General features: G+C 42.7%; 3 protein-coding genes across 7 annotated transcripts; 1 reads left to right on the top strand and 2 right to left on the bottom strand.

The window, feature by feature from the left end:
• Window positions 1-1,667: 1,667 nt before the first annotated feature.
• ALG11 (ALG11 alpha-1,2-mannosyltransferase) lies at window positions 1,668-8,540 on the top strand. The gene is made up of 4 exons (XM_081906324.1): window positions 1,668-1,792; window positions 4,788-5,021; window positions 5,971-6,899; window positions 8,179-8,540. Exons 1-4 carry the CDS (start codon window positions 1,683-1,685, stop codon window positions 8,448-8,450), a joined length of 1,545 nt encoding a protein of 514 aa, XP_081762450.1. The 5' UTR covers window positions 1,668-1,682; the 3' UTR covers window positions 8,451-8,540.
• An 851-nt stretch (window positions 8,541-9,391) lies between these two features.
• On the bottom strand, window positions 9,392-35,320 carry NEK5 (NIMA related kinase 5). 2 transcript variants are annotated; one of them, XM_081906161.1, is made up of 23 exons: window positions 35,192-35,320; window positions 31,754-31,891; window positions 31,385-31,481; window positions 30,613-30,710; window positions 29,229-29,312; window positions 28,578-28,648; window positions 27,821-27,907; window positions 26,659-26,713; window positions 25,726-25,926; window positions 24,608-24,674; window positions 21,676-21,815; window positions 18,278-18,474; window positions 17,171-17,237; window positions 16,878-16,985; window positions 15,805-15,888; window positions 15,530-15,637; window positions 15,291-15,371; window positions 14,874-14,936; window positions 14,508-14,631; window positions 14,010-14,135; window positions 12,742-12,879; window positions 11,194-11,323; window positions 9,392-10,066 (listed from the first exon to the last, which is right to left on the bottom strand). In XM_081906161.1, exons 2-23 carry the CDS (start codon window positions 31,868-31,870, stop codon window positions 9,844-9,846), a joined length of 2,466 nt encoding a protein of 821 aa, XP_081762287.1. In that variant the 5' UTR covers window positions 31,871-31,891; window positions 35,192-35,320; the 3' UTR covers window positions 9,392-9,843. The 2 variants fall into 2 exon arrangements, with proteins under 2 accessions (XP_081762287.1, XP_081762288.1); XM_081906162.1 differs by lacking the exons at window positions 31,385-31,481; window positions 31,754-31,891; window positions 35,192-35,320 and having other exon boundaries at window positions 29,229-29,281.
• Window positions 35,321-38,371: 3,051 nt separating this feature from the next.
• On the bottom strand, window positions 38,372-51,501 carry NEK3 (NIMA related kinase 3). 4 transcript variants are annotated; one of them, XM_081906397.1, is made up of 14 exons: window positions 51,419-51,501; window positions 48,782-48,983; window positions 47,812-47,905; window positions 47,550-47,647; window positions 46,751-46,834; window positions 45,454-45,521; window positions 45,254-45,340; window positions 44,114-44,168; window positions 43,249-43,449; window positions 42,711-42,801; window positions 42,114-42,254; window positions 41,250-41,384; window positions 39,993-40,113; window positions 38,372-38,669 (listed from the first exon to the last, which is right to left on the bottom strand). In XM_081906397.1, exons 2-14 carry the CDS (start codon window positions 48,896-48,898, stop codon window positions 38,597-38,599), a joined length of 1,365 nt encoding a protein of 454 aa, XP_081762523.1. In that variant the 5' UTR covers window positions 48,899-48,983; window positions 51,419-51,501; the 3' UTR covers window positions 38,372-38,596. The 4 variants fall into 4 exon arrangements, with proteins under 4 accessions (XP_081762523.1, XP_081762524.1, XP_081762525.1 ...); XM_081906398.1 differs by lacking the exon at window positions 51,419-51,501 and adding an exon at window positions 49,205-49,314; XM_081906399.1 differs by lacking the exon at window positions 51,419-51,501 and having other exon boundaries at window positions 47,812-47,919; window positions 48,782-48,913.
• Between the last annotated feature and the right edge of the window lie 2,257 nt (window positions 51,502-53,758).

Genomic DNA, 53,758 nt, shown 5'->3' with positions numbered 1-53,758 from the left:
TTTTTGCAATCCAGCTGGGCTATAAAAGTTATCCTAAAGGAAAGTTGGCCCTTTTTCTCAGGTAAATGTGATTCAAATACGTCATTTTGTTTAGCAACTAATAATAAATCAAATAACATCAAATATTAAAAACGTCCCTAAACAGGAAATGTCTTCTAAAAGTCAGATAGTTGTTTATTTCCTTGACAACTGATGGGAGGGAGTTCCACAGGGCGGGCGCCACTACATAGAAAGACCTGTCTGGTTAAATGTTTCTTTGCCACCCGCTCCTGCTACACCAGTGTATTGTGCCACACACCCTTTGAGAACCACTGTACAACACTGCCTAAACTTTGACATACAGATTGCATTAAAATATTTATCTTAGACATTTACATTAAGGTAAGCTACAATGTGAACTTCAAAAGCAATCCTTAAACTGTACAGTACTGCAAAAAGTCAGGAGCCATGCTTTTCTTCTAGAAAAAAAAGGTGCCAATACTGAATAGCCAGGGGAAAAAATCACTGGTCAGCGTTCTCACTAAGATTGTTTTACAAAACAAAGGATCCTTTTAAAATCTTAGAAGTGTCATTAATCACTACTCTTCTATTTTCAGCTGCACTTCCTCTCCCCATCCCCCAAAGGAAAATTATGACCCAACAAATCACAAAACCCTGGGGAAACAAACAAGAGAGAACAGTAAGATAACAAGATTTCTCATAACAAAAAAAAAAAAAAAATTCCTTCCAGTAGCACCTTAAAGACCAACTAAGTTAGTTCTTGGTATGAGCTTTCGTGTGCATGCACACTTCTTCAGATACCAAGATTTCTCATGTGGGTTCAGTGGCGAAGCCTATAGATAAAGAACACAACGTCTCCTTGATCTTAGCCCCTGAGTCAGTATAGCAATCCCTGGCTCCAGTAGGAACCCTCCAATACCCAATTTCTTTGTGTCACATTTGTAAAAGTCCATTTCCAAATATAAAGCCAACATATTTCACCCCTGATTACTTTCCCGGCTTTAAACCTACCCAGTTAAGTTTTAAGTGGAAGCTTTAACAGGTTTCAATCTAGACTTCCTTCCAAATGCACCTGGTATGGGGGGGGGGGAATTAGACGGGGGGAAAATTAATCCGATGTAAACATGCTTATTATAGAGCTCGCTCCATCGCCTCCAATGGCAGACTCAGCTCCCCGCCCTCCTAACATTACCCTTTAAATTTAAGCATCCTTCGCAGATTGGCGAATCAAAGCCAGCCATTGGCTGCCTTTCCTTCCGAGCTCTCATTGGCTCCTCGGCACGCTAGTAGGGAGCTCCGATTGGCCTCCTCTCGCCTTAACCTCCGGATGTCGTTGGAACTACAATTGCCGTCACCCCCGCCCGCCGGCCGCTTTCGCCGGGGCTGATGGGAATTGTAGTCTAATGGGGGAAAGCCCACCCGGCGCGGTTCTGCCTCACGCTCTAAAAAATGCCCTTAGAGCTATGAAAATGCAGATGCGCGCAGACAGAGATATATAGTTTCCATTAGAGCCATGAAATAAAATTAAACACCCGCATTTCATATGAATGTGGGCGTTTACGGGCGGAGATAAGACACTTCACCGTCCCTAAACTCCGCGTCTCTGCGGCGGGAACCTATTTGCCGCCGGGCATTAGCGAGCGGCGCTCACTTTAAATGGCCGTTGCTCCCTGAGGTAAAACATGAAGGACGACGGGATTGGGAGAGGCGGGGAGAAGGAGCACGACTTCCGGTTCCGGAAGCTGAGGGCGGCTTCCGCGATGGCGTCTTTCCCGGCCGGGCCGCTTCTCAGGTGCGAGCTGCTCTCTCTTTTCCCCTCTTCCCTCAGCCTCGGCGCGTCTCTGCTGCCGCTTCCCGAGGGACGAATGTCTGAGGGACATTTCTCCTGCCAAAGGCCCGAGGAGGGGGGCGGGAGGCGGAGAGCCAGTCGCTCGTCACCTGCGGCGGACTCTGCGGGGCGGGGAGGACGCCATGGCGACGCCTGAGGTATCGCGTTGGAAAGGGACCCTGAGGGTCATCTAGTCCAGCCCCCTGCAGTGCAGGAAAGCATCCATGGCAGGCGGCCATCCAACCTCTGCTTCAAAACCTTTATGAATGTTAAAATGATGTTGGATATGAAAATAATATGGCGTTAGTGATACAGTGTTAAAAAGTATGCAAAAGTGTAATAGAAAAAGGGTGAAAGACTAAAGTCATATTATGTCGAAAGTAAATAACATGCTAAAGGTGTTTAAATATAAGGAGGAAAGATTGGAGGCACAATAGAATTGATTTTAATAATTAGAAATGAGTTTCTAAAGAGGGTAAGGATTTACTGTATCTGATTGGACAAAGAGGAACACAAAAAAAGGAGGCGTGAGGAAGTCAAGATAGAAAGTTTTGTAAACATGAATTTAAAAACTGGAATTTTTATTTTGTTCCTTTTATCTGTTTTATGTGTGCTTGTGTTAGTGTGTGTTGGTATGTATTTTTGTGATGTTTTTTTCTCTCTTTGCAAAAACAAATATATATATATATTTTAAAAAAACAACCTCTGCTTCAAAACCTCCCAAGGGAGGAGAGGAAACAACTTGGGAAGGGGTCTGTCCCACTGCCCAGCAGTGTTTCCCCGAAACTAAGTCGCTAGGTCCCAAAGATGCGCTAGGTCTTATTTCCAGGGGATGTCTTCTTTATCCATGACCTATCGAGTTGGAAGCATAGCTGTCAACCTTACCTCTTTTTTTGCGGGAAATTCCCTTATTCCAGCGCTGCTTCCCGCTGCTATCCCGGATTGTTAGATACCCCGTAGACTGTCCCCGGGACAGGTGAGGCTGCTGATCCTTTATTTTCAGATCTGAAAGTTGACAGCTATGGTTGGAAGGGACCCTGAGCTAAAGCATCCATGGCAGGCGGCCATCCAACCTCTGCTTCAAAACCTCCCAAGGGAGGAGAGGCAACAACTTGCGAAGAGGTCTGTCCCACTGCCCAGCAGCTCTTACTGCCAGAAAGTTATTCCTGATGTTGAGTCGGAACATCTCCTTTCTTCTAACTGGAAGCCATTGGTCCTCCAGCAGAGCATAAAACAAGCTTGCTCCATCTTTCATGTGACAGCCCTTGAGATGTTTGAAGACGTCTATCCTATCTCCTCTTTCCCAGGAGAAACATACCCATCTCCCTCAACCATTCCTCATAAGGCTTGGTTTCCAGACCCCTTGATCCTGCTAGTTTCTGTTTGCCACTGACTTAGAGTCACAAGGCTCTGTTTACATTCCAGAGACAGTCCAGGCTGTTGGAAGTCTCACGGGAATGGGAGATGGATGTGATGTTACTGGTTTCCTGTTCCTTTGTTCCTTTGTTGTTCAGTTGCTCTCTGCTTTCATAGAGAGAGGATGTATATTTCTTTGCTGTCTGCGTAGTAAGAAATAAATAGCGATGTAGCCATAAATCTCATCACTTCTGCTGCTTTGATTCTCTGCTGAATGGGAATGTGCCTGAGGCCTCATCAAAGGCTCAGGTCGTTAATTATTCGTCGGAAGGGCAATTCCGGAGGAAGATGAGCTTTATCAGCTTGGCCAAGCAGAGATCCTGACAGATCCATCTTGGTCGATGACGTACCAGGAGAAAACAAAAAGGGACAATGGAAATGATACCAAGGAAGGGGTTCTTTAGTTTTATTCTTGTTGGCATCTGCCTGACTGACAGTCTGTGGAGGAACACACTTTTTGGGGGGGCAGGGTGAAGTTAAACCTTTGGAGAGTTACAGTGGCTGCTGTGGCTGTAGAAACTGATACGGGAGATACATGTTTTCTTGCAGCTGGGGCAGAGGAAAGGGGCCAGTGGAGCTGATGCAGATGCACCATGGCGTTTCTTCTCTCTGGGCTCCTCCAAGCGGTCATTCCTCCTTTGGTCACTGCTGTGGATACACAACCTGTCACTTGGCACTGTGGTCGTCTGCAAGGCATTTCCCACACAGCAGGGTTAAATTTGCCAGCTTTCGTGTTTTTACAACGCAGAGTTGTTCTGCCAAACAGTTTATACAATAATTATTAAAGTTAGGTACCACCCTTCACCTGTGGTTCACTGCAGAAAAATGCAAAATGAGAATACAAAATACATAATAAAGCAGGGGGGGGGGAACAAACCAGTAACCGCCCTCCCACACACATTTAAAAAGCCATAGAATGTTAATCCTGCAGGAGGTTAGACTAAAAAGCCTTTGGGGTTTCTTCCAACTCTGCAATATTATGATTCTCAGCCTTGTCCATCACTGCTGGGGGCTCGTCCTCTCTTCTTCATTTATGTCCAGTCCAGCCCTTCTTTCCCTTTTCTGGCCAATCCAGAGTTCCCTCTCCTTCCCAGCCAAGCCCATTCTTGCTCAAATCACTGTTCAGTTACCTGTGTCCATTATATACATCTGCACAATTCTGGATTTGGTTTCCCTGCTTTGTGTTAAGACTTTGCTTGCCATTCTGATGGGAATAGAAATCCCTTTGTCAAAATGAAGACTGATAAATTTCAGCTTGCTTGTTTCTTCTCTTATCCACCACCCACTTGATGTTTGATGGCAGGTGGGAGAGATTTCTGAGCCGAATGTAGCCAAAGCATGAATGGGAAGCAAAATACTTCGTACAGTTGCCAGGCTCCTCCATTTCCCTTCAGTCTGGGCTTCATCCATGTAGATAGGGTTGCCATAACAAAAAGAATTACCTGTTTTCATATGGAAACAAACATTGGCTCTCCTTGCTGAACTTCTTTATAGTTTCCAGAATTGTTGCTATAATTCCACTTCCCTCTCCTTCTCATTTCAGATTGCTGTACTCATTGGCTTTCCCTGCCTTGTTACTAAGTGGATTTTTATGTGTCTGTCTGCTCCTGTTCCTGTTTGGTTTACGACTATGGCTCCAGCAAAGGAAAAAACAACAAATTCCATCAGGGCGAGATGGAAAAAGGCCACTTGTGGTTGCATTTTTTCACCCATACTGCAATGCAGGGGGAGGAGGTGAGAGAGTATTGTGGTGTGCTATAAAAGCACTACAGAAAAAGTAAGTATGCATGTCACTTTTCGTACAGTGATGTTTGTTGATTGCATTAATCCCTCATTTCCTGAAAGCAATGTTTGCATTCACACATGCTAAACCATGGTTAACGCTGCCTTTACCAGTTCACTAATTAGGACTGATGGGAGTGGTAGCCCAAAACCTTTGGAGGACACCAGGTTCGCAAAGGCTGGTTTAACACTATATCGACAAGTTATAACAAGCAAACTTCAAATCATAGCTTATGAAGCTGGCATGTTAAACTACAACTGTTTGTTTAAAAGAAATATCCCAGGTGTGAACACAATACTAAGTTAGGATTCTTTAGAAGTGAAGCCATCAGAAGTCCTCTTCCCAGTTGCAGGGGAAAGCGGAGTGCATGAGCCTAAAACATAATTGGGTCCATCCATAGTAATAAACCATGGTTTAGTGTTTACATGTGCTTGTGGCCAATGAAAATGACAAGCTGGGTTGATAAGATGATACTCCTCAGTTAAAATCAGTTTTCCCTTGCGGTTACTGTTTGCTTTTCATTTTTTTATTTTCTTACACCTGTTTTGCATCTTTGGTCTGTTGTCCTTAAATATGCGTGTATATATATATATATATATATAATACTTGCTCACTAAACAGCAACAAGACTGCTTGGGTATTGTGCCGGCCTTATTTTTTATATCTATTTACAGCATATTTATACAACTCTTTTAAACATGTGTGCTTTATTTTATTTTTGACGTAGTCTCTTTTATTAATTGATTTTTAATTTCAAGTAACAAAGCGTATGCATCCAAGGAAAACAGAGCTTAGCAGTTGTACAGAAAAGATAGATAAATAGTGGCTGATGGTTGTAGTTTAAGACATTCCAAGAAAGGCAATCAAATTAAAGCGTCTTCCCATAAATGGACTCTTTTACTGAGTGTAAAATTAAGATGATAAATTACATTTCATTTTTCAGGTACAAGGATGTGTCCTATGTTGTCTACACTGGTGATGCTGGTGTCACAGCTGAAAATATCCTTGAAGGTGCTTACAGACGATTCAACATCAGATTAAATCAACCTGTGAAATTTGTGTTTTTGAGAAGGCGCTATCTTGTAGAAGCTTCCCTGTACCCACATTTTACACTGCTGGGTCAGAGCTTAGGATCTGTATTTCTTGGCTGGGAAGCTCTTGTGAACTGTGTTCCTGATGTCTACATTGACTCCATGGGTTATGCTTTCACACTTCCTCTTTTTAAATATTTAGGAGGTTGTCGGATAGGCTGTTACGTTCATTATCCTACAATCAGCACTGACATGCTTTCTGTGGTGAGGAATCAGAATGCTCGATTTAATAATGCAGCAATCATCACAAGAAATCCCCTACTGAGTAAATTGAAACTCACATATTATTATATTTTTGCTTCCATATATGGCTTAGTTGGTTCTTGCAGTGACATTGTCATGGTTAATTCTTCGTGGACTTTCAATCACATCCTTTCCCTTTGGAGGTGCAGTGACCGCACCAGTGTTGTGTATCCACCTTGTGACGTTCAGACATTCTTGGATATTCCTCTCCGCGAGGAAAAGAGCACTGTGGAGCAAACTATTGTTTCTGTAAGCCAGTTTAGGCCAGAGAAAGACCATCGCCTGCAGATCAGAGCCTTTGCTAAATTGCTGGAAAAGACTGCAGGGCAGGAGCTGCTGCCCAAACTCATTCTGATTGGTGGCTGTCGTAACCAAGAAGATGAGCAGCGTGTAAATGGACTTAAAAAGCTCTGTCAAGATTTGGGCATTGAAAAAAGGGTAGAATTCAAAGTCAACATTCCATTTGAAGAGCTAAAGCAACATCTGGCAGATGCCACCATTGGACTTCACACCATGTGGAATGAACACTTTGGGATTGGTAAGTGGAGCTATATATAGTCAGCTGTATCATTTCTTTAGCTCCTGGTGTTGAAACTCATGGCTAATTATGAGTTTATAAAGTGCTTTAGTGCTGTTTTCATCTGTTCTTCCATCAAACATACTGTGTTCAGCTACTTCCATATTGTGCATTCTTGGGAGCTGTAAATTTGGAAGGGATCCAATCTAGTATTATCTCTTTTCCTTATTGCACATCACACCCTAAAAAATATCCCAACATAATGCCTGACCAGCATATTGAATGCTAAACTTAATGGAGAGAAATTCTACAAACTCATTTGGCTGTTTGTTCCAGTGCTGAACTCTCACAGTTTAGATTACTTGGAAATGACTTTTATCTTTTCCCAGGTTACAAACATGGATTTTTCATCTACTTTTCCCCCTTCGTTGTAAGGGAAATCAGTTGCTCTCTTCCCCCTCCCTGTATCCCTTTCAAAAATTTAAACCTGTCAGCATAAGCTGTAAGTTCAAGAGGAATTCACTATCATCACTGAATGCAGATGCTGAGAGAAATGCTACTTACATGTCTAATCTTCTCAATGAGCCAGCCGAGGGAGATGTCACAAGTAGCCTCTTTTCCACAAAACTGTATGTGCACATCATGGTACGGTTTTGCATATCCCTGTAACAATCATTCTGACAGCCACTTTTGCTGAATCCTTCTTTGGGATCTATTTTGCTGTAGAAAGCAAACAGGTCACCATTTCCATTTTGTACACATTATGGTTTTGAACCAATGTCATAGCACTTCTTCTACCAAGAAATTGTGCTCTTAGCAGAAGGGGTTGGTGATTCCACTTCCTATACTATCTCATACTCCTGGAAAAGATTTTCAGGGACCCTCCCTTTGCAGTTCCCAAAATCTGCTTCCCCTCTGTTCTGTAACAGTGTGAGGAGTACCTTTTTCTATGAGTGGGATCTCAGGATCCAGCCTATTTTGTGTGGTGTAGTGGTAAAGAGTGGTGGACTTGTAATCTGGTGAACCGGGTTCACTTCCCCGCTCTTCCACATGCAGCTGCTGGGTGACCTCGGGCTAGTCACACTTCTCTGAAGTCTCTCAGCCTCACTCATCTCACAGAGTGTTTGTTGTGGGGGAGGAAGGGAAAGGAGATTGTTAGCCACTTTGAGACTCCTTAGGGTAGTGATAAAGCGGGTCATCAAATCCAAACTCTTCTTCTTCTTCATGCTTTTAGAGTGACACTGAAATCCTAATTAAGGTGAGAACTGTAATTAAAAATAGCTTGTTTTGTCTCATATAGGAATTGTTGAATGTATGGCAGCTGGCACAATTATCCTTGCTCACAATTCTGGAGGCCCCAAGCTGGATATTGTGGTGCCCTATGAAGGAAATATTACTGGATTTCTAGCAGAAAATGAAGACGACTATGCAGATACTATGGCCTATATATTTTCATTGCCTCCTACAAAAAGGCTGGAAATCAGACAAACTGCTCGTCAGTCAGTGAAGAGATTTGCAGAACAAGAATTTGAGGAAACATTCCTATTATCTGTGGAACAATTATTTAAATAAAATTTTGTACATAGATACCTGGACATAAGTCGTTGTGTATATACAGTTGCTGTATTTCTATTGTACAATAAAGGGTATCTTATTCCTGTATGACAGTCTGACAGAGTATGTTCCCAAACTTACATATAGACACAAGCAGATATGAAATGATACATAATATGCTTAAGGATCTAGTAGCTGGGCTGAATAATCATATTACAAAATATACACAGCAGCTTCCAGTGGTGACAACTCAGTCCTAGCTTCTTAAAAGAGCAAGCTGTTTAATCTTAAAATGAATTTGTGGCATCAAGTGTTGAATCTACATTTGTCTCAGATTATTTTCCCCCATAATTTATTTCTTAAAAGTTTCTTCCCATTTCAATGATCTGCTTGGCATAATAAATACAGAGTCATGAAAAGGCTGTCCTTGGAGGACTCAATTGATTCTGAACATCAACCAGAATTGTATGCTATCTGAAGTTGTGAAATAGTGTACAATGAAAATGATCCTGGAAAGTCAAATTATATATATAGTCTAGGCTCTACTTCAGTATAGGGACAGAAGCTCACAAAACTGAATTCTCTATACAGAAAACCCTCACATTAGATAAAAGCTAGGTGGGTAACCTTTCGCCATGGCCAGAGATGATGGGAGTTGTAGTTCAGCGGCATCTGGAGGGCTAGAGGTTCCCCACAGCTGCCTTAACATGGAGTTTAGTGTCAATTACATTTTTTGGGAGGGGCATTTAATCACGAATGATCACCTACGCCCCAAGGCAGTCTACAGTAGAACAGCTTCAATAAAGATTTCTTATCCTGCTGGTTAAATCTAGTAAGGCATCAGCATAAGAAATCACACAATGTGTGTGTGTGTGTGATGATGACTGATCTATAGCAGCCCTAAGCATACAGCTATAAACAAACACCAGCCTTTCTTAACTGGGGGTCCCCCATACCCTTGGAGGCATGCAAGGGAAATAGCCATGGTGACATTCCCTTAAAAAAACCACACCTATTCTATTATATAGGCTATGCTGCAAGGTCTCTAGCTGAGTAAGACTTGTGGGGGAAAGATTAATAAAGTGCTTCCGTATCAAGACGTCGACTTGTTCTGGGCTGCAAATCCCTAATGATGTTTTTATATCTAAGTAACATTATAATACACAACTGGAGAATGAGGAACTAAATCTTGTAAAGGCTCTGGGGATAATGTCAAAATGCAGGAAAGCAGGGAACCAGTCATGTAAAGTTGGTTAAACTGAACTGCCTTGCACTACCTGGACCGTACCCTCTCACCTCTGTAATTATGATCCCAAATAGTTGTTGATAAGCCTAGAAAGAGATAACCATTTCTTAAAACACATTCCACTAGCTACCAGTCATTCTTAAGGAACTATTCCCCAAGAGAGTGTTAACTGATTGTTCCTTCCTGTTTGTCTGTAGTCAGGTTAATATCCTCTTCCAAACTTTCAATGGATTGAAGGTTACCATTGGATACTGCTTCTTTTTTCAGTTCATCTGTGTCTTCTGTTTCAGCTGGGGCTTTTATAATCTCCTCTTGAAGAGATGTTACTACTTTTTCCAGGGATTCTACCAGTTCATCCCTCAATTCATCCTCAGATTCTTCAAAGTTACTGCATTAACAGATTAAATTAATAGGATAAAACGGCTATTACTTACAATTCTTGATCAAGTTATCATACAGTGGTGCCCCGCAAGACGAATGCCTCGCAAGACGGAAAACCCGCTAGACGAAAGGGTTTTCTGTTTTGGAGGTGCTTCGCAAAACGAATTTCCTACGAAAATGTCTTGCGAGTTCCTGCGGGGTTTTTTTCCTTTCCCCCCCTTTTTCCCAAGCCACTAAGCCGCTTATCAGCTGATCCGCTAAGCCTCTTAACAGCTGATCTGCTAAGCCGCTTAACAGCTGATCCGCTAAGCCGCTTATCAGCTGATCTGCTAGGCCGCTTATCAGCTGATCTGCTAATAAGCTGATCCGCTAATCCGCTTATCAGCTGATCCGCTAAGCCACTAATAGTGCTAATCCGCTAATGGGCTTGCTTCGCAAGACGAAAAAACCGCAAGACGAAGAGACTCGCGGAACGGATTCTTTTCATCTTGCGAAGCACCACTGTAATGTTGAATTTCTAAACTGGCCAATATTTATCAATTTTTATCATTTTTGAAAATGTGAGAGCTGGTTTATGTGTTAATGGGGCCGTACACAGTTACCTTGTGAGGGTACAGAGTTCCCATCTCACCAGCTTTAAGACATCAGCAGGACTGTCTGAAAGTGCTATTCGTTTAAGCCAGGGGTGCCTAAGACTTTTTGGCTCAAGAGAGACCTCTTAGTAGGAGTCAGCAAAGAGCAGTATGAAAGTATTTGCTGTTCCTCCTGTTTTTCATCCTTCAGTGCTGGTTCACACAATGTTGAGATTGAGAGCCAAGTATTCAGTTCTGGAATTTTCGCTTCACAAAGCTTGCTATTCAACCTATTTTTACTAAATTATCAATTTGCCCACTGTCAGTACTTTATATTAAACATGAGCTGAAGTGTACGTTAAGACACCTTTCAAAGCAAACAGCACCCTAGTTTTAAGCAATAATACTAATTTATCTAGACAGAACTATGCTATTAAATTGGTGATTCTCCCCATTCTATACATTTGTCACAAATCTAAAGGTTTCAACAGCTCAAAAATACTGTTGCATAAGAGTCTTTTATGTTATGCTGATACTGTCAAAGAAGCAAAGGCTGACTTACGTATCATCGTCATCAGATCTTGGATCAAGCCTTTCTTCATCCACTTCAACAGCAGCATCCACTTCTGATTCAGAACTCGCTTCTGAATCAGCTTCATCATTTTTCGGAGTGCATGAAGTTACTGTCTCTTCTGAAGCAGAAAATGTTTTAGTTGGTTTTATTGTGTTTTAAAGATTGTAAGCCACTTTGAATTTACAGCAAGGAGTGTGTGTAAACCTACAGAGCAGGGTTGGCCAATGTGTCACCATTTGGTTTATACCTGATGCTAATCTAATTTAAATATATGGGGCCAGTTCACATGAGGTAGCCCACAGAGAACTGCCTTCCAAATGTGGGGCTGCTTCCAAATTCACAATTTTACATACCTTGCATAAAGACACTCTCTCTGTTTGTGTGAAGTGGTACTTCCAGGTGGGTTAGTGGACAAGTGGTCACTATTGCTAGCCTGATAGAGGTGGCCCCTTGCTCAGACCAAGGATTCAATGTGACCACCTTTTTTAATGTTCAGGAACCAAACTTCATATAAGCTCAGTGAGGAATAATTCTGCTTGAAACACTGAACTGAGCCTTCTGCTGGAATTGAAAAATATATAAGACTCTACAGCAGGCTTCCTCAACCTCGGCCCTCCAGGTGTTTTTGGCCTACAACTCCCATGATCCCTAGCTAGCAGGACCAGTGGTCAGGGATGGTGGGAATTGTAGTCTCAAAACATGTGGAGGGCCGAGGTTGAGGAAGCCCGCTCTACAGCTTTCTCATAAGTTCCTGGATAGGGATCATTAAGTTTGGGATTACTAGGCAATCTTTCACATTGTTTCATTACCGTGAAGCTTCTTAACTTTCCAATTTATCCTGCAATTGATAATTGGTTGTATATGATGTTTGGGCACAATTTTACTGTAGGCAACTTTCCCCATTTACTTCATGCCTACGTGTTGTCTTTATATCATGGTATGTTAAAAATATCATGACTGATTGTTTTCAAACCATCCTGTTGCTTTCTTTATGCTCAGTATTGTGTACTGAGGTATGAACTGTTTTAGGGCAGTTCAAGCTTCCACCCTCAATCTGTGTGCTTGTTGTGCGTAGGTTAAGTGCATTGATATATTCAGTAAGGTAAAAGGTAAAGGGACCCCTGATCATTAGGTCCAGTCGTGGCCGAATCTGGGGTTGCGGCACTCATCTCGCTTTATTGACCGAGGGAGCCGGTGTACAGCTTCCAAGTCATGTGGCCAGCATGATGAAGCCACTTCTGTCGAACCAGAGCAGTGCACGGAAACGCCGTTTACCTTCCCGCCGGAGCGGTACCTATTTATCTACTTGCACTTTGTGCTTTCGAACTGCTAGGTTGGCAGGAGCTGGGACCGAACAACGGGCGCTCACCCTGTCGCGGGGATTCGAACCACCGACCTTCTGATCGGCATGTCCTAGGCTCTGTGGTTTAACCCACAGCGCCACCCACGTCCGTGATATATTCAGTAGCTGCACGCAGTGTCAAATAAATGTCAGATGTGACTATCAAGTAGCAAAATATGTAAGTAGCAACTTACTGTGTTCTTCGGCTTGGCATAAAGTGTCACTGGCGCATTCTGCTTCAGCTAGCATGTTCATCAGTGTCCCAGGTGATTCTTGGCTCCATTTTCTCCTGTTTTCAGGGAATTCTGGAGGCATCAAGCTAACCTGGCCCACTGAGAAATAATAATACATTAGTACACTCACTCTGCATTATCAAGGCTTTCATGTAAAACTAGCCCCACTGCATTTCACCTCCAAATGTCAAGAACTTTCTGCCTTCTGCTTCCTCTCTTGCTCCTGTACAGTGGTACTTCGGGTTACAGACGCTTCAGGTTACAGACTCCGCTAACCCAGAAATAGTACTTCGGGTTAAGAACTTTGCTTCAGGATGAGAACAGAAATCACGCAGTGGCGGCAGCGGGAGGCCCCATTAGCTAAAGTAGTGCTTCAGGTTAAGAACAATTTCAGGTTAAGAACGGACCTCCAGAACGAATTAAGTTCTTAACCCGAGGTACCACTGTAATCATAATTCATCCTTCTACTAAGGTGCATTCATTTGCCGACACTTTTGCTCAGGCAACAGCACCGTGGAACATTTTTTCCAAAGACAAAATATTTGTAGGACAGGAAGATGATAGTTTAAAGTATTTCTAAACTAAGACAAAACAAGTCTTAGGGGCCTCTGGTGGGTTAGGAGGTTCATGAACCATTTCAGAAAACAGCTGAATACAGCTGAATGGATGATGACTATAGAGATAGGGAGCGAATAGAGGACGGGTTGCAGACCTTTTCAGACAAAACGTAGAATTAAAATAGCTCTGAGCAAGCACACTAGGCTAGGAATGGTCAGGAAACAGCCTGCTCATAGTCTAGCTTAGCACCCACAAGTACCGTATTTTTTGCTCTATAAGACTCACTTTTTCCCTCCTAAAAAGTAAATGGAAATGTGTGTGCGTCTTATGGAGCGAATGCAGGCTGCGCAGCTATCCCAGAAGCCAGAACAGCAAGAGGGATTGCTGCTTTCGCTGCGCAGCAATCCTTCTTGTTGTTCTGGCTTCTGAGATTCAGAATATTTTTTTTCTTGTTTTCCTCCTCCAAAAACTAGGTGCGTCTTGTGGTCTGGTGCGTCTTATAGAGCAAAAATACGGTACTTTTTTAGGGATGCCTCTCTTGCACTTTGGGAACTATGGAAATGATATTTCAGGTCACAGTAGGGCACCCTTCTGAAATGCCCACTGTATTTCACATTTAAAAGAACCAAGTGGAGTCAGTAACATTCAGAAAATGCTTCCCAAGAGATTACCTGCTTCATCCATGGTAGTGGATGTAGAAGAAATATCTGCATTTTCTAGAAGATTCAGAAGAGTCTGTGGGACTGATGTTTGCCAGTGTTTTCTGTTTATTATGGCATCATCTTCATTGTCACCACCTAAGGGAAAGGAGATTACCTTCAATTGCTTTTAAATCTAAATGGATAAAAATCTGGTGTTAATTTTGAGACACAAAGGTCCATTGGTTGATTTTTCAGCACATATATTGTAATGAAGTTATGCATGGAACCCATTCTTGTTATATACTGATTACATATTATCACTGGCCTAACAAAACTAAAACAAAAAAACTGGTGACAAGACAGTATCATTATATGCCCAACACAAAAAACAAACAAAAGTTATACAAATAAGCTCTAAGAAATACAGGTTTACATAATATGAGCAACAGAAAGAACATGAAGGAATGTAACTGCAAATGAATAATGGGAACAGCACACCAAAACGTCTAGCAATTTAGAGAAGCACACCTGTTTCCCAACACTGTAATTCTAGTAGTGCTTTGTCTATATGATCATCACAGATGTTTGTCAGTTTTTTCTTAAGGTTTTCTCCATCTTCAAAAGTTAGGGCTTCATTAAGTTTATCACATTCCTAAAATCAAAAGAAACAATGCACATTGAGAACTTACTCAATTCATGCACATAGGCCCACATGCAGCAGTAAACCACAGTCAAAAATAAATTACGGCTTTATGAATGAGGAGTGTGCTTCTCTACGGTATTCAATCATCTCGGCTCTCTTTGAGCATAACAATCTATGAGGCTTAGCTTGTTTTTCTCCAGGTAAACCGTTTTCTAGGCTAACCTGGTGTAACATATAACAATAGCCCATACCTCTTTATCTTTCTGGAAATCTGAAACACCATCTTTCAGATCAATCTGAAACTTTACACCTCCCTGAAAAAAGAAAAAAAAAAAGAGTTACCAACTATCACAGACATATATTTTAAAGAATCCTCATGCCATCATCTGAAATACAGGCAGAGGAGAGCATGATGCTGATTATCATTCCTCCAGTCCAAGGGAAGGCAGCAATCCACTCATGTGCTTTCAGTTTTTCCTCTCCCTTCCCCAGGACGGGATTTTGTGGAAGAGTAGATTAGGAAAGAAAATAGGAAAAGACAGCATATACCTCCCACTTACCTGAAATGGCCATCACATGCATGATCATCACTGGCTGACATAGTCACCTGAAACCCCATTTTCAGAGCTATCAGTATACAAAATGAAGAGAAGAATATTATCTTTAACCTTTGCTTTGTGTTTTCTTTCAAGGAAATTTTCCTCCTGCGAGTGATGTACTCCAATTTGTCTCAGGTTTTGCTCAAGATCCTTGTAAGACCAAAAAAAAAAGTTAACAGGCACAAAAATGAAGTATGCTCTTATTATATTTTGATAAAGCACAGTCAACCATGTTAAAAAACTGTGACCTTTTCCCATTAATGTAAACATTTCAACTATCACATTGTACCATACAGAGGTGCTAATACCTGAACTGGTTCATCTTGTCCTCCAGGAATAACATAATTATAAGTAGGTTGGCTCTCAGTCTTTCTCTGTTTCACAATATATGTCTTGTCCTTTATATTTTTATTCTCCTTTAAAACAGAATATATTCAATTAAAAATGTTTCTAATTTGAAATAAACGGTGATACATATGTAGAATTGCTTGTGCATGCAGTGAGAACTTTGAATCAGTTTGCCACATTTTGGAAAGGGAGGTGTGAGAAAGCTCTAGTAAAAGTTTGGTGCAGTGAAATTTACCTCTAGAGATTCTGCTTTACGTCTAATTTCATTTACTTCACTGTGGTACTGCTGACGAATTTTCTGCAGCTGTTTCAGGTATTCCTGTTAAACATCAGATTTAAAAAAAAATGTGTACCCACAAGAAACTTTAGAAGCAACATGCTATATCAGTAACAGCATTAACAGCAAAATTTTATGCATGTCCATTCAGGAATTCCATTGTGTTCAGGAGAGCTTATTTGATGTGTAAAGGACTTTGGCAAATATCAGTACAGTATTTAAATATGTGTACACACACACACACACACACACACACAAAACTATGAAGATTTTAAGCTTTCTTAAACAGCAGCTTCCCAAGCATGACGGCACACTACTTTGGGAACTAAATGACCTTTCACTTGCATGAAGTGGTCTGCTCAATAATAATAATAAATTTATCTAAGTAGCTGCCAAACAGATAGATGGCATATATAGATGGCACAGTGTCGATGGCTCCAGAATGTATAACTATTTTTGCCCTAACAAATAGGGTAGTGCTTAAAAGCAACACTGCCTGTATTCCCATCCTAAAAAGAACGCCTGTACTATGGTTTTACAGTAGCAGATTTACATGGATCAACGTGAATCATATGGGACATGGGTGGCACTGTGGGTTAAACCACAGAGCCTAGGACTTGCCAATCAGAAGTTCGGCGGTTCGAATCCCCGCGACGGGGTGAGCTCCCATTGCTCGGTCCCTGCTCCTGCCCACCTAGCAGTTCGAAAGCACGTCAAAGTGGAAGTAGATAAATAGGTACCGCTCCGGCGGGAAGGTAAACGGCATTTCCGTGAGCTGCTCTGGCTCGCCAGAAGCGGCTTAGTCATGCTGGCCACATGACCCGGAAGCTGTACGCCGGCTCCCTGGGCCAATAAAGCAAGATGAGCACAGCAACCCCAGAGTCGGTCACGACTGGACCTAATGGTCAGGGGTCCCTTTACCTTTACGTGAATCCTGCCCCCAGCATGTGCATAAATATAAGACTCTATGATTCCTATTACAGTTTCCTTGACCCATAGCCCAAGGGAGCACTAACATTGCTCTTTCTTACCTGTTCTTTCATTTTATTTTTTTGAGCAAAGGCTCTCAACTGCTCTTCCTTCATCTCCTGATTCTGCATTTGAAAATACTGCCTGTCAGCAGAAGATGGGCGCAATCCCTGTATGCAAAATAATGGAAACATACAAAATGTAAACATTTCTGAACCCACCCCACTGAATGGAAAAGTAAAATGTAGTTCGAGTTTTTTTTCTTGCTAGTGCATTTTTAAATATCACTCTATTTGCCCTTCCATTGCTTATCGGTTTCAGTTTGTTATTCTATCTTATTGGAAGAAATGCTTACAAGTTGCTTCTCTACTTTTATCTTGTATTGCTGGGCATTGTATCGTCTCTGAAGATATTCTGCAGGCCTGGAAGAAACAGGAACATCAGCGAAAGTCTGAAGCTGGATTCCAAGTTTCATTAGTAAACTTTACTGAATACAAAAACTATAGATTAAAAGGTTAATCCTTTTCACGCTGCTTCTGTATTGTTCAGTCATAAATGGTCTAGCAAGCCCATACTCTCCCCACCTGAAGCTGAATAATCATCAACCACATATATGCCCACAGGATCAATTCCATCTGAGGGACGGGCACTGTTATAGGTGACACGTTTTGTTTTGCAGTTGTAATAAATTTATCTTTTAGCATCTTAGCACTCATATTTTGAAACTCCATGTCTACTGATACCAGATAGGCACTGTACAGTGGTACCTCGGGTTAAGTACTTAATTCGTTCCGGAGGTCTGTCCTTAACCTGAAACTGTTCTTAACCTGAAGCACCACTTTAGCTAATGGGGCCTCCTGCTGCTGCCATGCCACCAGAGCACGATTTCTGTTCTCATCCTGAAGCAAAGTTCTTAACCTGAAGCATTATTTCTGGGTTAGCGGAGTCTGCAATCTGAAGCGCATGTAACCTGAAGCATATGTAACCTGAGGTACCACTGTACTTTTTTCGGCACCTGCTAAAAACATTTTTGTTTAGCCAAGTCTATCTAGACTAGTGGGTGCTGTTATGTATTTTAATCTGGTTTTGGTTTGTTGCTGATTTTTTTAAAAAAAGTTTTAAATATTTTTGTAACTTTTAAAAATTGATCGTGCTGTTTTTATTCTTTTTGCCAACCGCTTTGAAGTTTTACTACGATTGAATGGTATATAAATGTTATGCAATAAATAAAACAAATGCTGCTGCCACAACATATGTTGCAGACAAACCTGCACTTATTCAGTATCACTTCAGAATTTCAAAGTTGAACATGAGTTGAAATCAATGCGCTTTAGTTTACCTAATTTGGTGTGGGATCAAACTGAAAGCAAGCAAGCAAGCAAACAAAATCTTGCCAATTCTTACACAGTCAAGAATACCCATGTCAAAATCATGAGATATACTCAAGAAAAAAAAACCCTACCAGTGAGGTGGTGGTGGTGGTGGTTTTTGTCCTTTCTGCTTATAATACTCTTCCAATCTTTCGCTGATACAAGGATCATCACCCTGCTCAAAGGGCCTTTTCTGCAAGTTTTCAAGTTTCATATAATAATGGCCATAGTGCCCCCTCATTCTGGCAGCTTCTGATTTCCCACACATCTTCAACCGAGGACCCCAGGGCTGGAAACGTCATACATATTAAAATGATGAAGGCAAGAAATCCACTGACTCTGAAGTTATCCTTTTGCTAAATCGTATTGTTAAAGCACATCACTTCCTGGGCCTAGTGATTAGCACCCAATGGTATACTTTTCCATACTCTCCAACATTTCTCTGAAGAAAATAGGACGTCCTGTTCCATAATAATAATTTCACTATTTATACCCCAGCCATCTGACTGGGTTGCCCCAGTCACTCTGGGCTGCTTCCAACATATATAAAAACCTAACATGAAACATTTAAAAAACTTCCGCATACAGGGCTGCCTTCAGATGGCTCAGGGGTTAGATAACTCCATACCCTTCAACGTTTCTCGGATGAAAATAGGGATGCCCTAAGGAAAAATGGGACATTCCGGGATCAAATCAGAAACTAGGACAACTTCTGTAAATCTGGGACTGTCCCTGGAAAATAAGGGCACTTGGAGGGTCTGCCATTCTTGAAATTGAAGAAGTTTGGTCCTGATCAGTGTCTGGACACAAGACCACTGAGAACCTCATTCAAGACTCAACCTTTCTGATGAGAATCGGGGTATAAACATAAAATAGCAAGCATATTCCATTTCCCATTCTTCTGCTTTTCCCCCAAATTTTTTTTATTCATTTTATAACACAAATAAAGAACACAAACAGAAAAAGAAACAATACAATCAAATTCTTGTCCTTATTTTTCTAAACATTGTTAAGTGGGCTTCCCCAAGTCCCACCTATCTGATTTTCATTTTACTTCATCTTTAGCAGTTTACATATATCATAGTTTCTAGCCATCTTTTTTTTTTTAATGACACTTAAAATAACTTCATGTTTTATCGCTTACCAATAATATTATTTTAAAATACAGTATCTTCTACTTCTAACCCTACAGCCTATATCCACTTCCAAAGCTATTCTAAGATTTAAATATTAACGTATTTTTTCAAATGTTCCTTAAACTTCTTCCAGTCTTCTTCCACCGTCTCTTCTCTCTGGTCTCGGAGTCTCCTGGTCAGTTCGGCAAGTTCCATATAGTCCATCACCTTATGCTTTCTCTGTGCACACAGCATTCTGCTAAACGATATTTATGACTCCTATCAATATATCTCATGTGAACCCATTAACTCCTTTGGCCTGCTGATGGGCTAAACAACTGAACACCACAAGTGCCTAATCATTCTCCCTACCCCTCTGGGGCAATCTCATTAGGCACCCACGCCTTCCTCTTGATCTAACTTTAAGAAGGAAAGTGAGTACGGTAATTTGCAAGTGCTCAGGGACTTTTTAGGTTAGTTGTGTGATCTGGATCAAGAGTGATGTATAACAGCAGATTTACAGGTGGTAGATGACCGCAGTCAAGCTTGCAAAAATGTATCATTTGCCCGATAATAAATGTTGGAAATGTAAAGAAAATGAAGGTACATTCTATCACCTTTGGTGGACGTGCCCAAGGATTAAGGCTTTCTGGGAAATGATCTATAATGAAATGAAAAAGGTATTTAAATATACCTTCCTGAAGAAACCAGAGGCTTTTCTCCTGGGCATGGTCGGCCAATTGGTGTCAAAGAAGGATAGAACTTTTTTTATGTATGCAACAACAGCAGCAAGAATGCTTATTGCGAAGTACTGGAAGATACAGGATCTACCCACTCTGGAAGAATGGCAGATGAAGGTGATAGACTATATGGGACTGGCAGAAATGACCAGCAGAATCCGAGACCAGGGAGAAGAGTCAGCGGAAGAAGATTGGAAGAAATTTAAAGACTATCTACAGAAATATTATAAAATTAATGAATGTTAGAATGATGCCAGATAGAAATTAAGTAGTTTTCAGCTGTAATGTTATAAGAGAATATGGAAAAAAGGTTTATAAGTAGGTTAAAAAAATATTGATAAGGATTTGCTGAACTAACAATTGAATTGGAATACAAAAAAGGGAGGTACGAAGAGGTCTGGGAAATAAGTTAATGAAAAATAAGTTATTGAAATTTTGTGTGTTTTTAAGTATTTTCTGTTTTGTATTTTTGTTATATTTTTCTTTTTTCTTTTTGATTTTCTTTTTACTGTATTAATATTGAAAACTTTAATAAATATCTTATAAAAAAAGAGTGATGTATAACAGCAAAGTGTGGCTTGCACATCCCTTTAAAGAGGCACAGACTTAAGATCAAACTAGATACAGAACATAGCTTTGAATCTGCTACTTAGTTTTCTTTTAATAAAAAGGTGAGAATCCTAACAACAGCTAAGAGGGACCATTATATAGATTAGGGCCTCAGAATTGCTTTTTGATTTTTAAAAAATACAAGGGCAGAATAAGGAAAAAAATTCCAGAATCAGATTCAAAGACACATATAACCTCACATCTAGTTTGACCCTAATTTGCCTATTTGTCAAACACTGTTAAATTAGTCGATACAGGAATAATAGACCTGTGGCCTTCCAGATGTTAGACTCCAGCTCCCATCAGCCCCAGCCAGCATGACCAATATTTAGGGATAATGGGTACTGGAGTTCAGCGACACCTGAAGGGTCACTCATCCTTGAATTAGTGCCATCTACTGGGTGGCGCTGTGGGTTAAACCACAGAGCCTGGGACTTGCCAATCAGAAGGTCAGCGGTTTGAATCCCCGCGACGGGGTGAGCTCCCATTCCTCGGTCCCTGCTCCTGCCAACCTAGCAGTTCAAAAGCACGTCAAAGTGCAAGTAGATAAATAGGTACCACTCTGGCAGAAAGGTAAACGGCGTTTCTGTGCGCTGCTCTGGTTCGCCAGAAGCAGCTTAGTCATGCTGGCCACATGACCTGGAAGCTGTACGCCGGCTCCCTCGGCCAGTAAAGCGGGATGAGCGCCACAACCCCAGAGTCGGTCACCACTGGACCTTTACCTTTACTGCTGCAAAGTGAAAGCACATGACAAATAAAGAACTCTATTAAATAATTACTGTACTTTTCCATCTATAAGATGTCCCCATGTATAAGACACCCCCTCTTTTGGGGGACTCAAATGGGGGGGAGATGTATCCGTGTATAAGACGCCCCCTAATTTTTGACATTTTTAAGGGGGAAAACTTCTTATACATGGGAAAATATGGTAATTACCAAGAGAACTTTAATTACTATTATTATTATTATTATTACTACTACTACTACTACTACTACTACTACTACTACTACTACTACTACTACTACCTGATTAATAGGATCCTGAGGCCTTGAAGGAGCTTTCCATTCATTTTCATACATTATTTCTTGTTTTCTGGGAAGCATCTCCAGCTTGATTTTGGGTGAATGACGATCATGGATTCTTGATTTCTGAACTTCAGGAGCTCCTTTGATAATTAAATAAGGTTTTGATAATTATTTCCAGTATCATACTCCTATGCCCCTCCCCTTCAAAACCCCAGAATGACCAGCAGCATACACTGAGTTGGGAATCCTGTTTGGCACCAAATGTGCAGTTCGGCTCCAATTAAATATGCTCCAAAATGTGAGCACTCAGGTAATGAGAATTACTCCTGAGAAATGCTTCCTAAAGTACCTACCACCATCTATTTCTATTGATCTAAAACATTCTTCTAGTTCCAGTGAGAAGGGAACTAACATTACCTGGCTCAGTCTACCTCATCTGGGAAAGGGTGTAGCGTTTGCCTCTGTGGTTGGCGCACAATGCACTGGTAATACATAGGCCCACCTTTTACTAGAACAGTGTTTCCCAACCTTTTTTGGGCAAAGGCACACTTCTGTCATGAAAAAAATCTCGAGGCACACCACCATTAGAAAATGTTAAAAAAATTAACTCTGTGCCTATATTGACTATATAAAAAGTACAGTGGTGCCTCGCAAGACAAAATTAATTCGTTCCGCAAGTCTCTTCGTCTTGCGAGTTTTTCGTCTTGCAATGCACGGTTTCCCATAGGAATGCATTGAAAATCAATTAATGCGTTCCTAGGGAAACCGCCTTCAGACCAGGTCCGGGGACAGTCTGTCCCCCGACCTCTTCTGAAGGCTGGGGGGGACGGGGACAAGGGCTTTTCTTCCCACTGCCAGCCTTCAGAAGGCTGTTCTGAAGGCTGGCGGTGGGAAGAAAAGCCCTTCTTCCCACCTCCTGCCCCGCAAGCTCCGGGGACAGGAGGGCTTTGCTGCCGACCGCCAGCATTTTAAAAGCCCCTGCTGTCCCGGGGCGATTTTAAAATGCTGGCGGGCAGGAGCGAAGTCTCCGCTGCCCCGAGGAGATTTTAAAATGCTGGGGGTCGGCAGCGAACGCTTCGCTCCCGCCCGCCAGCATTTTAAGATCGCCCGGGGCAGCGGAGAAGTCTCCGCTGTCCCGGGAAGGCAGGCGGGGGGAGCAAAGACTTTTGCCCCCGCCTGCCTTCAGAAGAGGTCCAGGACCTCGTTCCGATGCCCGGCGGCAGGGTGCGAGGTTCCCGCCCCACCGCCCGGCATCGGGGCATCGTTCCGATGCCCGGCGGCGGGGGGAGAGGTTCCCGCCCCACCGCCCGGCATCGGGGCATCGTTCCGATGCCGGGCGGCGGGGGGAGAGGTTCCCGCCCCACCGCCCGGCATCGGGGCATCGTTCCGATGCCGGGCGGCGGGGGGAGAGGTTCCCGCCCCACCGCCCGGCATCGGGGCATCGTTCCGATGCCGGGCGGCGGGGGGAGAGGTTCCCGCCCCACCGCCCGGCATCGGGGCATCGTTCCGATGCCGGGCGGCGGGGGGAGAGGTTCCCGCCCCACCGCCCGGCATCGGGGGGGAGAGGTTCCCGCCCCACCGCCCGGCATCGGGGCATCGTTCCGATGCCGGGCGGCGGGGGGAGAGGTTCCCGCCCCACCGCCCGGCATCGGGGCATCGTTCTGATGCCGGGCGGCGGGGGGAGAGGTTCCCGCCCCACCGCCCGGCATCGGGGCATCGTTCCGATGCCCGGCGGCGGGGTGCGAGGTTCCCGTCCCCCCGCCCCGCTTCGGAGCAGCGTTCCGAAGCGGGGCGGCTGGGGCAGGTGTTCCCGCCCCCCCCGCCCCGCTTCGGAGCACCGGGAGAAGCGATCTCCCCGCAGCCCCTTGCTTCAAAAGAGGTCCGGGGGCAGCGGGGAAGAAGTGCTGCGCTTCCCGCTGTCCCCGGACCTCTTTTGAAGCAAGGGGCGGTGGGGAGAAGCGATCTCGGGCGCCGCGGCGTGCAGGCGCACTGCTCGCTGCTCTTTCCGCGCAGGCGCCTTCTCTCGCTCTTCCCACGGCACACCAGGCAAGGTCTCACGGCACACCAGTGTGCCGCGGAACACCGGTTGGGAAACACTGTACTAGAAGATGCATAAAATTAATGCTACCTATAACAGCAAAGTAATCATTCTACCCATGTGTTACACTTTAGATGACAGAATCGGAGGCCTGAATTTATTCGAGTGCAACGCTTATAAACAATATATAAACTAAAGTTTCACTCTCTTGGAGAGAAAACTACACCTGACTAAAGCAGTTCTGTGATCTTAAGAGCTCCCAGCTCAATCGTTGCAGGAGTGTTGCTGCTGATCATTCCCCCAAGCTGGCGCCGCTAATTTGACAACGACAAGAAACCAAGCTTTTAGTGTCACCAGCCCAGTTCAACAGAGATTCAGCAGGCCTCTTCGTTTCGATTTTTAAATGCCTGCTGAAAACTTTCCTATTCCGTCAGCTTATGCAGGCAATTAAGAATACATACTACCACAGTAGTTAACTGATTTTATCTTTTTATATGGCTTTTATTTTATGGTTTTATGTAGTTCTGAACCACTTTGATACGTTGTTTATTAATTAGTGTTATATAAATATTTCTATAAATACATATTTAAAATACCTGTTGATCCTACTTCTTACTTACAGCCCCAGCAGAATGGGGCCACCACCTCAAAAGCACAACTCTTAAACTAGAGCCCTATTCAGTAACAAACACACATCTGCTCAATAGTCTTGATGCTACCGTGTCCCCAAGGGGAAAGAACATGCATATTCATTATACAGCATCTTCACTGAAATTTGACTAATTATCTCAGTACCAATACCCATTTAAAACAAATTTCTCTCTCTCTCTCTCTTAAGCATTATGCTTTCATTTATATATATGTATATATAAACCTTAGTGAGCAACAGCTTGCCTGATGGCAGTGAATCTAGTGACCGTTTTCTGTGAATGACGGTGTGGCTGAATTCTTCCTCCATGATCTAAAAGCAAATATAACAGATTACACACACATGCATATCTAGCTATTTATCTATCTATCTATGCTGCATCTTTGCTAAGTGGTGATTCACTAGTACCCACCAGGCTCCGAAGGCTTGCAGATTGCAGCCTGCAGTCCGAAGCCCAGGGAGCGCAGTGCCAACTCCCACTGCGCTCCCCGGGCTTCGGGCAGCTATCCGCAAACCTTCGGAGTGTTCCCCCAGCCCACAAGCTCCGGGAGCGGCGGCAAGGCTGCACAACCTTGCCTCCGCTCCCGGACCTGTTCTGGGGGCTGGGGTCGGGGGAAGCCGTGCGCAGCCTCTCCCGGCTGGAGAGGTTGTGCGTGGCTAAAGAGGAAGCCAAGACAGCCAGCGGGATCCATCCTGCTGGCTGTCTTGGCTTCTTTGTTCTTTGGGGCTGGGGGAAAATTTTTTTTTTCTTTATTTCCCCCCCTAAAAACTAGGTGCACCCTATGGTCCGGTGCGCCCTATGGAGCAAAAAATACGGTATTTTGGGGCCCTACAATCAGTAGGGGAAGACCTGGTGGTGGTGGTGCTGCTGCTGCTGGGTGCTGCCCAGTTGGCACTACCCAATGACAGGCCCTTTTTGGTGGTGGTTCCCCATTTGCTTAATGTCCTCCTTCGTGAGGTGTTTCTTTCTCCCTCGTTATTAACCTTCAGAAAGCATTCAGAAACATTTCTGTTCACCTGGTCATTTGATGGCTCAGAGATAACATTCCCAGCAACTATTTAAAAATGTTCTTCATTGTTTGGAAATATATTTTTATTTTTAATCACCCTGTTTTACCACTTTGATGTTTGCCATGCTGGGCTCCTATAATAAATTCAGTTAATAAATACATTTTCCTGCGGAAAGCAAGCCTTAGCAGCAATTGATGTCAGACAATCCCACTCCTCAAATGTAAATTCTACACATTCACCTTAAATGGGACTACCATGTGCAAAGTGAAAAGAGGCAGAAGGGAGTGTGAAAATTACCAGGGAAGGGTTTTCCCATTTGTTTGGATTGTCTGCAGCCACAGCAGACACTCACCTCAGGGGGCAGAAAATTCTTTATTTGCTTCTCCAAAAAGGGCTTTTTCAAAATGGAGTTGATAGAAGGGCGATCTCTTGGAGATGTTTTAAACAGCTGGGATACTAATGTTCTTAATTCATATGAATACTTCATAGATACTGGTGCGAAATAGCCTCTGCAGATCTTCAGCACAAGTTGAGGCAAACTCTTGCCTTCAAACTGAAATATTAAAATACAGCCATAAATAGTAGCTGCCAAGTGTGTTATGTACTGAGTTGAGTAGGATCCAAACTGCAGCAGCCTGATTGGTCCTAGAACAATAGAATTCAGAATGCAGCAGCCTGATTGGTCCTAGAACAATAGGATTCAGAATGCAGCAGTCTGATTGGTCCTAAAACAATAGGATTCAGAATGCAGCAGTCTGATTGGTCCTAGAACAATAGGATTCAGAATGCAGCAGCCTGATTGGTCCTAGAACAATGCAACAGTATGATTGGTCGGCAGGAGCCACCCAATCCAGCTCCAGATAGAAGTGAATCCACAACCTGATTGGCCTACAGGAGAATTCCGGAATTAGCCAATCACGTGCAGCCCATTGTGTAAATAATGTATATAAAGCAGATACTTTGAGGGGACTTTCATTCCCTCCTCACCACTATGAGCTGAATAAAGAGCATGAAATCCACTCTCAACTCTGAGTGTATTTCAAAGTGACATGTGACGTTTAAATAAAAATGTTGACTCAGCATCTTTTCTGGGGAAAATATCACCATGTATGTGGCCAGGTAAAAACCCCTCAGGTCTATAATATCCTTCCTAGGCTGTCCAAGATTTAGAAGCATCGAAAGTTACAATTCTAACTGCTGCCTATGAAAAGTTCCACTTGAAACATTTTCATTCTTAGTAAATATTATATTAAACAACTTACAAATACTCTGCTAATGTACTTACAGGGTGCTTTAAAGTACAGAGTTCATATAATACACAGCCAAGGGACCATATATCTCTGTAAAAGAAAGAAATCACAGCATGGGGTGGGGAAACATTGTAAAACAAGAATATCCATCTCAACTCTGCAGTCCATAAACTAATTCATACTGTTCGTTGAAAAACAAATACAATTCACAATATATATAGTCACATCCTAGGTTCCAAATTAAGCAGCTTTCTTAATAATAAGGATGGAGATATAAAGGATGACAGAGAAGTTGCATAAAAGAGAAATAGAACAGTTAAGCTTCTAAATAAACCTGAGAGAGAGAGAGAGAGAGAGAGAGAGAGAGAGAGAGAGAGAGAGAAGTCTCAGTATTACTTGCAATATGTAAGGATCACCCATGATGTTCAGTAGATGTCATGTTTAAAGGTAAAGGGACCCCTGACCATTAGGTCCAGTCGTGGCCAACTCTGGGGTTGCGGCGTTCATCTCACTTTACTGGCCAAGGGAGCCGGAGTACAGCTTCCGGGTCATGTGGCCAGCATGACTAAGCCACTTCTGGCGAACCAGAGCAACGCACGGAAACGCCGTTTACCTTCCTGTCGGAGCGGTACCTATTTATCTACTTGCACTTTGAAATGCTTTCAAACTGCTAGGTTGGCAGGAGCAGGGACCAAGCAACGGGAGCTCAACCCGTCACGGGGATTCGAACTGCCGACCTTCTGATCGGCAAGTCCTAGGCTCTGTGGTTTAACCCACAGCGCCACCTGCGTCCCAGATGTCATGTTTACATGACAATTAATGCCTGTTGGGGTGGTGAGAGGATCCTTCAAACATATGAGCTTGGCAAACCTCTAAGAGAAAAGGTTTCTCACATTTGGGACATGGCATGTCCAACATGTAAGCAAGGAGTGCCTGGGGAGATAGATAGGCCATTGGAAGGCAGAGGCAAAACCTACAATTAAGATATTTACTATCCGCTCCTGAAAAAAGGCCTCCTTATGGGGCAATTCCAGCTGTCTAGGAGGAGGATGGAAAAGGTATGGTCACAGAATCACAGAGCTGGAAGGGTCTCCTAGTCCAATCTTCTTTGCCCAACATGGAGCTCAGACCCATGACAACACTGAATTCCTCCCATGATGTGGTTGAAATATGTGCGTCAGAAATATTCAGACTCACGTTTTGTTGTTATACGGCTTGTTCTCACAGATTTCAGGTGACAAGTAATATGGTGTTCCTACACAGGTCCGAGCAAATTCCATAGTACTAAAGGAAAGCAATGTTGAAAAATAATGGTTTTGACCAGTAAGTTTGTTATATATAGGGAAATTGGGGTAGGGGAAGCAACTATACATGCCTTCATCAATTCATCATTTGGGTACTCCAGGAGCAAATTAGAACACTACTTATATATTTCAATATGTAACAGAAAATCTGTATTCCAACCAACAGTGACATAGGAACCCTCAAATAAACCAGGATCAAAAAATGTGATTTAAGATCAGTTTGCTTAATAATCTGTTAGACTAAACCATTGTTTCCCTGGTTTAGATATAAGAGGAAACTGCAGTTTATTCAAAACTGAATTTGGAAGCTTTTAATTTGCTTCCCTCATTTATTTATTTTTTACATTTATATACCACCTTTATCTTCCAAGGAACTGTGGTGAAGACGGTTATCGTCCTCAAATAAATGGTGCTTGATGCAACCTCTTCTCTTCATTTATTGTAAACCACTTTGAGGTTTTTTACAATCAAGCGGTGTATGCATTTTATGAATAAAAATACAGTAAGGATAAATCATTGTTTAGTGTTAGCGTCAGAATAAGGCCAGTCTACATCCCACTCTCTAAACATTTCACTATCTAAAACAAAGTAATCCTTTTCAGACATAGCACGGAAAGAACAATATTGAGAGTCCATAAAATAATGCTTACTTGCTCAGCATTCTCGCAATCCCAAAGTCTCCAAGTTTTGCTATCACTCCATTATTGCTGAGAAAAATGTTCTGCAATCCATAAAAGTCATGATTTATATACCGCTTAATCACAGCTGACTCTAAGCAGCATACAAGGAATGTAATAGTATGAAAATAATGGTTGTTTAAAACTGCAAGATCAGAATTCGGTTAACATGCTGCTGAAATAAAGGCTTCAGTAGGCACTGGAAGTTCAACAAGGAGGGTGTTTGTCAGTTGGAAGGGAGTTCCATAAAAATGGAATCCACAATACTTTATAAGTCAAAACTTGGCAGCCAGTGCAGTCAGCCTGGAGTGATGTTATATGCTCACACTGTTTTGCACCAGTGAGCAATCTGGCTGCTGAATTCTGCACCAGTTTCTGAACTATCTTTGTGTGTAATGTACTGCAGTAATCTAATCTAGAGTTTACCAGAGCATAGACAATAGGCATTAGGCTATCCCTATCCAGATAGGGGCACAGCTAGGCCACCAGTTGAAGCTGATGGAAGGTGCGCTGTGCCACTGTTGTCACCTGAGCCTCAAGTGACAGCAATGGATCCCTGTCCAAGAACAGTTGTAGTTGACATACCAACCACAACTGGGAAAAAGCACTCCCCCTTTGACTTACCTGTGCTTTTACATCTCTGTGCAGAATCTTCCTGTCATGTATATGCTTCAGTCCTAAGGAGATTTGCACAAACCAACTCAAGATCTATAGGCAAAGATAAAATGTGAATACCCCATACACCACCGCCACTGTGATTTCTACTGGGGGGGGGAGGGGACTTCCTTTAAAAGGTACACATGCCAGTAAAAATGATGAATTTAATATTGTATACAATAGATATCAGAAAAAAATAAGATATACAGTGGTACCTCGGGTTAAGTACTTAATTCGTTCCGGAGGTCCGTTCTTAACCTGAAACTGTTCTTAACCTGAAGCACCACTTTAGCTAATGGGGCCTCCCGCTGCTGCTGCACCGCCGGAGCACAATTTCTGTTCTCATCCTAAAGCAAAGTTCTTAACCTGAAGCACTATTTCTGGGTTAGCGGAGTCTGTAACCTGAAGCGTATGTAACCTGAAGCGTATGTAACCTGAGGTACAACTGTACATCTCTTCGTCAAAAAGCAGGAAATAGCGATTCCAACCTCACTCTTGACATATAACCTGGACACAACTATCTATTTTACAGTGGTGCCCCGCAAGACGAATGCCTCGCAAGACGGAAAACCCGCTAGACGAAAGGGTTTTCCGTTTCGGAGGTGCTTCACAAAACAAATTTCCTATGGGCTTGCTTCGCAAGACGAAAATGTCTTGCGAGTTCCTGCGGGTTTTTTTCCCTTTCCCCCCCTTTTTCCCAAGCCGCTAAGCTGCTTATCAGCTGATCCGCTAAGCCGCTTATCAGCTGGTCAGCTAAGCCGCTTATCAGCTGATCAGCTGATCCGCTAAGCCTGCTAAGCAGCTAAGAGCGCTAATCTGCTAAACCCCTAATGGGCTTGCTTCGCAAGACGAAAAAAACGCAAGACGAAGAGACTCGCGGAACAGATTCTTTTCGTCTTGCGAGGCACCACTGTACAAGGTCAGAACATACATTTAGACATTTAGACATCTAGCTAATAGAATCTCTGGGATTAGAGTCAAACAACTTCCTAACCACTCACCCTGAGTAGCAGGCACACTTCACATTCTCTGTAGTTCTAAGTAAGCTCAGTTCAGAGTAGGTCCATCTGTTCCAGTGCCCTCAACTTCAACCCAAAATTTGCACCCAGGACCTCAGTTTGAGGCCAGCTTTTTAAAGCAGAGCAGGGAACCTGTGGTTCTCTGGATGTCGTTGGATCTCCCTCTCATCCCTGATCACTCTGCCAGAGGCACAAATTATTATGGCACTAATGATTTGGGAAATAAAAGAAAATAAAAGGCAGGATGCTAATCTCCTCCTTGTCCTTTTTCTGTGATAAATAATTGAATGGAAGAATGTAAAGAAAGGCAGTTCTTCAAAATGCAAACTTACCTTGTCCTCGTCAAATAACACTCCACGCTGCAAAATTATCCTCTTCATAAGGTCACCTCCATCACAATATTCCATAATAATATATAACTTATTTTTCTCTGTAATAAAAGGCTTATGAACAAACTTTGTATTTACAAATACAGCAATTAACCGCTTTCATGGCAACTCATATAGCAAACTTAACCAAAGCAATAAATCAGTGGGTTTTTTAAAAAAAATCTTGCCACCATCATTATTTCAAAAAATGCTTAAAGTCATTTAAAGTTTAATGTTTGTACATGGTTCCTTCTATGAGCAGTGCTGTCAGGTAATCTGTCTTGGAATAGTGATTTCAACTAAAGACCCAAATTCTCAGGCTCACAACACCAAGACACATATTCCATGCCAAACAGATTAAGATCTGGCTATCTCCAATATACTGACATTACAGATTTCCCACCTCTTGACCCCCACCCTACACTAGGTATACACAGCATTAGGGTAACTAGAAGCAAAGGAAATATGTAGTGATCCTGTGTCTTTCAAGCATGTGCAAGGAGCAACTGTTCATGGTTCTGCATGAGAAGGTAAACCACCCAAAATTAAAGGCACAAATGGTCCACTGTGAGATTGTCAATTTCCCACTACTGGGATGGAAATAATTTATTTAAATACCTTCTGATTACCCCTCTTCTACACAACTATTAAAGTTACACAATCCCTGTCCTCTTTTGCACCTGCTCATCCTGAGAGGTTTTTTTTAACAAACAAACAAAGCCATAGAAAATGAGACCTTGAAAGGCAGTGTAGAAAGCTACTATATTAGGGTGCTTCATTTTGGACAGAACAGCGACTTCTTTCTGAGAGGATTCTTTTTCTTTTCTTGGCATCTAAATTGGTTGAGAAACAAGGAAGGAGAAGCATGTGATTATTACTGTCACTTTCCCAGATGAAATTTAGAGACTTTATTTATACAGTATTGAATATTTAAATATCTACTTTTTTGTTTTGAACACATATATACATAAAGATGGGTAAATATAAAACCATTCCAAAACTATATCCAATTCCCTATGTCATGAATCATGAGTGTAGATGATGTACGTAACATCACTCTAAAAGGTAAGCGCATTTGGGACAGACGGGAGGAGAGATAATTTACCTTTGTTAAATTGATCTCCTTGATAACACATGGTTGATTGTTATCCTTTCCTTTAGCCAAGAATACTTTGCCAAAAGATCCTTCTCCAATCATTTTAATCACTTCATACTCATCCATGTTGTGGATTTAGAGAAATGTCTGTAAAACAAAAATATTTAAGTGATAGATACTTAATACAGTGGTACCACTGTTTACGAACTTAATCTATTCCGGAAGCCCATTCTTAAACCAAAACAGTTCTTAAACTGAGGTGTGCTTTCCCTAATGAGGTCTCCTGCCGTCGGTGCCCTTCCACCGTTCGGATTCCGTTCTTAGACCGAGGTAAAGCTCCCAAACCGAGACACTACTTCTGGTTTTGCAGAGTTCGTAAACCGAATAGTTTCAAAAGTTTGTCCCACAAAGATTAAAAAATGTTGATTAGGTACAATCCGAAACATTAAGAGGATATTCACACACCTACTCCATTAGAAGTGAAACGATGGAACTTATAGATTTGGGGAGAATTGCCTTTATTAAAGATTGATTATCATCACATTGACTGTGGGAGCTACACCTATTGCACATGTGAAAGAAATATACTTCTGGTTCACAAATGGCATGCAGAAGAACTCTCCTCATCCTGTCTGCTGTGAAACACACACACATCCTGTATTCCAGCCTTTGCCAAACTGGTGTTTGGGACTAAAACTCTAGCTGGGGACTGAGGATAGCTGTAGTCCAAAACATCTGGAGGGCACCAAGTTGGCAAAGGCTGCTCTACTCCATACAATAGTTAATTAAACTGGAGTAAAATGAAAAGAGCATGATGCTGCATGTGGTCCCAGGGTAGAGTACTGACATGTTCTGTTTTTAGATAGAACACTCTTCTGTTTAAAGGCTTCCTCTAATTCAGTGTTTCCCAAACTTGGGACATCAGCTGTTTGTGGACTACACCCCCATCTTCCCTAGCTAGCAAGACCAGTGGGCAGGGATGATGGGAACTGTAGTCCAAAACCAGCTGGAGACCCAAGTTTGAGAAACACTGCTCTAATTCGAAGGACAGTCTGGTTTAAAGATAAAAGGTAAAGGGACCCCTGACCATTAGGTCCAGTCGTGGCCAACTCTGGGGTTGCAGCGCTCATCTCGCTTTATTGGCTGAGGGAGCCGGCGTACAGCTTCCGGGTCATGTGGCCAGCATGACTAAGCCGCTTCTGGCGAACCAGAGCAGCGCACGGAAACGCCGTTTACCTTCCCGCCATAAATGCCTTCTATTTATCTACTTGCCCTTTGGCGTGCTTTCGAACTGCTAGGTTGGCAGGAGCAGGGACCGAGCAACGGGAGCTCACCCCGTCATGGGTATTCGAACAGCCGACCTTCTGATCAGCAAGCCCTAGGCTCTGTGGTTTAACCCACAGCACATCTCTAAAAACAGACAGCTAGAGTCCTGAAGTTACACCTGAACAGCAGATTGGTCAGATACTTCCAAACAATGGTGAGCTGTATTTTATTTCTGTTTCAATTACAGCAGTTATTTCTACCATACATATTATTGTGTGCCCACAAATGATATGCAAACCGGCATCCTCTTTCTTGGATGATGCATTCATTTTTCTTTGGGTCAATGTGTAAATGGACACTCTATAACTCACAGCACAGGTTTGCAGTCACCTTGCTGAAATCTAAGCAGGTCTGTCAGGTACTTGCTTGGATGGGAGGCGCTGCCTTCAATTCCACAAAGTGGAAAAGGCTGGCTATAAAAATGTACTAAATAACACATATAATAAAAATGTGCGGAAACAATTAAGTTTTACTCAGAGCAGACCTGCTGAAATGAATAGGCCTGAGTTAGTCATGTTCATTCATTTCAACAGAGTAAAAAATAGTTTGATGACCACCCCAGGGAAAACAAAGATCCATTTGCCACCCGAGTCATTCAAGATCTCTCCACCCCCCAAAATTGATGCATTATTCTCAAATAATAGGCCACTTGGTAGCATGAGCACACTTTTTCATGCAGCAGTTCTCAAAGTGGGAATTTGCACCTCTGGATGTGACAATGATTATCAGCAGTGCTTTTTTTTCTGGGGAGGACGCAGACCCCTAAACATTTTGTGAATCTCAGTTTATCCTCATTGAGGGGCAGTACTTCAATATGAGTAGGAAAATGAGAGTACCCCTAAACTTTATTTTTTTTTAAGGAAAAAAAAAGCACTGGTTATCAGACTTTGAGAAGCTGATCTCCCTGGATAGTTGAAATAACGAAACGAGTTCCAACAGGGTTTTGAATAACTGTGTGATCAGTTTTGTGACCGCTTCAATTTTTTCACTGCGCTCCTTTCTCTACCTTAGCCCTTCACCCGTCGATCTCCGGGGCGGTTCGCAGCACAAAAAAAGCCAAGATTAAAAAACACAAAATGCACAGTGGAAACCAGGCATACAGTGGTACCTCAGGTGAAGTACTTAATTCGTTCCGGAGGTCCGCTCTTAACCTGAAACTGTTCTTAACCTGAAGCACCACTTTAGCTAATGGGGCCTCCTGCTGCCGCCGGAGCATGATTTCTGTTCTCATCCTGAAGCAAAGTTCTTAAGCCGAGGTACTATTTCTGGGTTAGCGGAGTCTGTAACCTGAAGCATATAACCTGAGGTACCACTGCAGTGGCGTAGCTTGGGGGGTGCAGGGGGGGCCGGCCGCACCGGGCGCAACACCTGGGGGTTAAGGTTAGGGGGCGCAAATCCATGGGTTAGGGGGTGCAAATCCATGGGTTAGGGGGCGCAAATCCATGGGTTAGGGGGCGCAAATCCACGGGTTAGGGGGCGCAAATCCACGGGTTAGGGGGCACCAGTGGCTTAGCGTGGGGGGTGCAGGGGGGCCGGCCGCACCGGGCGCAACATCTGGGAGTTAGGGAAATCCACGGGTTAGGGGGCGCAAATCCATGGGTTAGGGGGCGCAAATTACTTGCCTTGCCCCGGGTGCTGGTAACCCACGCTACGCCACTGGGGGGCGCAAATCCACGGGTTAGGGTGCGCAAATCCACGGGTTAGGGGGCGCAAATCCACGGGTTAGGGGGCGCCAATTACTTGCCTTGCCCCGGGTGCTGACAACCCACGCTACGCCACTGGACCACTGTATTGAAGGGGACAGGTTAGGTTACCCAAAAACCTGTGTAGTCACCCCCCCCCAGCAGGCCTCAAGACTTTCAAATTACTTTCTCTGAGGATTCAGAGAAAGTAATTTAAAAGTCTTGAGGCCTGCTTGGAGGGTGGCTACACAGGTTTTTGTCTAGCCTAACCTGTCCCCTTCATTATAGGATAGGGCAGCGGCGAGCAATGGGGACCAAGAAGGCAGTGCACCCCCCCCCCACCCCCTCGACGTCGCTGCTTTAACGGAAAGAGGGTGGCGGTTGAGGCGGCGGCGGCGGCCTCGGGAAGGCGACCCTCCGTTTTCCCCGCGCGGGTTACCCGGGGAGCCGGCTTCCGAGTCGGGTTGTCTCCAAAGCGGGGCGCCCGGGCGCCATGGGGTGGGCGGTGGGGCTAAGCGCGTCCCTCCTCGCTCGTGAAGGGAGCAGGCCTCGTCCCCGCCCTCCGCGTTGCCAAGGCGACGGAGAGAAGAAAGACGCGCGAGCCGGTTCCGCCAACGGCCGCTCTGTGAGGGAAGGTCTCCTGCGCAGCAGGGAGGGCGGGGAAGGGCTCGCTGCCACTTACACGACACACACAAACACCCCTGTTATTGTTTAGTCTTTAAGTCGTGTCCGACTCTTCTGTTTTTTTTTAATAGATATTTATTAAGATTTTAAAAAATTATATTAAAAACAAAACATAACAACAATACAATCAAACACAAACAAAAAAAAAAGTATAATTTCATTCCCTTATTTTCTTATACCTTACTTTCCCGACTTCCCCATACCTCCCCTCTCTGTATTCCAATTTCTATTTTATTAATTCAGCAAATCCTTTCCCTTATTTTCATTTAGTTTTTAAGCCTTCTTTTCTTACTACTTATCCAATCCGGCTGGAAACCACAGTTTCGAAACCAACGTCATTCTAACATTCATTAACTTTGCAATATTTCTTGAGATAGTCCTTGAATTTCTTCCAATCTTCTTCCGCCGTCTCTCTCCCCTGGTCTCGGATTCTGCCAGTCATTTCTGCCAGTCCCATATAGTCTATCACCTTCATCTGCCATTCTTCCAAGGTGGGTAGGTCTTGTGTCTTCCAATACTTTGCGATGACCAATACTTTGCGATGATGTGTCCGACTCTTCTGTGACCCAAATGGACCGTAGCTGTCAACTTTCCCCTTTTCTTGCGAGGAATCCTATTCGGAATACAGTGGTACCTCGGGTTACAGACGCTTCAGGTTACAGACTCCGCTAACCCAGAAATAGTGCTTCAGGATAAGAACAGAAATCGGGCTCTGGCAACGTGGCAGCAGCAGGATGCCCCATTAGCTAAAGTAGTGCTTCAGGTTAAGAACAGTTTCAGGTTAAGAACGGACCTCCAGAATGAATTAAGTAATTAACCCGAGGTACCACGGACCTCCAGAATGAATTAAGTACTTAACCCGAGGTACCACTGTAAAGGAATTTCCCTTTAAAAAAAGGAAAACGTTGACAGCTATGCCATGGACCAGAGCATGCCTGGCACTCCTATCCATAGCTGTCAACCTTCCCTTTTTTGGTGTGAAATTCCCTTATTCCAGCACTCTTTCCCGCTGCTATCCTGGATTGTTGGATATCCCGTAGACTGTCTCTGGGACAGGCGAGGCTGCTGATCCCTTATTTTCGAGGCTGCTGATCCCTTATTTTCAAATCTGAAAGTTGACAGCTATGCTCCTGTCTTACACGGTCTCCCGGTTTGGTCAAACTCATGGTTGTAACTTCAAGAACACTGTCCAACCATCTCGTCCTCTGCCGTCCCCTTCTCCTTGTGCCCTCCATCTTTCCCAACATCAGGGTCTTTTCCAGGGAGTCTTCTCTTCTCATGAGGTGGCCAAAGTATTGGAGCCTCAGCTTCAGGATCTGTCCTTCCAGTGAGCACTCAGGGCTGATTTCCTTCAGAATGGATCGGTTTGATCTTCTTGCCGTCCATGGGACTCTCAAGAGTCTCCTCCAACACCAGAATTCAAAAGCACCAATTCTTCGGCAATCAGCCTTCTTTATGGTTCAGCTCTCACTTCCCTACATCACTACTGGGAAAACCATGGCTTTAACTATACAGTGGTACCTCTGGATACAAACGGGATCCGTTCTGGAACCCCGTTCTCACCCTGAAGCGAACGCAACTTGCGCCTGCGCATGTTGGGATTTGCCACTTCTGCACATGACGTCATTTTTACAGTCTGCATATGCGCAAGCGGTGAAACCCGAAAGTAACGTGTTCCGTTATTTACGGGTCGCCGCAGAGCACAACCCAAAAGCGCTCAACCTGAAGCAACTTCAACCCGAGGTATTACTGTATGGGCCTTTGTCGGCAAGGTGATGTCTCTTCTTTTTAAGATGCTGTCTAGGTTTGTCATCGCTTTTCTCCCAAGAAGCAGGCGTCTTTTAATTTGGTGACTGCTGTCACCATCTGCAGTGATCATGGAGCCCAAGAAAATTAAATCTCTCGTGGCAAGAATAAATACTGACACACACCCCTACTACACCTGTTGAGACAATATTGGCCGCTTCTATTGACTTCATGGGGGTGGGGGAATCGACGTTCCTTTAAACTGTGTGACACTTTCGACGTGTTAACTAGCCCTTTGAGACAATTCAAAGCACACTAGGGCAAGTAAAAAAGCATGAAGGGTCCAGCTCCTGAGAACCTAGCATGCTTGACATTCCCCAACTTTTGAGGGCACAATCTCCTCAGCATCGGATTTAGGGTGATAAGAACAGCTTCCCCGCACAGGGCGCCAAGCCAGGGGGGTGAATAACAACAAAAACACCAATAGCATCTATATGAATCAACTATGTTCCATTAAAAAAGCAACTGTACCAAAAGGAATTATTGTGAAAATAAGAAATATTTAGGGTGCGTGTGCAAATTATGTTCTTGCTTAGCATTCCAGTAAAGTTTTGGACATACAGGAACATGCCTTTTGGGATCTATAGGCATAACTTTCTTGAACAGACCAACAGGGCAAGCATATGCATGTGTGCTTTGAAGTAAGCCTCACTGAGGTTAGCTTAGGCACAGGTACATGTGAACAGAAAGGAGTTTGAAAGTAGTGTTTATCCTTCCATCGGTCTACTTCTCAAATAAATTTCAGTTCCAATGGGACCTCTCCGAAGAACTTAGTAAACAAAGGTGGTAGAGTGGATGGTGTTCAACTAAATTTTATGCAGAGTTGTTTCATTGAAAGCAGTGGACCTAACTTAGTCATGTTCCTTAATTATACTGGGTAAAACTTGGTTGAATACTACCCAGTGTTTTTGGCACCTTAAGAAATAAAATTTAAATGTACAGGGTTAACTCAGCTAGAAGGCTAAAATTGCCTTTACCAGCTTGTGCATTTGGATTACTATTTAGATTATTTATTACATTTATATAGGACCCTTTATCCAAAGATTTACAGTATAAAAACACAAAATATATAACACAGTAACAAAAAAACCCACTCCACCTTCATATAGGAAGTACACAAAACAACACCTTAGGAAGATGAATGTTCACATTTATTCTGAAAGTGCTATACTTCTCTACCACCCCAAAATACAAAAGCTTAGCCAGTACACTGGTGTCCAAAGAATTTAATCCAGAATCGCTGTAACTAGTATGCATATGCAGAACTTTTGAATTGTTGAGGAACATTTTTTGCATCGAGACATTTGGTTATCTGATGGTACCAGTTTCTTCACTTCCTCCATTATTCAATTATTTATTCTCTCTCCATTTTGGTCATCCTTTTTAATTCAAAAACCCAGTCTGGATCATCATCTGCTTCAAAATCCCTACAAAATGAAAGCGAAAGAGCCAAATTTTAACATAGTTTAAATAAAATAATTGGACTAAAGAAATGGAAGGGCCTCTACTTTACTGCAATGACCTCCAAAGAGTTAAAGGTGTCCACATAATATATTATACCCATAAAAGCAGTCCTGTAGATTCTAGCATTTTTCCAGAACAATTTGTTATGATGTCCAATCCATGTTATTTTTCTAACTATCCAAACTTAAGCTGTTTCAATTCAGTATAAATACCCTCTTGATGTTGATGGACTTCAAATCCTGCCAATCCCAGCCAACATAGACAGGGATCAGCCATGATGGAAGTTGTATTAACATTATGAGGAAGTATCCATCCTTGGTGTACACAGCACTTCTTTAATAAGGACTTGCTAGAGTTGGGTGGGGGTTTTTTGTTCCTCAATGCAGCGTTTTAGATTTTGGAAATTACTATGATGTCCTCCGGGGACCCAGGTGGCGCTATGGGTTAAACCACAGAGCCTAGGACTTGCCAATCAGAAGGTTGGCGGTTCGAATCCCTGCGACGGGGTGAGCTCCCGTTGCTTGGTCCCTGCTCCTGCCAACCTAGCAGTTCGAAAGCATGTCAAAGTGCAAGTAGATAAATAGGTACCGCTCCGGCGGGAAGGTAAATGGTGTTTCTGTGCGCTGCTCTGGTTCGCCAGAAGTGGCTTAGTCATGCTGGCCACATGACCCGGAAGCTGTACGCCGGCTCCCTCGGCCAATAAAGCGAGATGAGCGCCGCAACCCCAGAGTCGGCCATGACTGGACCTAATGGTCAGGGGTCCCTTTACCTTATGATGTCCTCCACTTAAATATTCCTGGTTCCTCCTTCACAAAACACTCATGTATCTCATATCAGCTTTATCATTCTGTTCTGAATATTCTTCAATATGTTTATAGACATAGAACATAACTTGCAAATGGCTGACACTTCTCTCCACCGTTGGCGTATTTGGATTCTAGAGACCACATGAACCAGTGGCCATGTAACAAACATAGATTTGCATAACCCATAGGCTTCCAATACTGGCAATTCATTCTAAAATATCCCCCAAATTCTAAAAGTGGCTGAACAAATGGAGAGGGTGACTGCAAGTAGAAGGCAGGATCTAAAGTTTCACATACAGAAACTCCTCAAGATGGTGCTTCTTAGCACTGCTGCAACTTCAAAAACAAGTGATGTTAGAAAATGATACAAAAGTATAGATAGCTGGGTTTTAGATAAGGAATGTTTCTTTTGGAGCTGTTGTTTCAAGATATGGAAAAAAACCTCCAAGAATAAAGCTTTCAAATTGTATTTGAACATACGTGTCCTCGTCATCTGATCTAGGTTCAAGTCTCTCTACATCCTCCATAATACTTTCACCATCTGGTTCATCAGATGTTTTGATATCTTCAGTAAGTGGTCCTCTCAGAAGGTCATCGGAACCTTTAACATGGGCAAAATGAAAACAGGAATTATCAGTCCTGTCCCTCCAATAATTAAACAGCTTCAGTATTAAGTTCAATATGAGAACAATGTATTTTACTCCATCATTACTTCATGTTTCCATTTCATTTCCTGTTTTGTTCCTGTAAAAGTCTATCTCATTAAGAGGTGAAAGCTTTTGTGTCAATGACAAAGAACTCCCTGTTGCTTTCCTCCTCTTTATAACCATTATCTGAGATTTTTTTGGGGGGGTTGTATCCAAAAGGTTGTCCCATATGTGCAAGGTTTTTTGCAATTAAACTTTCCCTCCCTCATCTCTTCTTGCACACCCCTTGCATACCTGCTCAGAGCCTAGGGCTTGCCGATCAGGTTGGCAGTTCGAATCCCCACGATGGGGTGAGCTCCCGTTGCTTGGTCCCAGCTCCTGCTAACCTAGCAATTCGAAAGCACGTCAAAGTGCAAGTAGATAAATAGGTACCACTCCGGCGGGAAGGTAAACGGCGTTTCCGTGCGCTGCTCTGCTTTCACCAGAAGTGGCTTAGTTATGCTGGCCACATGACCCAGAAGCTGTACACCGGCTCCCTCGGCCAGTAAAGCGAGATGAGCGCCGCAACCCCAGAGTCGTTTACGACTGGACTTAACGGTCAGGGGTCCCTTTACTTTTACCAGAGGGGGTAGAGGGAGGGAAAGTTCCTTACACAAGAAGTCTTTGTGTGAAATGGATAACTTTGATGGATACAACCCTTTATTTTTAAATATACACCGTTACATCCAGACCTATCCACCACTGGCACTAGGCTGATCTTGTCTAATTTTGCCTTGTAATTTTTTTAAAACTTAAGGCGAAGCCCCCTACACTGCGATTCTGAAGGGCCTAACCATCAGCTGGCTGTCAGGTACTTGGGAAGAGGCTGCAGAAGCGAATCTGACAGGTGGGCAGGGCATATAATGCCAGGTGAATTGACAAGTGGCTTGTCTAGCCCAACTGTTGAAGTTGAACTGTGGGAGTGGAAGAACAGACAGCAATCCAGTTCACCAGGCCTAAAAGGTTCCTTATCCTTGATCTATGGATTGGAGCCCTGACCAGCAATTTAACCCATATTGTGTATCACACCCCTGCTACCAGTATAGTTTACCTCCTTTGCAGATTGTGTATGTTTTAAAAGCTAAGCTAACGTCAGCATTGCGAAGAATATTCATCAAGGTTTCCGGAGGCTCCTTGGTCCACTGCTTTCGTGTGACATTTTCATCATATCTTCTTACATCACCACCTTTTCACACAAATAATAAGACATTACAATGTTGAGACAGTAACCCACACCAAGTCGCCAAAAAGAAAAGCAACAATTGAGAGCAGTGGTGGCCAGCCACCCGGGAAGAATGGCAGATGAAGGTGATGGACTATATGGAACTGGCGGAAATGACCGGCAGAATCCGAGACCAGGGAGAAGAGTCGGTGGAAGAAGATTGGAAGAAATTTAAAGACTACTTACATAAATACTGCAAAATTAGTGAATGTTAGAATGATGTCGGAATGAAGTGAAGTGGTTTTAGCAGCAACGTTATAAAGGAGTATGTAAAAATGGATTGTTATTAGGTGAGAATGCAAAGTTATAATATATCAAGGTAAAGGATTAAGATAAAAACAAGGAGGGAAAGGATTTGCTGAATTAACTAACTGAACTGGAATACAAAAAAAAGGAAGTGTGAGGAGGTCAGGGAAACAAGACAAGACATGAAAAGAAATGAAAGACAAGACATGAAAAGATTGATTTGTTTTTAACTGTTTTTTATTTTTCTGTACTTTGCATTTTTTCTTTTTCCCCCCTTCTTTTTCTTATTTTGTAACCTTTTTTGAAACTTTAATAAATATCTTTTTAAAAAAAGAGAGAGAGAGCAGTGGTGGCCAAATTTGGCCCTCCAGCTGTTTTGGGACTACAATTCCCATCATCCCTGACCACTGCAAACAACACAAACAAATATACTGAATCTTATCTTACTTGTATCCTCCTTGCTTGTAATACTGGAAGTAAGTAAAGATGCATTTCCCAGAATTTTGATGACACTACTGGATCTTCCCTTTTCCCACTGTTGTCTGTGAGGGTTTGGTAAACCAGCTTCCAGGGAGGCCTCACCCTTCCCTAATGAAATGTTTTATTAAAATCCATTAGGAGTGTTTACAGTTGTTCCCAGGTTTCAACCCCCACCACCAATATATTTCCTTAACACAGGATTACAGATATTGTATCATCTGACCCAAGTTATAGTGTCTATTTTTTTATTTGGAATTTTTTTAAAAACACACATCAAAATACTTTAAATTCAGTCTTCCCTCCGGCATATTTCTTGTATTTGGCACTGTTGGCAATAGCATTCACAAAAATCTCAGCACAATTCTTTGCATGTCTACTCAAAAGTAAGACCCAATCAGTTCAATGGAACTTATTCCCAGGGAAGTTATGTATAGGATTGTAGTCTCAGAGAAGTAATTCATAACCACTAATGTAAGTAAGCCCCATGATAACCATGTCAGAACTTGGCTCAAATGTCAGTTAATAGATGACTTTAGAACTTCATGGTTGTTTATGTATCCTCACCTGCTTTCTCCAATCCCATTTCACAGAAACCCTTGGCAATGGCTTCTGATTCTGAATCGCAACTCTTGCTCCTTGCATGTTTCGCTTGCTCCTTTAAAGGGTTGAAGAACAGTATTCATAATGGAACAAAATGCACACTAGTACGTATCTTTATTTTGCTATCTTAAGTGAACAAATATCTTAGCATACTTGTGAACAACTGCTCCACAATTATATTTCATGCTATGAAAGAGAATCCTAGTTTCTGGCAAGAGGTCCAAACTCCTTGGTGTAATTAACTTAAAAATAAAGGAAAATATGGCATATGTCACAGTGATCATTCAAAAAGCAGAACCCAAAGATAATCACATGGGAACAAGGTCAATCCTTCACTTATCTGGTAAATGCATTCAAATAAAAAAATTCCATATTTCCATACACACATATGTGTGTGTGTGAATGATGTAATTAAATAATAATCTCACTGAAACCATAATATGAAAAGATCATTTTCTGTCTACAAAAACGTATGCTCAGTTTTCTTAAGTCAAAATAGTACCTCCGCTGAAGCAAGATTTCTAATACACTTTGCCAGACAGCTTCTTGCAAGAATCGTGGTAGCTGATGGACGGTTCTTGGGATTCTTTTTAAACATTTGTTTTATCAAATACTGAAGTTCATAAGTGTAATGAGGTGGAAGTGGGTTGTAGTATCCTTTACATATCTTAAGGATAAGATGTTTCCAGCTATTGGCCTGAAACTAAATTGAACAGATATGTGGGGGAAAGCAAATGGTTTTACTTGCATTAAATATTTACTAAAATGCCTCCTAGATCTAGCTGCTGTATACAAATTAATCATTATCTTCATACAAAGGCATGCCAAAGACCTAGCGCTACATTCTACATAAACTGACCAGTCTACAAATCTTCAGAAATATCATTCTTTGAGTCTGCTGCTAGGGGAGCTGTGCACTGTATTATGGAACAGCAATAAATATCATTTCTTTTTGATTTTTTGGCATTAATACCGGCCCCAAGACTGGCATTCCAGCACCCTCACCCCATCACAGCAGTGAGAGCACTCAGCAGACCTGAGTACAAGACTATTACTTACAGCATGACAGCAATCCTAAAAACACATCTTGTGGGTATGCTGTATTGACCACAATCTGAGTACATACAGATAGGTTTGCACTGTAAATGCTTACCCTTTCCAAACGAAAACTCTATTCCCCCCCCCGAAAACTCTATTTGCAGCATATCATAAACAGTCCCTACAATATTAATGGCATGCATGCCATTACATCAAGCCACAAAAGTATTTGTGAAGATTTAAGGGAAGGGTCAATTTTCACATTGCATTTTTAGAAACTGGCCTTGGATCAGTTCCTGGAAGTGATAAACATAAGGAAGGGTACTTACTGGATGTTTAAGAGTGCACAGCTCATATAGAATGCATCCCAGCGACCATATATCACTGGAAAGACAGGTTTGAAGAGTGATATTTACGTATAAGCTAAACAAGCTATAGCTTAGGGCCCCACTCTCTTGCCCCCCCAAAAAAACCTAAAGAAAAAAACCTGGACGTACATTTCCAAAATATAAGATAAAAAACAAATAATAAAACCTACATACAGCAACAGTGTTTTGTATAGACTCCTATGATGTAAGTCATGGGTCCCGCCTGCTAGCCTGCTCCCTAAAATATCACTGGTTTGCTCATTTCTATATATAGGGTGCCTACATTCTGCATGGACTTTTCAACAATTACTCTGATAAAATACATATTTTGTCATGTGCAAATGGCTTTAGATACCTATTAGGTCCATAAATTACCATATAGCATATATTCAGCACAAAAAACAGCGACAATTGGTTGTTGACAAAGGACAGCTGGACACATAAAGGGCCCCATTACCTTCAGTAGCTTAGAGCCTCATCAAACCTAAATATGGCCCTGCAGGTAGGCCAGGCCACTTACCTGTCAATCAAATGATGTCACAATGACGTCAGTTGACCCATTCTTCGGCTACAAGGAAGCCTGAACTCAACAAGGTGTTTCCCCAGCTGAACCAAGTGAGACCAATCAGCTGATCAGTGGTGGCTTTAAGCCCCATTTGAATCAGGTTCATACTGCAACTTGAGTGTGGCCAATCAGCTGATTGGTGCTCCAACTGGGAGCTCCTAATAGGAACCAGTTCCAGCAGGGCTTGAATACGAACCCTGCTTGCCCAACAATTTTAAGGCCTCCAACCGTTCCTTTGCATCTGCATCTTTACCTTTTCCACACTTGGCATCATAGCTATCATTGCTACGTTAGCCAAGATTTATGACAATCCAATGGGAACCTCAACATTGCAATTATATACCTGTCTGTGACTATGCATAGTTGTTGTGAAATATATTGTAACTTCAATTCCCTTAGTCGGTAGCAACTCACAGGACTTCAGAAGAATCAGAGGAATGGCTCTAGGCTATACATAAATTGATTTTTGCATTGTTTATCTAGTATTAAACCCAATATTAAAGTAAGTGCTGCTAGAGATTCTGATTAATTCTTACCTTTTATTGTTGTAGGGTGTGTTTTCCCAAATTTCTGGAGGCACATAATAAGGGGTTCCCACATAGGAACAAGCATACGCCTCTGGGCTGCTCAAAAAAAAGAACCAAACACGAGTAATATTAGGAAGAGACTAACATTTCTACAACAGATAGCAACTAATTTTCAAAAATCCCCCAGCCTCAGTATGATATGGACTTGCCTGGAAAGAAGAAGTGCAGACCCAAAATCTCCCAGTTTTACTTTCCCATTTTGTGTGAGGAATATGTTCTGCATTACGAAATAGGAAAGAGAGTCCATTTACAGAGAGAGAGAGAGAGAGAGAGAGAGAGAGAGAGAGAGAGAGAGAGAAAGGGAGAAACTTATCACTCTCTATGTCAGTGTCTATATTATTAAATCAGAAGTCAATCAGCACTCTGCTGTAAGGTTAGTTGGGATTCTACGCTCCCTGACGAGCAAAAGCCAAATGAACACCAACAGAATTAGAAAAAAGCTGACACAGAATTAGCTGTTTTAAAAAGTTAAAGGGACCCCTGACCATTAGGTCCAGTTGTGGCCGACTCTGGGGTTGCGGCGCTCATCTCGCTTTATTGGCCGAGGGAGCCGGCGTACAGCTTCCGGGTCATGTGGCCAGCATGACTAAGCTGCTTCTGGCGAACCAGAGCAGCGCACAGAAACATGTTTACCTTCCCGCCAGAGCGGTACCTATTTATCTACTTGCACTTTGACGTGCTTTCAAACTGTTAGGTTGGCAGGAGCAGGGACCAAGCAACAGGAGCTCACCCCGTCACGGGGATTTGAACTGCCGACCTTCTGATCGGCAAGTCCTAGGCTCTGTGGTTTAACCCACAGTGCCACCATAAATACCACACATATTAAATGTTTTCATCCATTTTGTAGACCCCATGTAGGATTGCAATGGAAGCTTCTCTCCCAGGGCTAACAACAGCTTGGAGGAGGATGTACGTGGGGTTAAGTCATCTGTCTAATTAAATCAGGTACACATCTGCAGCAGCACCCTACTTCACAGAATAATATTCCCAATAAAATGGAATCCATAACATGGCCCCCATTTGGCCAAATGCCGTGGGATAGACCCTTCTTAATGAAGAAAGGCAAGATGTAAGTATTTATAAGCCGACAAGTAAAGAAATACAAACCCACCGAATTTTATGAAAGACCTAGCCTTAGGATTTTTGTATTTCTAAGTACGAAAGGACTGGTGGTAATTTTATAATAACAGTTATTCCCCCAGTAACTCATACATCTGTTTAGCTTGGCTATTTCATTTAACATGCTGCTATAATTTTCTGCCTTATACACATCATGGCAGTATTTTGCTTGGTATCTGGTGACCAATACCCATTATTTGTTGTTTGTGTTGTTTCATGTTATTATTAATTTTATATATATATATATATATATATATATATATATATATATATATATATATATATATATATAATATTAAAAACCATCATTAAATGGGGTCCACTTACCTTTGACTTGATGTCTCTGTGCAAGACACGTTTGTCATGAATGTATTTCAGACCCAGGCATATCTGTGCAAACCAATTAAGTATCTGTGGGGACAGGAGAAAATAATAATAATAATAATAATAATAATAATAATAATAATAATAATAATAATTTATTTGTACCCCGCCCATCTGGCTGGGTTTCCCCAGCCACTCTGGGCAGCTTCCACAGAGACCAAAAATACACTAAAATGTAAAAACAAAACACAAACTATACACACAAAACACAAACTATACACATGGGCTTGTATTCTACTTGTATATGGCACATGGGCTTATATTCTACTTGTATAATCGTGAATAAGACAAAGGAAACTAGAGGACAAACACTGTAACAAGGACTATAGAAGCTGGGCAAGAAAAATTCTTGCTTATTTTATTTCTCTGTTCTAAAACTATGCATCTCATTCTGTGATTATTATCTCCAGTTATACTTTTAAAAATATTCACTTCTCTTTTGGCATATGGAATAACATCTACCATGGAAAAGCAGCATATTAAGTTTAACTAACCAACTAACTAGATCAGCAATGGCGAACCTGTTTGGCAAGCCTGTTGCAAGTATGAGAGAATGCCGCACTAATGCACCTACAGTCAGTATGCATCCTCTTTATGTGTTTTTTGATCCAGGCGGAACTGTAGATTTAATTCCAATTCTATGCCAGGGGGCAGAAGCTCATTGGAAGCCTAAAGCAGGCCAGAAAATGAATATATCCAAAAGGTGCTCGGTTATAACCTGATGTATTTATTGTATTCTTACCGTATCTTCAGGAAACAACTTTCCTTTCTGAAGTTTAATCTTTTGCATTAGATCTCCATCGTCACAATATTCCATCACTATGTAAAGATGTCCATCAGCTAATGTACAGAGAATTTCAGATTTATTAGTAGAGATACTATTATGCAAAATATATTACTATTATGCTATTTTTTAAGGCTGCACCAATAGGACAGGTACAAAGCAAGCTCTGCTTCTGCAAAATTAATAATACAAAAAACTGTTTTTAAACATCCATATTTACCTTCAAACGACTCCAAATAGGCGACAATATTTGGATGCTTCATTTTAGCTAATAAAATAGATTCGTTCCAGGACTTCTCTGCACCAAAGACAGACTACAAATATATTGCTAGTTAGTAAATAAAAATATACTGTATAGTTATTGCAATAATATGGAACAAATTAAGATATCTAGAAAACATTTACCAGACTTCAATTTGTTTTAATCTTTAATCATAGGCCAGCACTGCTGAGCTCTCTGACCATGGAAATATTTCCAATTAGAGATCTGTAACAGCCTCAACCCAAGTGGTTATTGTAGAAGATGTAACAGTCAAGTTAAGTCTGCCGTTTTATGACTGGGGTAAGAGACTTAAAGAGCTATTGTGTACCATATATATTCCAGCTCGGTGGAAATGGGTACAATTGAAATAATATAATAATTTAGATTAAAATAGTTTTAAAAGTGTAGAAATGTAGTTACAATACGCACTAATTTAATGGGCAAGCAACTTAAAGGCAAAATATATAATCTACAATACAGTCCAATAACCCAAAAGCCTTCCACAAAAATAAAGGTTCTGCTGATCTTTGAATTGTGGCCCCAATCCAGCTAAAATTAGTCATAACTGAAACAACAGCACAACTAACTTGAAACAAATGGCACATTAATGAGATAAGACTAATAAGACTGTAATCCTGGTTGAGACTGTGCTGTTAGTATTTACCGAATCGCAGCCATAACCACGGCTAACTATAGCTGGATCAGTATGTTAAATATAGTGCAGACGGTTTAAGTTAAATACAATTTTGTATTTTCTAAGAACTTTCTAGGCCTGTAGGGATATGATATTGGGGTTTTCCTCACTTCCAGAGACAGAATGTTACCTATCTGGCATGTGGAAAATCCAGTTAAGATGTCCCTTGTTTTGACCTCTTTAGCACAAGCTAAGAATATTTTTGGGTTCTGATAGCATTTGGATGAAAGTTACCTTAGGAAGCCTTATTTCCTTCATTGCATATTTCTGATTTTTGTTTTTATGACAGACCAAAAGAACTCTCCCAAATGATCCTTCTCCAAGTATCGCCAGCACGCTGTATTTCTCCATGGTTACCAAATTGCTCTACTATTTGCAGGCGTCTCTACAGATCTTTGACAGATTGCACTTTCCCCTTCCTCTTCAGAACGCTCTCCTTGAAAGCAATAAAATAGTAAACATATTAGACTTGGGTTCCGTTATGAAACTAGTTGATTCCTCCTGATGTTGAAACCCTACTCACTCACCAACTTCCATGTTAAATATTAATATTATTATTATTAATAATAATACCTTTGTGAATATTAAATACATTAAAATATGTATACAAGCAACTCCACATTTACATGCATTCAAGGCACGCACAACCATGCTCACCTGCATTGCCGTGAACCCAGAAGTGGCATGAAAAGGGCCAAAAATGGCCACAAAAGAGTACGGAAACGGCAAAAATGGAGTGAAAATAGTGCCTAGCAATCCCAGGAGCCCTTGCACAAACCTTTGAGGCCGGTGGAGAGCGGGAGTTTGAGCAAGGAAGTCTGCAGACAGCAATTGTGCTGTTTGCACGCTTTTTCAATGGTGTTCCAAATAGACGTGATTTCACTTAAACGTGCAATGCCTCGGAACATAACCCCTGCGTAAATGGAGAGTTGCCGCTTGTTTAGTCGTTTATTCGTGTCTGACTCTTCGTGACCCTCTGGACCAGAGCATGTCAGGCACTCCTGTCTTTCACTGCCTCCAGCAGTTTGGTCAAACTCATGCTGGTAGCTTCGAGAACACTGTCCAACCATCTCGTCCTCTGTCGTCCCCTTCTCCTTGTGCCCTTCATCTTTCCCAACATCAGGGTCTTTTCCAGGGAGTCTTCTCTTCTCATGAGGTGGCCAAAGTATTGGAGCCTCAGCTTCAGGATCTGTCCTTCCAGTGAGCACTCAGGGCTGATTTCCTTCAGAATGGATGCGTTTGATGTTCTTGCAGTCCATGGGACTCTCAAGAGTCTCCTCCAGCACCATAATTCAAAAGCATCAATTCTTCAGCGATCAGCCTTCTTTCTGGTCCAGCTCTCACTTCCATGAATCACTACTGGGAAAACCATAGCTTTGACTATACAACCAATCTTGGCTGTAGGAACCTGTGATTTAGATACTTTTTCACTCTGCCTAATGAAATGTGTTGCATTATCTATTTGTATACTGACAATAACGGATTCAGCTAAAAGCTGGCAATAGGAGCTATTCTGGATGAACTCTACAATTCTACGATTCTATGATCCTTTCACAACTTTGAATGTGTTTAAAAGCGAAGGTTGATTCCTTTTATTTTACATGATCTACACACAGGAAAGTAAGGGGTGTGTGAGCACTTTTTCCTGCCAGAGGCAGTTCCCTAGCAAGCACTGGTCAGCCTGACTGAATTAGGATTGTAATGGACGGGCACTTTCTACTTTAGTATCTCAAAAAAACATTTCTTCACCTTACATGGAACCTTAAATGAGCAATCAAACAAAAATAAAATTGAAAGCGACTCTTGTTGAAGCTTACTCGGGAGTCAAGTTACACGTCAAAACTCCTTGAAAGGGTTTGCACAGAACCAAGAAGAGGGGTGGGTGGCAAAAAGCCTCAGAGAGACAAAATAAATAAATAAATTCATTTTAAAAGGAAACCGGAGGGTCTTGACCGATCTTACGGAAATCTTTTAATGATCCTGTGAACAAAAAATCCAATTCAAAACCCAAGCTCAGATAGACAACTGCTGCACATGGAAGCTCTACTTTTAACAACAACAATAATAAAAATAAGAATTTGATTTATACGCTGCCCTCCCCAGCCAAGACCGGGCTTTTACTGAAAGGGGTGCTCATTTTCCCTTTGATCATACAGTCACCATAATTCTTAGGATTCCTTTGTGTTTAAATAATATATCGCCTACTGTTTATGCCCTTTACGAATAAATATATTGAGCTGTGTGTGTGTTTGCATGTATGTATGTATGTACACGTACGATAACATGCATTATGTGTGTGTGTGTGCCAAACTGGGTCTTTGATCGGGTGACAAAAAGCCTAGTTTCATCCCTGAAAATATGTATGAATATTTTAAACTATTTTTTTTTTAAAGATCACAAGTTTTGTCCCATATATTAGATTTCCGAAGGAAAAGAATGTACAGTGTATGTGGGGATTGGAGAAAGGGGACTATTTGGGTGGAAGGGCTTGTCGCCGGCCTTGGGCGCCTCCCGTGTAAAAACAACGTTCCGCGTGTCCGTCTGTTCGGACGTTGCGCACAAGACACGACTCGGGTGTTGGTTTTTTTAAAAAAAAAATATTCTCACAGCTCTCCGGATCTCATGCAACGGCTTTGTTGCTGTGCTGGCCTGAGTTTGGCCCACGTCCTGTCCCGCTTTGGGGAGGGAGAAAAGCAAGGAGCGGCGCGGACAAAGGAGGAGCAACGCCGAGCGCGCCTCTTCCCTCATCCCGTTTATGAGGAGACGCTGCGCTCCCCGCGCTTCTTCCTCGGGCCAAATGTGGGTCTTTGCAACCGGAGGCGTTGCAACGAGGCTCCTCGCGCCCACGACCCCGCCAGCGCCTTCACCTACCGGGACTCCGCAAGCCCGCCCGGCTTGGTCTGCGGAGAGGAGAAAGGTCCCGTCCCGCCTACCCTCCACCGGCAGGGCGCGGCTCCGCTCGGCCAAAGGGCAGGGCGGGCGGAGCTTTTCCTTTCCCCCCCCAGGCGCAGCATCCCTAGGCAGTGCCGGATTTCTTGTTGTTTAGTCCACTGTTTCCCAACGTTGGGTCTTCAGCTCTTTTTGGACGACTACAACTCCCATCATCCCTAGCTAGCAAGACCAGTGGTCAGGGATGATGGGAATTGTAGTCCAAAAGCAGTTGCAGACCCAAGGTTGGGAAACACTGTAGAGACTCTTCGTGACCCCCTGGACCAGAGCACGCCAGGCACTCCTGTCTTCCCCTGCCTCCCGCAGTTTGGTCAAACTTATGCTGGTAGCTTCGACAACACTGTCCATCCATCCCGTCCTCTGTCGTCCCCTTCTCCTTGTGCCCTCCATCTTTCCCAACATCAGGGTCTTTTCCAGGGAGTCTTCTCTTCTCATGAGGTGGCCAAAGTATTAGAGCCTCAGCTTCAGGATCTGTCCTTCCAGTGAGCACTCAGGGATGATTTCCTTAAGAATGGATAGGTTTGATCTTCTTGCAGTCCGTGGGTCTCCCCCAGCACCATAATGCAAAGCTAAACAAGCTGTCCCCTTCATGGATCACTGCCTTGCCGTGGCAAAGGAGCTTGAATAACTCACTGCAGATCAGTGGCGTAGCGTGGGTTGTCAGCATACGGGGCAAGGCAAGTAATTTGCGCCCCCTTACCCGTGGATTTTAGCACTCGAGTGCGAGCGCGCCCCCCCCATATGTTGCGCCCGGTGCGGACGGCCCCCCCTACACCCCCCACGCTACGCCACTGCTGCAGATGGTGGCAGCAGTCACGAAATTAAAAGATGCCTGCTTCTTGGTAGAAAAGCAATGACAAACCTAGACAGCATCTTAAAAAGCAGAGGCATCATGTATAGTTAAAGCTATGGTTTTCCCAATAGTGATGTATGGAAGTGAGAGCTGGACCATAAAGAAGGCTGATCGCCGAAGAATTGATGCTTTTGAATTATGGTGCTGGAGGAGACTTTTGAGAGCCCCACGGACTGCAAGAAGATCAAACCTCTTCATTCTTAAGGAAATCGGCCCCGAGTGCTCACTGGAAGGACAGATCCTGAAGCTGAGGCTCCAATACTTTGGCCACCTCATGAGAAGAGAAGACTCCCTGGAAGAGACCCTGATGTTGGAAAGATGGAGGGCACAAGGAGAAGGGGACGACAGAGGATGAGATGGTTGGACAGTTTTCTCGGAGCTACCAGTATGAGTTTGACCAAACTGCGGGAGGCAATGGAAGACAGGAGTGCCTGGCGTGCTCTGGTCCATGGGGTCACGAAGAGTCAGACACAACTAAACGACTAAACAACAAAACAAGCTATAGCTTAGGGCCCCAAAAAACATTTAAAGAAAAAAACCCCCGCAGCCCCATCCTTTTTTAGGAGAGCAGCCTGTGACAGAGAAACCATCGTGCTGAGAGCACTAAGCAGACCTGAGTACAAGGCTACTACAGCATGACAGCAAACCTAAAAATGAATATTGTGGGTATGCTGTATTGCCCCCAATCTGAGTACATACAGATAGGTTTGCACTGTAAATGCTTCCCTTTTCCAAATGAAAACTCTATTCCCCCCCAAAAAACCTCTATTTGCAGCATATCATAAACAGTCCCTACAATATTAATGGCATGAGTGCCATTACATCAAGCCACAAAAGTATTTGTGAAGATTTAAGGGAAGGGTCAATTCTAACATTGCATTTTTAGAAACTGGCCTTGGATCAGTTCCTGGAAGTAATACAGTGGTACCTCAGGTTACATACGCTTCAGGTTACACAATCCACTAAGCCAAAAATAGTGTTTCAGGTTAACTACTTTGCTTCAGGATAAGAACGGAAATCAGGCACCGGCGTCACAGCGGCAGCAGGAGGCCCCATTAGCTAAAGTGGTGCTTCAGGTTAAGACCAGTTTCAGGTTAAGAACGGACCTCCGGAACGAATTAAGTACTTAACCCGAGGTACCACTGTAAACATAAGGGTACGAACTGGATGCTTAGCTCCAGAGTGCATAGCTCATATAGAATGCATCCCAGCAACCATATATCACTGGAAAGACAGGTTTGAAGAGTGGTATTAGCTTAAGGCAGGAGTGGGGGAACCTCTTCAGCCTCTCAGACTGGATCTTGGGGTTCCCCCACCCTGGTGGGCCACTTTGACAGGTAGGCAGTGCCGGATTTACATATAAGCTAAACAAGCTATAGCTTAGGGCCCCACTCTTGCCCCCCCCCAAA

The sequence above is a fragment of the Podarcis melisellensis genome (assembly GCF_964234715.1).
Source record: "Podarcis melisellensis genome assembly, chromosome: 3".
Taxonomy (NCBI): domain Eukaryota; kingdom Metazoa; phylum Chordata; class Lepidosauria; order Squamata; family Lacertidae; genus Podarcis; species Podarcis melisellensis.
The sequence above is the reverse complement of the archived record's forward strand: the minus strand, read 5'-3'. Positions and strand labels throughout refer to the sequence as shown.

Excerpts from the sequence above, each read along its gene's own strand:
- ALG11 (XM_081906324.1), top strand. The coding sequence starts at position 1,683 with ATGAAGGACGACGGGATTGGGAGAGGCGGGGAGAAGGAGCACGACTTC. Across the intron at positions 5,022-5,970 it reads ATAAAAGCACTACAGAAAAA|GTACAAGGATGTGTCCTATG; the intron begins GTAAGTATGCAT and ends TTCATTTTTCAG. Across the intron at positions 6,900-8,178 it reads GAATGAACACTTTGGGATTG|GAATTGTTGAATGTATGGCA; the intron begins GTAAGTGGAGCT and ends TGTCTCATATAG.
- NEK5 (XM_081906161.1), bottom strand. The coding sequence starts at position 31,870 with ATGGATGAGTATGAAGTGATTAAAATGATTGGAGAAGGATCTTTTGGC. Across the intron at positions 27,908-28,577 it reads ATTGCGAGAATGCTGAGCAA|TACTATGGAATTTGCTCGGA; the intron begins GTAAGCATTATT and ends GCTTTCCTTTAG. Across the intron at positions 10,067-11,193 it reads AGATCTGATGACGATGATAC|TAACTTTGAAGAATCTGAGG; the intron begins GTAAGTCAGCCT and ends CTGTTAATGCAG.
- NEK3 (XM_081906397.1), bottom strand. The coding sequence starts at position 48,898 with ATGGAGAAATACAGCGTGCTGGCGATACTTGGAGAAGGATCATTTGGG. Across the intron at positions 47,906-48,781 it reads AGGAAATAAGGCTTCCTAAG|TCTGTCTTTGGTGCAGAGAA; the intron begins GTAACTTTCATC and ends ATATATTTGTAG. Across the intron at positions 45,522-46,750 it reads ACAGAGACATCAAGTCAAAG|AACATATTCCTCACACAAAA; the intron begins GTAAGTGGACCC and ends TTCGTAATGCAG.